Source organism: Onychomys torridus, chromosome 17, assembly GCF_903995425.1.
Source record: "Onychomys torridus chromosome 17, mOncTor1.1, whole genome shotgun sequence".
Classification (NCBI taxonomy): Eukaryota; Metazoa; Chordata; class Mammalia; order Rodentia; family Cricetidae; genus Onychomys; species Onychomys torridus.
The window spans coordinates 1008425-1080513 of record NC_050459.1 but is presented as its reverse complement, the minus strand read 5'-3'; the positions used below and the strand labels follow the sequence as shown (position 1 = coordinate 1080513).

At 42.6% G+C, this 72089-nt stretch overlaps 2 protein-coding genes across 2 annotated transcripts; both read left to right on the top strand.

Annotated features, from left to right (window-relative positions):
• The first annotated feature begins 38052 nt into the window (after window positions 1-38052).
• On the top strand, window positions 38053-43771 carry LOC118569143 (CD209 antigen-like protein C). The gene is made up of 5 exons (XM_036166868.1): window positions 38053-38191; window positions 39652-39741; window positions 41096-41247; window positions 42138-42247; window positions 43630-43771. The coding sequence occupies exons 1-5, from the start codon at window positions 38053-38055 to the stop codon at window positions 43769-43771; spliced, it is 633 nt and encodes a 210-aa protein (XP_036022761.1).
• Window positions 43772-51303: 7532 nt separating this feature from the next.
• LOC118569142 (CD209 antigen-like protein C) lies at window positions 51304-56439 on the top strand. Its single transcript, XM_036166867.1, has 6 exons — window positions 51304-51352; window positions 51739-51828; window positions 52151-52222; window positions 52877-53028; window positions 54278-54387; window positions 56292-56439. Exons 1-6 carry the CDS (start codon window positions 51304-51306, stop codon window positions 56437-56439), a joined length of 621 nt encoding a protein of 206 aa, XP_036022760.1.
• The last annotated feature ends 15650 nt before the right edge of the window (window positions 56440-72089 follow it).

Sequence of the window (72089 nt, the reverse complement as noted above, 5' to 3'; positions counted from 1 at the left end):
AAGCAAGAATTACAATTGCAATGTCTAGTCTATTTATATTTGGCAAATTCAAAGAAAATATTTGATTTATCCTATATTTATTAGCCTAAGATTTCATATCTAATTTATCTTTTATCATAAACAAGGAAAATTATAACTAGTCTGCAACTACATCAAAGACCTCAGAAGGAAATAATATTATCTAATTAAACAGGAAGAGCATTATAAGCAACTTCCAAAGATCTAGAATGACAGAGACAGCTGCCTGCCTGGACAGTCATCCTAAGTTCCTCTGTAGCATTGGAGCATCCATTTTCAGCCCATAGGTCTAGTCTCTCAGTCATCTTTTTCTTTGTGTCCTGTAGAATGTCTGGCAGTTTCTTCTGTGAAGCAGGAACCTGAAGGACCATTTTGTCTTGCAAAGTTCAGTGGTCACCTTCCCATTGGTCCTGCATGTCCAGTCGACACAACATTTTTTCAAGCAGTCCAGGCAAGAATAGTTTCTTGCCCAAATGGTTATTTTTGCCAAGAAGAAGATGAACTCCCTATGAAGTGTCTTTTTTAAAAATAATTTATTTATTTTTATTTTATGTGCATTGGTGTTCTGCATGCCTGCTGGGAATTGAACTCATGACCTGTGGAAGAGCAGTCAGTGCCCTTAACTGCTGAGCCACCTCTCCAGTCCCATGTAGTGTCTTTGAGACCCCTCTTTCTCTTTGAAGTAAATTGGTGTTGCCAGGAACAAATGTGTCTCACTGTTCAGAAAGTCTAAGTTTTTAAAACAATTTGAATGACATATTCTGTAGGTCTTTGAAGTGTTTGAAGATTACCTACCTAACTGAAATATATCTATGTATATCAAGAAAACTTAACATGACTATAAGTTTGACTATCATAGAAGACTAATTATTAATCTGCACTTCTTAATTATCCATTACAATTTAAATGAGCTGCACAAACATAATATCTTAAACAAGAGTAGAAATATGCATACAATATAACAAAATTAACTTTAAATTTGTATCAAACTGAAATCCATAGCAATGTAAAACATTTTTAAACAAGTTGTTACTCTTTAAATGTAGGTTCAATAATCTACCTTTTTATCCTCATATCTATAATATTATATATTTCCATATCATATGCCTCTTTCTTCTTTTAGAAAGATATTGACTATGACCAATAACAATTTGCAACCAACAACCTATACAAAAACAAACATCCATAATCCATTTTTGGGGAATGTGGGCATAGTTTTCTAAGCTACTTCCTGCTGATAAAGGGTACTGTATTCTTATGGGGATCCTGAGAAAACTAAGAATTATGGTCAAGTCTTGACTAGAATAGTCTGTGAGGCTGCATTGTCTGAGACAGCTGCCTTGAAACCATTCTGGATGTTGGATCATGTGGGCCATGGTGTCATCAAAGACCTTTCAAGGGGTCTTGGCTGCTCAAATCTGATCCATCTTAACCTGGAACAAATCCATAGCCTCTTGCTTTCTGTGGAAACAAAAGCAGAGCCTCCTTTCCAAAGCAACATATCCTTAGATCCAAATTTTCAAGTCAACATACCTTTAAAATATACACATTAGTTTAACTGAGCAGTCTCTACAATCAAATATCTTTCTGCAGTTAAAAATTCCAGGACAACATAAACCAGATTCTCTGTGTAATATCCATCTTTATGTGGCTTATTTTTTATACTACCTTTACTGTCTTTTTAAAGACTTTATTTTTTAAAATTATTTCTTTATATAACTGTCTATATTCATTTTTTCTCTCTTCCAAGCCTATGTACATTTTTACCACACTGTAAATCATTTAAAGTCTTGTTCCATCTGAATCTGCCTTATTGTGAATCTATTGCTTTAAACTGTAGTGGCCAGTACTGAAGCCTTGGCTGCTGACTCTACCCATTTCAGCTTCCTAGCATGGTGGAGGTAATTCTTCTCCAGCTTAGGGAGCCATGCTGTCCACTGACTCTGGGAGGCAATGGGTCTATGCCTCTATCAAAGCGTTGTGTAGCCCAGAAACCTTTTTTTTTTTTTTCTGTACTAGCAAAAGCTATATCCACCATGCAACATACTGTACAGCCTGGAGATGCCTCTGTGTACTGCGGTGGCAGGAATAAGCCATGCTGCACTCAAGTCCACATGCCACTCTGAACACAACACAACTCCTGAGAGACACAACTAGGAAGCTGTTTTTGGCTCCATTTTAGTTTATTCTCCTTCTCCTTCTTTTTCTTCTTCTAGTTTTCTCAGGTTTTAGGTCCCACATTTTGGCGCCATTTGTAGCTGAAAGTTTTTCTGTGTCCTGGCCTGGTGGTGGTCGGGACAAATCTCTTCCACTTGCATCCCCCAAGTAAATACACAGAGGCTTATACTAATTAAAACTGCTCAGCCATTAGCTCAGGCCTACCATTGAGTAGCTCTTACACTTAAACTCAGCCCATTTCAGTTAATCTATATGTTGCCATGTGTTCCATGAACTTTACCTGTGTGCTATTACATGCTGTTCCCTGGACGGCAGGCTGGCGTCTCCTGACTCAGCTTTCCTCTTCCCAGAATTCTCCTCTCTGCTTGTCCCACCTATACTTCCTGCCTGGCTACTGGCCAATCAGTGTTTTATTAAACAAGTGTACAAAAGCATTATTCCACAGCATTTAATTAATAAAAAATAGGTGATGTTAAGAAAGGCAGGAGTATTTTTGTTCAGAAGTCTACCCAGTACCACACCATGGCAAAGACAGGCAAGCACAAGACTGGCTTAAATCTCCTTGGTCTGCTTGGGTGGAAGACCTGTCAGGTCACCAGATTCTTTTACACAGATGCCTATAAGAACAAAAGTCTCACCTGTTTGGGTGGGGCACTGAGGAGAATTTGGAGACTCATTTGAAGTGTATCTTTGCAGAAAAAATGATCTACCCTAAAATTAAAAAGAAGGGAAACTCTAAGGCTCAGGGAACATTGCAGACGAGGAGACAAAAAGGATAGGAGCTGGAGAATGGGAGGAGTGCTGTGAAACTGTCTTCTGGACACGACACGGCTGTGGCACCCATGTACCCACAGCTCTGTGGTGACCTGGCAAGAAGGAGTCAGTCAGAATCCCAGCAGAGCTGGGTGGAGCATCTCCAGGCTCACTATCACTGGGGACCTAATGCCAGTGCAGCTGGGTAGAGCATCTCTAGGCTCACTCTTACTGAGGAGCTGTGGCCTTGGGTAGTTGCTGGGGAGGAAGAATCCCTCTTCCTTGAGGATGGGGTCACTGGCATAATTCCCATGATGCAATGGATAACCTCACACCCATGCACATATGGGTAACACTAACTGGACTTAGTGGGTTATCTAACAAAAAATGGCGTTTGGAGAGGGATTTGTTGGAGGAATATGGGAGAGGTTGGAGGGAAAATTGATGTATAAATATGTCATACTTCATTATATGACTGTATGTAATTTTGTAATTTACAATAATAAAGAACTTTTTTAAATAATAAAGGAATAAAGTACAGACTTAATAGCTTTTTTTTTTTTTTTTTTTTTTTTTTTTTTTTTTTAGATAGACTCTCACTTGTAACCTAGACTGGCCTTGAACTCACTGTAGTGACCAGGCTGGCCTGAAATTCACAGAGATCTCCATACCCTTCCATTGGGATCAAAGGTGTGTCCCACTACACCTGCCTCAATAGTTTATCTTAATGATTAATAGCATTCACTTCATTATCTCACAACAGAAAGACCCCACAACTTTTAATGCACACATCAGAACATAGATCATGAATAGTGGCACAGTTAAGGTTTCTATTGTTGTGAAGAGACACCATGACCATGGCAACTCTTGTAATGGAAAACATTTAATTGGGGCTGGCTTAAAGTTTCAGAGATTTAGTCCATTATTATCATAGGCAGCATGCAGGCAGAGATGGTGCTGGAGAAGGAGCTGAGAGTTCTACATCTTGATCTGCAGGCAACAGGAAGTGAACTGTCACACTGAGCGTGGCTTGAGCATATGAGACCTCAAAGCCCACCACCATAGTGACACATTTCCTCCAACAAGGCCACACTTATTCCAACCAGGCCACACTTCATAATAGTTCCACTTGCTATGGGCCAAGTATTCACACACATGAGTCTATGGGGGCCATAACTATTCAAACCACCACAAATATAACAATATTTAAGCACAACTGGTTTAGCAAAGTAGAAATAAATAACCCACCTCTGAATAATTACACAGTAACTATCATCATCCCTCACACAGCAGAGGTTGTATTTGCAGCAAAGCTCTTGGGAGAAGAATGACATAAGCAAATGCAGGACTTGCAAAATTTGTCAACTTTTCCATTCAGCTAAGAGCAAATGAAAACATGTGCTTACTTTTATTTTCTCTCAAGAGCATCCCCTGAAAGGACACATACTCAATAACCTCATTCGTTCAACTTGGCCTCACCTGCTAAAGTGTCCATCACCTCCTGATTGTGCCCTGAGCTGGAGGACATGCCTGCAGCTCTAGCCTAGGGGGCATTAGTACACATATGTAACATCCTGCAAACAGCATGGGCTAGCTTCTATCTGTGTTTAAGCAAATGGTTACTTGGCACTCACTAGTATAGTTTTGAATTCATTATATATCAATATGTAAACATTTTAAATTTTAGGCTCTGATCTTCTAAAAAATTATTTTTGGATATTTTAAATTTCTTCTTTGACAATTTCTTACATTAAACAATGTATTTTGATCATATGCATCTAGCTGCTTTTCTCCTGATGACAAATTTTACATTAAGTCATCATATTAAGTCATCATATTGCTCTTTCAACTCATCATATATGATTAAGAACATCCATGTAGCAGCTTGAATGCTTGATGCTCGGGTATTTGTCTCCTTGACATTTTAAGCTCATTTCTCTTACATCCTGACAACTATAAAGCCCTAGGGCCTGGACACAGTACAGACAATTATTATATATATGCATATAACAAGGCTGAAATTTATTCAGGATTCTAGTAAGATATTCCTCATTTCCATCTGAGACTATGTCTGTATGGTGTTTACTATCCATAATTTACAATTATTTAAAAAAAAATGTGTATATGTGTCTGTGTGTTTGCATGCATACATTTAGTACAGTACCTTTAGAGGTCAGAGAAGGAGTCAGATGTCTTAGAAATGGAGGTAAAGGCTGTCCAGTGTGGGTGCTGGGAATTGAGTTAAGACTGTGGCAAGATCAGCACACAGTCTTAACTGGTAAGCCATCTGTGAGCCCCATAAGTTTGTTTTACTAGCACAATATTTTGGGGAACACAATACCACCATACTTCTCATTTCAATTAACTCAGTCTAGAAACTCTACCAGAGATGTGCCCAGATCTTTGTCTCCTAGGTGATTCTAGGCTGTGAAACTATCAGTATTAACTATCACATTGAGAATCAATGATTCTAACTAAGACTCAACTGAAGACAAAATGACCAAGAAAACCTGGAACAAAGACACATAAGTGGCCATGACCACTGACAGAAACATGAACAGCAGTGTGTGAAAGTGGCTCATGATAGTGGATTCTGTTTTCATCCATGCATTACTTGCTCTTGTCTCCCTCTCACTCCTGTGGATTTCCTTCTTGCCCCCAATCAGCCCACTTTTCACACTCATGTCTTTTTCTGGTGAGGTTGTCTACAGGAGCATGGGTGAGGGGCTATTCACAGGGGCACAGGCACCTTACCAGTGGCCACACCACTGAAGATAATGTCTCTCCCTCCTTCAACAATTGTTAATTGCCTGTCAATTCTCAGGGAGAGGTTGGGCCCTCATGACTCCTTCCTTCTTTCAGAGCAGGGTGTTAATGAGCCTAATCTGTGCAGATCTTATCTACTTATTCATTGGCAATTTCATACTTGCATATAATGTATTTTGGCCATATTGACTCTCCACTCCCCTCCTTTGTCTCCCTCTCATTTCCTCTGAACCTCTTCTTCTTCCCAACAAGTCCTCCTTCTACTTTCATGTCTTTAAAAATAAACAAACTGGTCAGTTAATTAGGGTTGCTTGAACAGACATGAGTGTAGTGTTACTTACGGCACCAGGGTTGCTTACTAATGCCTATGCCACTGGAAGAAAATGCCACCTCCTCCCTAGCAACCACTAACTACCAATGGCTTCATCCATGTTGGCATGTTGATGGCCCCCATCAACTAGGGTAACCACAGCTGCTGTGAGTTCATGAGTGAAATGCATTTTGACCAGGAACGTCCATAATTCTTTCTTTCTGCTTCTCGTTTAGTGGTGCTGAGGGATGCACTCAGGGCTCACACATGCAGCAGCACTCTGCCACTGAGCCACTTCCACACACTGTTGTTCATGTTTCTGTCAGTGGTCATGGCCACTTGTGTATCTTTGTTCCAGGTTTTCTTGGTCATTTTGTCTTCAGTTGAGTCTTAGTTAGAATCATTGATTCTTAATGTGATAGTTAATACTGATAGTCAGTTTCACAGGGCCTAGAATCACCTAGGAGACAAAAATCTAGGCACGTCTGTGGTGGAGTTTCTAGACTGAGTTAATTGAAATGAGAATTGTGGTGGCATTGTATTCCCCAACATATTGTGCACCCTAATAAATTTATCTGGGGTCAGAGAACAGACAGCTACTAGATACAGAGGCTAGAAAATGGTTGCATTCACGCTTTTAATCCTAGCATTCTAGAGACAGAAATCCCTCTGGATCTCTGTGAGTTCAGGACCACACTGGAAACAGCTAGGCATGGTGACACACGCCTTTAATCCCAAGAAGTGAGCCTTTAATCCCAGGGAGTGATGGCAAAAACAGAAAGATACATAAAGCGTGAAGACCAGAAACTAGAAGCATTTGGCTGGTTAAGCTTTTAGGCTTTGAGGAGCAGCACAGTTCAGCTAAGACCCATTCGGATAAGGATACAGAGGCTTCCAATCTAAGGAAACAGGATCAGTTGAGGAACTGTCGAGGTGAGGAAGCTGTGGCTTGTTCTGCTTCTCTGATCTTCCAGCATTCACCCCAATAACTGGCCTCAGGTTTGATTTTATGAATAAGACTCTTTAAGATACCTGCTACAGAGAAGGTCCATTCTAAATGGGGGTGGCAATGTTGTGTGGAGTTGGATCCTTGACTGAATGAAAATGAGAGTTGGTTAAGCCCTAGCATGTGTCTTTCTGCTTCCTGACCAGCTTCCCCAAGCTCTTGCTGCTATGACTTTTCTGCCTGGATGGACTCTACCTTAAAACTGTGAACCCAGCTCCTTGTTCCTTAAATTGACTTCTGTTAATTTTTTTTTTTTTTGAGACAGGGTTTCTCGGTAGCTTTTGAGCCTGTCCTGGACTAGCTCTGTAGACCAGGCTGGCCTTGAACTCACAGAGATACACCTGCCTCTGCCTCCCAAGTGCTGAGATTACAGGTATGTGCCACCACCGCCTGGCGAGTGTCTCAATTTTGGAAAGAATATCTGACTTACATGGCTGTGTTACTATAAACTATTTGTGTGGGAACCGTGTGGATTTGTGTCAAAGAGTTGATTTGATGGTGAAATATATTTATAGAATACATATGACAGAACATGAGTAACTCTACCTTGGTCACATCTCAAGGTTCATATTGCTATGTTTCCTTGAGTCAGAAAATGTGACCAGAATGGCATTTTTTAGGGTTGGGAGATAGCTCACTTGGTAAATGCCTGCTATACAAGCATGAGGAATTGAGTTCAGACTCCTATCACCCATGGGTGTACCTCTGAAACCTTGGTGCCAGAAGTAGGCAGAGAGAGGTGGATTATTGAAGATCATTGACTGTCTGGCCTAGCTGAGTCATGGAGTTCCAGGTTCAATGAGAGAACTTGTTTCAAAACAAACAAAATATGGAGTGATCAAGGAAGTCATCTGACATCAACATCTGACCTCCACACGCACATGTGTGTACACAAACCGACACACAAGCATGCACACACACACACACACACACACACACACACACACACACACACACAAACATACACAGGCACACCCACAGTATTTTGCTTCAGAAGATGTACTGTGTTAGTTAATTTTCCCATTTCTGTGACAAAATGCAACTTAAGAAAGGAAGGATTTATTTTGATTTAAAACTTGAAATGGTAACTGCTGTGGGATGTTCTGTATGTCAAATGTGTTGCTCTGATTGGTTAATAAATAAAATACCAATTGACTAATAGCCAGGCAGGAAGTATAGGTGGGACAAGCAGAGAGGAGAATTCTGGGAAGTGGAAGGCTGAGGCAGAGAGACACTGTCAGCAACCACCATGACAAGCAAGATGTAAGCCTGGAGCCACATGGCAACTTGTAGATTAATAGAAATGGGTTAATTTAAGATAGAAGAACTAGATAGCAAGAAGCCTGCTACGCCATACAGTTTGTAGGTAATATAAGTCTCTGTGTGTTTACTTGGTTGGGTCTGAGCGGCTTTGGGACTGGTGGATGGGAGATCTGTCCTGACCCCAGGCCAGGCAGGACCAGAAAACCTGTAGCTACAGGTAACAGTCCATGATGGTGAGGAAAGCATAGTGGCAGGAGAGGGAGGTAGCTGGTCATGTGGCACCCCTAGTCATGAGCAGAGAGCAGATGGGAAGTAGATCTGTGTTATAAACTTTCAAGGTTGGGCCTCCTAGTGACCCACATCCTCCAGCAAGGCTCCACTTCTTAAAGGTTCAACAACTGGAGACCAAGTGTTTAAATCCATGGGGGATGGGCATGTCACATTCAAACCATAACAGAACTTTTGCACCAAAGTCTAACCATGAGACAAATGCTACTTGTTGCTAAGTTAGGGATATTATGCAAAATATGCACTTCTCGCAGCAGGTCTCTCCTCCTGTTCAATCTTTAGGGTCTGGTTCACTGAGTCTCTCTGACCTCTCCATCTATACCTTCCCTTCAACCCACCAGATCTAGCCCAAGTCCCTATCCAGTGCCTGACATAGTCTGTCCACTCCCTGTGGCACTGTTACTTACTGCTAAGATTCCTGTAGGACCTGTTCTCTCTACCACCACCCACAGGTCCTATCTGTTCTGCATCCAACCTCCCCACCAACCAGATCACCAACATCCCTTGCCAAGGCCAGTCAAGTGAATCTCCCTCACCTCTCCATCCCTGCCTCTCCAAAATCCAGGTCTAACTCTATAATTATTAGAAATAAGAATATCACTGAGAACACAACAGCACAAAAAAAAAACAACAACATGATGACCACAACTAACACACCCATTTCAGTAATTATGTGCATTATTGGCCTCAATTTTCTACTCAAATGATACAGCTAGAATAAACAGATGAGCAAACAGAGCCCAACTATCCACTGTCTAGAGGTAACATGTCTTAGCTTTAAAGATAGGCAGCCTCTGAGAGTAAAAGGATAGGCAAAAGTACTCTAGTCAAATGAAATCAGCAAGATAGCAGGGGTTGCCATCCTAACATCTGAAAAAATAGACTTCAAAATTAAACTAATTAGAACTGATCAGGAGGGGCACTTTAATTGAGTGGACAGTTAAACAAGAAAATGTTACTATTCTAAATATATATGCACCAAACTCTGAGATGGCCAATTTTATTAGAAATGTACTCCTGGACTTAAAAATGTAGACTAACATAAATTCATTAACAATATGTGATTTCAATATTCCACATCCTTCAACAGATAGGTCACCTGGAAAAAAACATTAAGCAGAGAAACATCAAAATTAATATACATCATACATCAAATACATAACAGTTATCTATAGAATATTTCACCTGACTACCAAAGAATACACATTATATGAAGGTCTAAAGTAGAGCACATCCTAGGACATAAAATAAGTTTTTACAAATTAAAAAAGATTGAAATCACTTATTGTGACCACAATGCAATTGATAGCAAACAAATCTCTAGAACTATGCAAACTCATGGGGATTTAACAACTTATTACTGAAAAATTTTATTTAGCAACTTAGTACTGAATGAATTACTAATGAGTCAAAGAAAAAAAAATCAAGAAAGAAACAATTTTCCTGGAGCTAAATGACCTTTCTTCCCACCCACCCCCCACCTCTGGGACACCTTGGAAACAGCCCTAGGAGGGAAATGTATAGCTCTAAGTGCCTACAATAAGTTATCATGAAGCACAAATAAATGGCTTAATGATGCAACTCAAAAAGTTGGAAAAACAAGAACAAACCAAACCCAATGGTAAGAAATAATAAATATCAGGACAGCCATGAGTGAATAAAGAAAACAATGCAAACAAGCAATGACTAAGAACTGGTTCTTTGAGATGATAGACAAGATTGACAGATCATTGGCCAGACTAACTAAAACAAAGAAAGAGATGACCCAAATAAACAAAATCAGAAAGGAATGGGCAGCGGGAGCCATGTGACTTTTTTGGGGGAACAAGGCCTGAGAATATTATGAACAGCTCTCCTTGTGGCAAAGGCCCTAGAGACTAGCCCATTTGGCCAAGCCTGTGGACAGTTTGGTACATAATTCTGGGCATGACCCCTGGGAGTGTGTGTGCTACGTGCTTTTCTTGCTTTTGCTATACAATCCATATTGCTGGCTGCCTTTATTTTCACTCTCTCGGTCACTGATAAAAGCTATGGCAAAAGAAAAACTTCTCCCTGATGATTCTCCTCTGAGTGAGCCAGAGGGAATATCATTAAAAATACACAGAGGACCTGATTCAGCCCCTACAGCCTTTGATGTTTCAAGTGTGACCGTGAATTCAGGCTCTCTAAGAACAGGATGTTGCCTTTCCAGCAGACCCTGTAACTAACCTGAAAGAGTCAAAGTAGCTCATAAAGCTTAATGTTATATATTTACATAACTGTTCTGTAGAGAATGATCTTAACTACAGGAGTCTTAGGGAAATGCTAATAAACAGATGATATCAAGAGTTAACGGGAACAGTCTAGGAACAGGGAATGAAGCAGAATCATAGAAACCCACAGTGCCCTTATTTCTAATAGCTGTGCCAATACCCCAGGAACTTAAAGGAGAAGGACATGAGGACAAGGGATAAACAGTGCCAACTATTAAAAGTTTCCAAGTTATGTTGCCTGTAGGATAAATTGAAAAGCCTGATATATACCCCAGAAGAGATGGAGTAGTACAGAGTGTAGAATGAATTGATTCAGCTTCAGATGGTGAGTTGATTGTGAGAACCCAGATCCTACCAGATGTAGATATTTTTAAATTTTTTTTATTCATTTTACATACCAACTACAGTCTCCCTCCTATCACTCCTCCTCCCTGCCACCCCCCCCGGCCCCCATGATCCACTCCTCCAAAAGGGTAAGTCATCAAAACCTGGTACATTCAGTTGAGGAAGGACCAAGCCCTGCTCCCCTGCATCAAGGCTGAGCAAGGCATCCCACCATAGGTAGTAGACTCTAAAAAGCCAGCCCATGCACTGGGGATAGATCCTGGTCCCTCTGCCAGGGGCCCCTAAAACAGACCAAGCAACACATTGTCTCCCACATGCAGAGAGCCTAATTTGATCTCATGCAGACTCCACAGCTGTCAGTCTGAAGTTAGTCAGTATGGACGAACTTGGTTCAGTTGTCTCTGTAGATTTCTCCATCATGATCTTGACCACCCCCTTGCTCATATACTCCCTTTTCCCTCTCTTCAGCTAGACTCTGAGAGCTCACCTGGGTGCTTAGCTGTGGATCTCTGCATCTGCTTCTATCAGTTACTGGATAAACTTGTAGATTCCGGGGAATTTCCCTAGCACCAGGTTTCTCCCTAACCCCATAATGGCTCATCTATCAAGATATCTCTTTTATTGCTCTCCCATTCCATCTCTCCCCCAGATTGACCATCCCATTCCCTTCTGTTCTCATTACCTGTCCCCTCCCCTCTATGAACCTTCTCCCTCAAGTTTACCCAGGAGACCTCATCTATTTCCCCTTCCCAAGTTGATCCATGCATCCCTCTTAAGGTTCTTCTGGTTTCCTAGATTCTCTGGAGCTGTAGGTTGTAGTCTGGTTATCCTTTGCTTTACATCTAGTGTCCACTTATGAGTGAGTACATAACCATGATTCTCTTTCTGAATCTGAGTCACTAACTCAGGATTATATTTTCTAGTTCCATCCACTTGCCTGCAAATTTCATGATGTCATTGTTTTTTATAGCTGAGTAATACTCCATTGTGTAAATGTAACACATTTTCTTTATTCATTCTTTAGTTGAGGGGCATTTAGGTTGTTTCCAGGTTCTAGCTTTTACAAATAATGTTGCTGTGAACATAGTTGAGCAAGTGTCCTTGTGGTATGACTGAGCATCCCTTGAGTATATGCCTAAGATTGATATAGCTGGGTCTTAAAGTAGATTGATTCCCCATTTTCTAAGAAGTCACCATACTGATTTCCAAAGTGGCTGTACAAGTTTGCACTTCCACCAACAGTGGAGGAGTGTTCCCCTTACTCTACATCCTCTCCAATGTAAACTGTCCTCAGTGTTTTTGATCTTAGCCATTCTGACAGGTGTAAGATGGTATCTCAGAAGTCATTTTGATTTGCATTTTCCTGATGACTAAGGATGTTGAATAATTACTGAAATGTCTTTCGGCTGTTTGAGATTCTTCTGTTGAGATTTTCCTGTTTAGATCTGTAGCCTGTAGAAGAACTGCTAAATAAATAAAAAACATAGAGCCTGATATAGGGGTGAAAAATCTGAGAGATCAGGGAAATAGGAAAATCCATAAGCTAACCACACCTCACTGATACCTCAGTCTCCAAAAAGAGCTACTTCCTATATATCCACACCTATGTGCCTTTCTGTTCTCATCTCTCATTGCCTCTCTCAGCCCAGCTACATCATTTCCTCTTCCAGCTCATCTCTGTCACTTACTGTCTTTCTGTTCAGACCTCCAGACCTCTCCAGTTAGTGCTTGGATTAAAGGCATGTGTCACCATGCTTGGCTCTGTTCCCAGTGTGGCCTTGAACTCACAGAGACCCAGATAGATCCCTGCCTCCCAAGTGATAGGATTAAAGCTGTGTGCTTCCATTGCCTGATTTCTATGTTAAATATAGTGGTGGCTTTTTTTTTCCTGATCCTCAAATAAATTTAATTGGGGTATATATTGTATTGGGGGACACAATACATCTCCACATTTCTCCTTTTTTGTCCAAAATAAAAAATTATAACTAATATAAAAAAACTACATACAATAAGTGAAATAACTATATATAATATATATGAACAATAAATACATCAACAATGTCTAGTCCATTTGCATTTGATACATTTGGAGAAAATACTTCATTATCTACTCTATTTTGGTGAGTCTAAAATGTACCTAATTTACTTCCTATCCTAACTTATTAACAGAAAACTATCTTATGATGTCTTTCAAATTTATATACTTTACACCTCTTAGTGAGTTTCTTTTCTGAAATTGTCAAACAGAAAAACTATAACTACAACTATCTAATCTTCAACTTCTTCAGAGACCCAAGAAGGAAATAATATTACCTAGTAAATCAGAAAGTGCAAACAAGGGACTTCCAAAAAATGTGAGTTATGACAGACACAGGCATTTGCCTGGACAATCACCTGAGGTTTCTTTGCAACCTTGGGGCATCATCTTTGGCCTACAGGCTTAGCATATGTGACAGACTCATTTGTGAATCAGGATGTATGCAAGGCCTACAGCTTGACCACTCATTTGGTGCAAGTATTCCATGTATCAGATAAACTTGAATTTCACCAGTGTCCTGTTAAAATCAGGATTTTAAATTTTAGAAATTGATGGTATTTTTGGAAATTGGTTTCCCATTCTTCTCTGCTTGTGGGTGGCATCATCTCCTTTATTAAATGCCAGTCTACCATTGAGAGGCCAGACTCCATCAACCTAGTTACTCCTCCAAGAATAACTGTTCCAGATACTGTTCCACTGCATACCAGGAGCCATTGGTCCACTGCCTGTTCAGCTGCCTTTGAAGGAAGAGGCACTGTACCTTTTCCCAATTACAAAGCCACTTTAGTGATGGTGCCATATTGCTCTGGCCTCAGAGGATGCTTGTTGCCAAAGCTGCAACCACATTTGTCTTGGCAAGGATTGACAGTCATTTTGTGTGTGTATGTGTGTGTGTGTGTGTGTGTGTGTGTGTGTGTGTGCATGTGTCCTGTTCATTTTAGACAGCATATTGTCAGCAGTTGATGTGAAGGCACTTTCTTGCCCAGTGGCTAGCTTTTGCCACAATGAAAGTAGATTCCACACGGAGGTTCTTCAATGCCCATATCTTCTCTGAAGTAGATTGTGTTGCCAGGAACAGACATGTCTCATAGCCATAAAAAAAAACGCTATGTTATTAAAACATCTTAAATGCCATGTTCTGTAGATCTTTGAGGGGTTTAAAGATGATCTATCTAAAATATATCTCTGCTTGACCTTGAAAACATACCTAATATAACTTCAAATTTGATTGTATTAACTACTAACTTTCATTTCTTTATATCCCAATAGTTGGTAATAATAACTTTCAAGGATTAACAAATTGTGTTATATTGATAAATGAACTATATAGGTAGAATACATTAAATAAGATTAGAAATATACATATAGTATTTTCTAACAAAAATCAATCTCAAATTTGTTTTAATATATATAATTTGTATATAATATAAAAAAATCCAATCCAATGTAAAATACATAAAACTAGTAGTTGCTTTGTAAAAGTAGATTCAATAATCTACCTTTTTATCTTATCATATCTATATAAGTCAATCTCAAATTTTTAGTAATATACATAATTTGTATATAATAAAAATCCAATCCAATATAAAATATTTAAAAATATTAGTTACCTTTTAAAAGTAGATTCAATAATCTACCTTTTCATCTATATCATATCTATATCCTCTCTTTTTTCTTTCCAGAGTAGATTCAATAATCTACCTCTTATCTCAATCCTCTTTTTTCTTTTTCTTTTCTTTTCTTTTCTTTTTTTTTTTTTACAAGAACCTTAAATCTAGTCTCCTTTTTTTAGCCTTTTCCCTGACCATTAACAAAAACAACTTGTAACCAAGCATCCTAAACAATGACAATTATCCAAAACCCATAGAATGACCAAACACCACCTGCCCCATCTCTTGGGAATGTAGGTAATGTGTTTAAAATTATTTCCTGCTGTTTTGGGGGGAAAGCATTGTAGATGAATTTCTAAACAGCCTCGTTAAATAAAAAACACAGATCCAAATACAGGGGTGCAAGCCATAGAGATCAGAGCAATAGTGATAGCCACCAACTAAACTTAGCTCACCACACTGCCATTGCTTTCCAAGAGAGAACCAAACCAGCTTCTTCCTTTCTAACCTGAGCCTTTATTGCCTTGCTGTTCTCCATTGTCATTGGCTCTAAGCCCAGCCACATCACTTCCTCATCACTGCCTGTCTATATAGACCTACAGGTCTCTATGGTTGGTACTGGGATTAAAGGCCTGTGTCATAAAAGTTGGCTGTGTCCTTGAACACACATTGACTCTGCCTGCTATGTGATCAGATTAAGGGCATGTGCTACCACCACCTGACTTCAGTTTATGGCTGGCTATGATCTCTGATCTCCAGGCAAATTTTATTTATTAACATACAAATACAATATCACCACATTTTAGCACAAATAAAATATCACCACAGGCATCTTTAGGGGATCCTGAAAAGAAAATTTTTTAGTTAATTGTCAAGTCCTGGGAGAGGTAGCTGTATCATTTGTTGCCCATTATCTGCATAATGCAAAAGTGCAGGGCTTATCTCAAGTCTAACAAATTACTCAGTTCATCATTTCTTTTCACCCTAACAACAGTTCATACATGTGAAATATCTCTGAATAATCTTTGAAAGCCATTAAGAGTTCTTAATTGATCTCTCTTAATTTGCACATTTTGGGGCCTAATGTTTGTAGACCTAGTTTATATCCTAAATAATTAATAGAATCTCCTCTTTGTATCTTTTTGGAAGCAATTTGTTATCCCCAACAAGGTAAAATTTTCTTTATTTCTGCAAACATTCTTTCTAAGTTATCTGCATTTAAATCATCTAGTAAAATATCATCCATGTAATGATAAATTATAGATTTAGGGAATATTTTATGTATTACATCTAATGGCTGTCATACAAAATATTGGCACAGGGTTGGGCTATTTAACATTCCCTGTGGAAGAACCCTCCATTGATTATCTCTTAACAGGCTGAGAATTATTATAAGTAGGTACTGTGAAGGCAAATCTTTCTCTGTCCTTTTCTTATAAGGGTATGGAGAAGAAACAGTCTTCTAAATAGATAACTGTAAAAGGCCATCCTTTAGGTGACAAAGGAATTCCAGATTGTAGAGAACCCATTGGCTGAATTACCTAGTAAATTGCCCTTAGGCCTGTTACCATTCTCCATTTACCAGGTTTATTTTTAATAACAAATACAGGAGAATTCCAAGGTCTGATTGATTCTTCAATATGCTGAGAATTTAACTGCTCTTATACCAGCTCTTCTAAAGCCTGGAGTTTCTCTGTTGTTAAAGGCCATTGCTGAACCCATACAGGTTATCTGTTAACCATTTTAAAGGTAGAGCTGTTGGTGTCTTTGAAAGATCAGCAGTTGTTGTGCCCTGTTCTTGTACAATCTGGATGACCAGTAACTGCTCTTTATAATATCTCCTAATATTTATCTCAGAAACATGTGTTAGCTTATGGTTTGTCTCTGAGTTTGGAGGAATGCTGATCTGGGTATTCCATGTTGTAATAGATCATGGCCCCATAAATTCATAGCTATATTAGCCACATATGGCTTTAAATTTCCTCTCTGTCCTTCTGGTCCTGTACATTCAGCCCATCTTGCACTCTCTTTCACTTGAGAGAATGTTCCAATCCCTAACAGCTGAACATTTACCTCTTGAAGAGGCCAATTTGGATGCCAAAATTCTGGTGCAATTACTGTGACATCCACACCTGTGTCAACAAGATCTTCCAAGAAAAAGGCATTTATTCATATTTTTAATTTTTGTCTCTGTTCATTTATAGAAGTTTGTCAAAACAATTTGCTTTATGTTTTTTCCTGAATTTCCTGTTCTCTCTGTTATAGCTGTCCTATCACCCCAAGCAATATGTTCTATTCCAGTAGGCATTTGTCTATTTAATTGCTCTGAGAAGGGGTTTCTTCTACAATGGCAAGAAAGGACTGAACTGAATTTGCCATGGGGGTCTGTGTGTGGCCCCTCAGGGAGTTTCCCAATGGCTGTCCCTTGTTGATCTACATTCCTTAGTCCATTGTTTATCTATATCACATATTTGGCATAATCCAGAAGGAAGGGCCATTCTCTTGCCATTGTTCCTTGAAGAAACATTGTTTCTAGGAATGCCCTGTTTGTGGTCCCTTTTTAGGTTACCTTGTTTACCACAGTTAAAGTATCTGACATTATTATTTTTCCTCAAAGCTTTTGAAATCACTTCTCCTATCCACATATCATCATGATCGTGAGACTCAATATTAATTGTGTCCCTGATCCAATCCTCCAAGGGTGCTGATCTGGCCTTTAATGGCCTGATTACCTTCTTGCACGCGGCATTCATGTTCTCAAAAGCCAAAGATTCAATTATTATCTGTGTAGCTTCTGAATTGGGTACCATTCTATTTATTGCTGAAGACAGCCTTTGTAAGAAATCCATGAAGGATTCTTTGGGTCTCTGTATAGCTTTTGTAAATGATTCAACATTCTTCCCTGCATTCTCAATTCTGACTCATACATTCATGGCTGCCATGTGGCATAGAATTAGGGTTTGGTTATCATAGAAACACTGTCTTTGCATGTCAGTGTAATTGCCTTCTCCAAGAAGCTGATCCTGGGAAATTTCCACACTTCCAGTCCTACATTTTTGTTCTATAGTTTTAGCCTCCTTCCCCTCTCCCCATGCTTTCCACTGTAATTGTGGTACATCCTCTAGCACCACTGTAACTAATTCTTTCCAGTCCTGGGAGATAATTCTATTACAAGTTGACCATGAATTTCACATCTGCTTTACAATGGAGAATGCATGCCATATAATACTATAGCTTCTTTAAATCTCCTTAAATCTACCACTTCCACTAGAGTCCACTTAGCTCATACACACCCTTTAGCCTTTCACAGTTCCTGGTAGGTTACTGAGTAGATTAATGTTTGCTGTCTGATAACCTGAGGCTGTTTCTCTGTTACCATATAATTCAATCTGATATGTTCATCTTAAATTCTTTTGTCTGGGTCTGAATTTCTCTTTAACTCATTTAAAAAAGTTTTTCTAAAGTCAATCCTGACATAGGTTCACCTGTAAATTCTTCTGTCTAGGTCTGAATTTCTCCATAACTCATTTTTAACAGGTTTTTGTAAAGCTTTTATCTTGGCACTCAAATTGACCAACCTTTTTAATGATAAAATAAAAATTATCAAACAAATAATATTCATAATTGATGTTACATATATCCCATCAACATTAATTATCCTCTCATTTAATTGTTCCACTTTCAGACTCCCTAATGCATTATCAGAGACCAAATTTCTTCCATTGTGAAAATGTTTCCCATTTTTTAATGTGGGAAAAATTCTCTTTTAACTAATGTCTTCCTTTAAGATACCTTATTTGACTTACCAAGTCTGTTGACTGTGTAGAACAATAGAAGAATTAAAACTTCATTTTGATGGATTTTTCCTGTGATGAATATGAAATGTCTTCTCCATCTCTTTTGATTAATTTTAGTTTGAAGTACTTTGTTAGATATTAGGATAGCTACATCATCTTGCTTAAGTAGTTCATTTGATTTGAAAGTCTTTCTCCAACCTTTTACTCTGAGGTAATGTTCATATTTGAAGTTGAGGTGTGTTTCTTGTATGCAGCAGAAGGATGGATCCTGTTTTTGTATACATTCTGGTAGCCTGTGCCTTTTTGTAGGTGAATTGATCCCATTGATATTCAGGGATATTAATGATCAGTGATTGTTAATTCCTGTTATTTTTTGGTATTGGTGGAGGTGATGGTAGTGTGTGTGTGTTTCCCTTCACTGGTATTTGCTACTGTGGTTTTATCGATTGCCTGTGTTTTCATAGGTGCACCTGACTTCCTTAGGTTGGAGTTTTCCTTCTAGTGCTTTATGTAGGGCTGAATTTGTAGATAAGTATTGTTTCTATCTGGTTTTGTCATGGGATATCTTGTTTACTTCATTTATGGTGATTGAAAGTTTTGCTGGGTATGGTAGTCTGGGCTGGCATCTGTGTTCTCTTAGTGTCTATAGAACACCTGTCCAGGACCGTTTGGCTTTCAGAATCCCATTTGAGAAGTTAGATATAATACTAATAGCTCTACCTTTATATGTTACTTGTCCTTTTTTCTTTGCAGCTCTTAATATCCTTTCTTTATTCTGTATGTTTACTATTTTGATTATTATATGGTGAGGGGACTTTTTTTTCCCCTGGTCCAGTCTATTTGGTGTTCTGTAAGCTTCTTGTATCTTCATAGGCATTTCTTTCTTTAGGTTGGAAAGTTTTCTTCTCTGAGTTTTTAGAATATATTTTCTGTGTCTTTGAGGTGGAATTCTTCAGAATTCAGTAGGTGGCAGTTGTGGTGGTGCAGCATGCCTGCAGGTATCTCCACTGCTGGCTTGTTGCTGGGGACTGTACCAGAGCAGTGGGGTTCCACCAGAATTGGGGGCTGCACTCAGCTGCCTTGCTGGGGTTGAGATGGGAAGGGGAGGGGCACTGGATTTGACCTGGGGTTTAGGACTTTGAGATTGTGGCTTTTGATTGCTGGACTTTGGCAGTCAGCCTCAGGAGGAGGAAGTGACCAAAGAAGGGAACAGACCTTGGTGGCTAGCTTTAGGAATGGGATCTAATGGTTTTTAGCAGAGCAAAGGGAGAAGGGCAAGGCCTGCTGGAACCACATGTTGAAGTGGGCTAGTGCCCTTCAGTTTCCACTGCTGAGATAAACACCATGACTGAAAGCAGGTTGGGAAGGGAAGGGAAGGGCTTGTTTCAGCTGATAGTTGGAGTCCATCATGAAGGGGAACTCGGAAGGAAACTGAGGCAAAGACACAAAAGCCATGGAGGAATACTGCCTGTTGTCTTGCTCCTCCCGGAACATGCAATGAATGCTGTGGGAGGCTCAGTCTCCTCCATCCAACCACTTCTGGTGTTGATACCCACTTCCTGTTTTCCTCTTTAGTGTGAGTATATTCAGCAGATGAAATGTTGGGCCTAGGGCCACACAATAATGGGGGACAGACCACCAAAGTCTATTAAACCAAAAGCAAACTTTATTCCAGAAAAATAAAAATAAAAAAATTAAAATAAGAATAAAACACCACAGGGCACAAAAGTTTATCAGCTAGCTGAGACTACAGCCAATGTTGGAATTCTGGGGCTGTAGCCGTGAATGCAGGTATTGGTTCCTTTTTATAGTGTCAGGCACGGGTTGTGTGCTAGGAGTCACCTAGAAACAACTATTAAAAGTTAACTTTGGTCCAGGCAGTTGTTGGCTATAAGGAGCAAAGAGTTTAAAAGTTAACCCCTGGCTATTGACAGAGGAGCTGCTGCAAAGCTGACAGCCATTGTTAACAATTAGCCTTTAGAGCTGATGATGGTCAGTTTTTACCTCTTAAGCTTACAATTTTATATTTCTATATTTCTGGACCCTTCAAAGAATGGGGTGTAGTGAACAAAAGCTCTGTCCACAGCAGTCCTTAGCAGTGAAGGACAGAGGAGAAATGAAAGACAATAAAACTGAGGGCAGAGTAGTTAGGCTTCCTGGTACCTAGCTGGGCTGGGGTTCTGGGAACTGGGAAGAGGATCTGGGAATGGGAAGCAGGGTTCTGGGAATTGGGGAAGAGGATTGGGGAATGGGAAACAGGGTTCTGGGAACCGGGGAAGAGGTTCTGGGAACTGATGGAGGGGTCATGAGGAAAAGGCTTCCGAGGATAGCTGTGCTTTATTCCTTCCCAGGCCTTGGCTAATCTAACTAATGCTTTGTCCATTCAGAGAAGCAGAAAATGACTAAAGGAACAAAATATTTCAGAATATGAAATAGATGTCAGAGTACATTTCTGGGTTCCATCTTTTTAGAGATAGAACAGGATCAACAGCTGAAAAGGATTGGGGAACTCTTCTCAGATACTTGAGTCCGGGAAGAGGAAGGTTTGGACTCTGGACTCTTGAGTCCAGTGGAAGTCGGAGTTGGGACTCTGGACTCCTGAGTTGTACAAAAGTGGAGATCAGGATTCTGGACCTGTTAGTACTGGGAAAATAGAGGCTGGTTACTGGACCTCTGGGTTCTGAGAAGGTAGAGGCTAGGACTCTTCAGTCTTGAGTCCTGGGGAAGTAAAGTTTGGCATTCTGACTCCTAAGTCCTGTGGAATTGGAGGCTGGAACTCTAGAATCCTGGTTTCTTGGGGAAGTGAAGGTTGGGACTCTGGACCTCTGGGTCCTGGAAAGTTGGAGGGAAGCCCCAGATCTTTGGGTTCTGGGAACTCAGAGTTTGAACCTCTGATCACCTTAGAAGGTGGCAGTTCATACTATGGGCTCCCGGTTCATGTGGACTTGAAAGTTGAATGTAGGTTCTTATATTCTGGTGAGGTGAAGTTAGAATTTTTGAGACTTGTGAGCTACATGGTGAAGGTTTAACCTGGATTTATCATAGGCCTTGTAGGGTAGTTCAGAGGCAGAGTGACTGTTCAGTGTGCCAGAAACTCTGGATTCCATCTCCAACACCATATATACTGGGGTGGTGGCACACAGAACCAGATCCTAAGCGCTCAGTAAGTGAAATCAGAGGAATCAGAAGTATTGGGTTCTACTCAATCTCTGCTACTTCCTGGACAACCAGGGCACCATGAGAACCTGACCAACAACAGGGACAAGTTATTCCCTGTTCACCAAGTTATGGTGGTCCATCTTCCCAAGCCTGGTTGAGGCAGGGATACTAGTACTAAAACACTCATATTCTCTCCTGCAGAGTGTCGGAAACATGGTCGTGTATTCCCATGGTTGCAGCTGATATCAATCATTCTCTCGGCTGTAATCTTGGTGGTTGAACTAGTTCAAGGTCAGACAGGACTGATGGTTGTGTCTTCCTGGCTTGGTCCTTCATATTACACAGCTAGGTCAAGGGAAGGAGCTGAGATATACACTTCCTTTGGCCTCTAAGTGCCTATCCCACCTCTGGGAACATGGGAGGGGAGGCAACAGAAGGAGAAAAGGATACTGACTCTACCTGCATTTTTAGTTTAGCCTTCCCTGGGTGCTGTGTTTCCTATTCTTCCAGTGGAATTAAACATGGTACTGGCTTAGAAACACTGTTCCTGGTGGATCAGTGCAGGCCATTGCACATGGTAGGCATTGGATAATTAGGGTTTTGTTTTTTTGCATGACCCAGGCTTCAAAATACCCAGATATCATCATAAGGAGCTAATCAACCAGGAATTGGTCCAGCCAAAGGCTGGTCTGTGAAAGACTTCTTATGGCATCTCCAGAAATCTTAGAGTATCTCCAATGTGGGATCACTTTACTTGATTCTATGGCTCTTTCTTAGCATCAGTTTCCTATCTATGACATGGGAATATAGGGTAATATCCAAGATAGCACATTTTGGTGTCAAAGTACTCTGTAAACAGAAGGTACTCAATTAAGCCAGTCTCTTGGATTCTGTTCTGAACTCTAACCATCAGCTTCTGTGAAGGCCTACATTTAAGTTTACAGGCTCCATTTTAGGGAAGGGCCACCATCTCAGATCACCTGCTGTGTGTAGTCAGTTCCAGGAAGGACCTCAGCAATGTGCCATGACAACTTGAATGGATATAGAGCAATATCCTCCTGCAGATATCCTGTCTGTGGTTTATGGCCCTTGAAGATATCTAGATAATCCTGCTATGTAACCAGATGATTCTGTTCAGTGGGTTTTGGTTCCCCACCAAAATTCTAGCCCAATGGTTTCAAGTATGGTTTAATGCCCAAAGTCTAGACCAATAGTTTCTAAAAAAAAAAATCACCTTTCCCCATGTGCCTTCTACCCAGTTCCCATTTGCCAATTCCCAGCTTGTGGTTTTTCCCAATAAAAACTCTCTACACCTGTGCTCATGGCCGCTGCCACATTTCCTTCCATCTGCTGTGTGGTGGCCCAGGTTGAACCTGAATAGAAGGACCCTTATGCGCTTGCATTGGAAACCAGCTCCTTGGTGGTCTCCGGGGGTTTTGTGAAATGGGTACAACACTTCTCCCAGACTGGAGCCTGTGTCAGGACTTCTGGGTTCTCTTGTGGGTGGCAAAGGGACTTGTAAAGCAGAGAGTGGGCTGGGTTTCTCAGGGTGCTGTGTTATGGAGTGTCCTGATTCTAGAGTACTTGAAGAGTGGACAAATAGAGGAACATTGGCATTCAAATATGGATACAATCTGACTAGTCTCTCCCAACAGTGACTGTGCCACCCCTGACCCTGGGCTTTCTTCCTAGGAAACTGCCACTTCTCTATGACTCAACAAAACTGGAGCAACCCCATCATTGCCTGTCAGGAAATGGAGGCCCAGCTAGTCATCATCAAGAGTGATGAGGATCAGGTAGGACTCAGGCTTGTCGAAGTGTGTCATGGCATGGGTGTGGTGGTTCATGTGGATCCATGGACAGAAGACTCAGAGGCATCCTAAGAATGAATCAGGGCAGGAGGGTCCAGCCTAGAAGGACTGAAGCACTTTCCCTTTGCCCAGGGCATCTTCCTTTTCTCTCTATTTACAGTTTAGCCAGTTAATTAAGTACCTTCAAAGCAACTTGAAAGGAGCTTCCAAAGATAAAATGCCAAGTGCAAATTCCTTGATTTCTCAGGTACCATGGTTTTCCAGGTTTCCTGAACCAAGTTTTGCATAGGCCATTGATCCTTGGGAGACTCTCATGTAAGATTCATGTAGGGCAATAAGAGAAACAAAAGGTGTCAGTTAAACAAAGGATGGATTAGGGCTAGGTGCTACTCTCTGGAGCCAGGCCAAGAGTAGCTCAGCAGGAATGCAGCCACACAGGCTGGTCTTAGACAGCTAGTCAGAGTTTGCTAGAGGAAGAGATGATTGGTTGGCAGAGTTTATGAATGAGTGAGTACTTTCTCCATTTAGGAAGGAGAAAAGAGCAGTAACAGTGAAAAATTTTAGTCATTTTGCAAGAAGCCATAGAGAAGCTCTGTAGTAGTGACATGTTTTGTGGCTGTGATAAAATACCACAACAAAAGCAGCTTAAAGGAGCGTATTAGGGTTCTTCAGAGTAAGAGAACTTACAGAATGGACCCCCCCTCTATATATAATGTGTGTGTGTGTGTGTGTGTGTGTGTGTGTGTGTGTGTGTGTGTAATTTATTGGAATGACTTAAAGGCCGCAGCCCAGCTAATCCAACAATGACTAGTTGTGTACAGAAAGTCTAGGAATCCATTAGTTGCACAGTCCACAAGGCTGGATGTCTCAGCTGGCCTTCAATAGATACTGGAATTCCAGAGAAGTTGACTTCAATGATAGCAAAGGAATGGATGTGCTAGCAAGGCCAGGGCAAGCAGGCAAAAAGCAAAAGTTTCATTCTTCCATGTTCTGATGTAGGCTTCCAGCAGAAGGTGGGGCCCAAATTCAAGTGTCTTCCCCAGCAAGATCTGGGACAAAGTTGTGTGTCTTCCTACCACAAAGGTCTGGAATAGAAAAGAATTCACCCAAGAAAAAAATAATCTCTTGCAGGTCTGTCCTCCATTTCTGGACTTTAGATCATTTCAGATATAGTCAAGGTGACAACCAAGAAGAGCCATCACAAGTCACAAGTCCACCCCTTGTCAACTTGACACATCATCATACCTCCTTCATCATGATCAGTTTCCAAATGGAAATAATAATCATCTCATAACAATGCCTAAACATAGTACATCTATCCTATGTTGGGAACAGGTAAAAAGCACCTTGTCCTAAGTACAGCCACCTGTACTCAGTCTCTGTTTTACCTGTAGAGTGAAAGAAGTTCAGTTCCCAAGCCCCAGGAGAGCTGGGAACTTTCCATTAATGACCAACCTCCTCCTTAAAAAATAGAAACAGTCTGTCATGCATCTAAAGACATTATGGCTGTTCTTTACAATGGAAAGAACAAGTGAATCTGATTGGTTGGACTGAAAAGCTTACATTCTGTGTCAGTTGACAGTGATGGAACACATAGGGAAAGCTCCTAATCTTTGAATTCTGATGGATAGATGTAACTGTAACTTGTCACAGATGTTTGTTGTTTTGGTGCTTAAATAGTCGCTGAGATGAGAGGACACAGCTCCCAAGTCTGCACTGTTGTCTCTGACTGGTCCCTTTCTGTTATGCTGCCCAGTAATAAACCTTGCTTTGCAGAACCACTTGTGTCTGCTTGGATTGCTTTGGAGTCTTGGAGCCACAACACCCACATACAATCGCAAACACATTACATATTTAACTAGGTCATAATTATGCATAACATGATATTGCTGTCACTTGTACAACTGTAAATGCATTATAAATTTAGAATAGGTAGCAATGTCACTTGGGGACATTCTTTGAGTATTTCAAACTTAAATATGAAGAACATTGATATTCCTAAAGTTGATATTTCAATACATGATAAAGAAATTGGAAGAAAATACAAATATCTGTACAAGACACTATTAACACAATAAAACAGAAATATTCATGTAAACTATAATCCTAGTTTCTGCAAGTGTTCACATGGCCTTTGCTGGTATCTATAACTTCCTTCTTGTACTCATTCTGTGGTTTCCTCCACCCTATGTAAGAACCTCAGCAAACCTCAGCTCTTTTCCTGGAGTGAACCACACTTTCATTCCTGATATGTCTGAGCCCTTTGTCAACCTGTCTGGATTAGGCTGTTGGAGGTCTCATTGACTGTAATCACAGTGCAGGGTAGCACTGAGGGATGCCCTATTATCAGGTTGTGTGATAACTTGGTGGCTCATTCTCAAATGCTCAGTTTCCACTAAGGCCCAATAGCAGGCCAAGAGCTGTCTTTCAAAGGGAGAAGAGTTGTCTGGAGATGATGGTAGAGCCTTGCTCCAAAATCCCAAGGATTTCTTCTGAGATTCACCTATGGGGGCCTGCCAAAGGCTCCAAACAGCACCCCTGTCTGCCATGCTACCTCAAGTACCATCAGGTCAGTTGGGTCACATGGTCCAAGTAGAGCAGCCTCAACAACAGCCTGGAACTATCAAAGAGCCTTCTCCTGTCCCAGGTCCCACCCAAAGCTAGCAGCTTTCTGAGTCACTTGATATCTGGGCTGCCATAACACACCCAAGTGTGAAAGTGCTCTCTCCAGAATCCAAGCATGCCACTAAACATTGTATTTCTTTCTGGGTGGTAGGAGGGCCTAGGTGCAATACCTTATCCTTTACCCTAGAACGAGTGTCTCTGCATTCCCCACTCTACTAGCCTCGTAAGAATTTCACTAAGGTAGAAGGCCCTTGAGATTTGGTTAGATTTATTTCCCACCTTCTGATACGAGTAAGTGTTACTAATGAGTTTAAAAGTGGTTGCTATCTCCTGCTCATTTGGTTCAATAAGCATAATGTAACCAATATCACTATATTGGTGTAATACTTTATGAGACAGATCTTCAAGATCCCTTCTAACTAAATTATGACACAGGGCTGGAGAGTTTATACATTCTTGAGGTAAAACTGTCAAGCTATACTGCTGACCTTGTTAACTGAAAGCAAATTGCTTTTGGTGATCCTTATAGACATGTACCAAGAAAAAGGCATTTGCTAGATCAATAGCTGCATACCATGTACCAGGAGATGTGTTAATTTTCTCAAATAGGGACACCACATCTGGTACAGCAGTTGCAATTGGAGTCACTACCTGATTGAGTTTTCAATAGTCAACTGTCATTCTCCACCATCCCTCTGTCTTCTGCACTGGCCAGATAGGAGAGTTAATGGGAGATGTGGTGGGAACCACCACCTCTGCATCTTTCAAGTCCTTGTTGGTAGCACTAATTTCTGCAGTTCTTTCAGGGATGCAATACTGTTTTGATTCACTTTTTTTTTTTTTTTTTTTTTTGCAGAGGCATCTCTAAAGGCTTCTATTTAACCTTTCTAACCATAAGAGTCCTCACTCCACTAGTCAGGGAACCCATGAGAGAATTCTGCCAATTTCTAACTATATCTATCCCAATTATACACTCTAGAAGTGGGGAAATAACCACAGTGTGATTTTGGGGACCCACTGGACCTACTGTGAGTTGGACTTCAGCTAAAACTCTATTAATCACCTGACCTCCATAAGTCCCTACTTTAACTGGAGGGCCTCAATGTGTCTTGGGATCTTTGGGAATAAGTGTCAATTAAGAACCAGTAGTTAATAAACCCTGGAATTTGTAATTGTTTCCTTTCCTCCATTGTACAATTACCCTCATAAAAGACTATGGTCCCTCTAGGAAGGACTGGAGAAAGGCTAACAGTAAAACTTTCAGGTATTTTATCAAAGGTTCCTCACAGGAACCAGGCTGTCTCTTCATTCAAGGGGTTTTGGGTTTGCAAACTGATTCAAGTCTGGAAATTGATTTACGGGCCAAGATTCCTTTTTGCGGTGATTCATTACAGCTTTTCTTTCATTTCTTTGAGAATTTTTCTGCTTATACACTTCAAACAAAAATTTAATAGGCTTTTTTTTTTTTTTTTTTTTTAATCTATTACATGCCTGGAAACACCATGATTGATTAGCCAGTACCAAAGGTCCCTATGACTATACGATTTACTTTGTCTGGACTTACCATTCCGGGCTAGACCGTTGTGAACATTGTTTTGTCTATGCTGCCCATTACAGTAACTACAATCACCTTGCCTTTGCTGACTCAGTGCTACCACATGCCCCTGATACCTTGGGGTCCAATTAAACCTGTTGTATCTAATTCATCCAATTGAGCAGCAGCATTCCAACCTAAGGTCTGACACAAAGAAAAGAGTGACAATAAAACTCTTCAAATGTGCTGGTCACCCTCTCACCACCTCGTGTCTTAGAGGATTAATGAAGGTAATTTCTTCTGGACCTTTGCATTGTGGAGGATTTGGTTTTATACAGCATACTCACTAACATTGCAATTCCCCCAAGTCTGACTTAAAATCCATTCATCAACACTACACCAAGGGATATTAGGCATCTCCAACTCCTCAGTAGGCCATCTTTTGATAAGGTCTTCAGCCAAACATTCAAACAAACTTTTAACACCCCACCTTTTTTTAAAAACTATGTAAGCCTCCATATTAAATCAAGAATCTCCACTCAGATGGCCCATATCAATAAACTCAGCCTGATCTAGTTTTATGTTCCTTCAACCATATCCCACACCTTTACAACCCATTCCTGCACTTTGCCCAGACTTCTGCTTGAATGAATTAGCAAACTCATTAAGCTCTTTAGCAGTATTGCCCACCTCCTCATGTGTTACACTTTCTACCTCTCCTCCAGGAACCTGCTTTGCCCTTAAGTCTGGTTTTAGGACTAGAGGCAGTTAGGATTAATTTCAATTGTTGGGCCTGAGGGACATTAGTATTGTCTTGCCTGGCATTTCCTTCAGAGAAAGTCACTGCTGGTTTATCAGACAATGAAGGATTAATTTTTTTCAGTCAAAGGTTAAAAAAGCCATATTTCAAAGAGTGGGGCTGAGGTTACTACTTTTGGAGATGAGATAAACCATTGAGAATCTGAGGGTTCAAAGTTCTCGGCTTTAATAGAGGCCTTCCCACAAATCCCCATCCCGAGTTGTACAATCCCATTATGAATTAATGCCCTTACTCCAATTGCTGACACTCTCTGAGGCTAGGTCTTGAGTTTTCATTGTACTTCAGCCAACCTTATTAGGGTTTCAGTTTGATTTTCTACAACCTGAGCTCTATGGCTGCTAGAGAGATGATTCTCTTCCAGGGCACACTAGAAACCTTTAGACTGTTTATACACATCTGGAGTTGGTCAATTTTATCATTAAGTTCTTTGTTGTCCTTTGCAGTATTCTGAGATGGTAGAAGTTGGTTAATTTTATCCCAGAACTCAACCCTATCCTTTTGTAATTTATACAGAATGCTAAGAGCAACCAACCAGTGGCATAATTTTTCTTATTTTCCCCCAGATTGTCCAGAGTTTCATGTACAGAATCACCAAATCCACTGCCACTCACAATTATTGAATATGCACAATCAAATGCATTTATCTTAAGTTTGTGTCTTAGGGATTTATTGCTCTGATGAGACAACATGACTATGGCAACTCTAATAAAGGGATACACTTAACTGGGACTGGCTTACAGTTTCAGAGGTTTAGTCCATTATCATGTAGAAAAAGAAGCATGGCAACATGCAGGTAGACACAGTGCTAGAGAAGGAGCCGAGAGTTCTGCATCTTGATCCACAGGCAGCAGGATTCTGTGTGCCACACTGGGTGCAGCTTGAGCATATGAGACCTCAAAGTCCACCTCCACAGTGACACACTTCCTCCAGCAAGGCCACACCTCCTAATAGTGCCTCTCCTTATAGGCTAAGCATTCAAACACATGAGTCCATAGGGGGCGTTCCCACTCAAACCAACACAGTTTGTAATATAGTTCACACCATAGGCTTTTAGTACTCAGGTGGTGGCCCAGACTCTGGGGAGTCACATGGCCTTCGATGGTAACTGGAGCCATGGACCTCAACTCAGACTATGGCTGTGGTAGGGCTGCAGACCTAGAAATGGCCCCTAGCCACTGTTTGCCTGGATGTCAACATGGCCCCAGGTGGCAGCACAGGCCACATCAATCTGTATGGCCCTGGTGATAGCATGGCCATTGGGTACCAACATTGCCTCAGGTATTGGCTCAAACCCTGGGCATCTGCACTGCCTTAGGTGGTAACCAGGGCCACAGATGTTGACGGAGACACTGGCTGTGGTAGGGCCATGGACACAGACATGGCCTTTGGCAACAGCCCAGGACCAGAGTGGCAAGCAGATCTGCCACACCAGCCCATTCTTCACTGCCTTTGCCTCTCTCTACAGGACATGAGCCATTCTCTCTCTCTCTCTCTCTCTCTCTCTCTCTCTCTCTCTCTCTCTCTCACCCACCCTATCATATATTTGCTTACCATAATGACATTTAACTACCTGGCCCTCAAGGCACCAGGCAGGATCATGGTTTCTTCTCCCAGCCTAGGGCAAATGGCCTTGGGAGGGCTGGTATGTCTCCATTTCTTTCTGCTCAGTCCTCACAACACTGAGGAACTTGTAGATTTTTCTCCCCTCCTAGGGCAAACTTTAATTATTTTATTTTATTCTGGGTTGCAGTTTCTTCCCTGCCTCCCAGATCTACTCCTACTCTGTTTACTTTAAGAAAAGAGCAGACCTCTCAGGTATATCTACCCAATACAAGATACAGTAAGACTTGGTACAAACACTCATATCAAGGCTGGGAGAGGAAAAAGTTCCCAAGAGCAGATGAAAGAGTCAGTAGCATCCCCATTTCCATTGTTGGGAGTCTAACAAAAACACAAAGCCAACAATTATTACATATATGCAGAGGACCTAGCTCAAACCCATATAGGCTCCATGATTGCCACTTCGGTCCCCATGGGCCCTGCTGATTGAATCTGTGGGCCGTGTTTTTCTGGTATTGTTGACTCCTCTGACTTCTACATTCCTTCCTCCCTCTCTTCTTTAGGGTTTTCTGAGCTCCAAGGTGAGGGACCTGATGGAGATCTTCAGTTTGGGCTCTCTCTCTGCCTAATTTTAAGCTGTGGGGCTCTCTATCTGCTCTATCTGCAGATGCCTCTTTGATGAAAATTGGGCTAGGCACCAATCTATTAGTATATAAGGATATCATTAGGAATTGTTTTATTTTTCTATCCTAGTCTCTGCACTGTCTAACTTCCTGTTCCTGGTCATCCATGCAGTGGTGGACATGGGATCCCTCTCATGGCACTGTCCTCTAATTAGACCTGTCATTTTTGGCCACTCAAACAAGTTCTGTGCCTCCATTGCTTGAGCACATTTTGCAGGCAGGACAGATTGTAGGCCAAAGGCTTTGTGGCTGGATTTGTGTCCCAGTCTCATCTCCGGAAGCCTTGTCTAGTTACAGAGGAAGGCCAGTTCAGGCTCTGTATCCTCCATTACTAGGGGGCCTCACTAGGGTCACTCTCATAGAATCATGGACTTTCCTACTTGACTAGGTTTCCACATCACCCTCCCCCACAATGCTCTCCAATTGCTGTCATCTCTCCCAGTTCCCTGTCCCTCCTCCCCCTACCTGATACCTTTTGTCCCCATCCCCACCTGCCTCAGTCAACCCACAAAATCTATTTTATTTCTCATTTGCAGGGAGATCCATGTGCCCCCCTTAGAACCCCACTTGTTACTTACCATATCTGGGTCTGTGGATTGTATTATGCACATCATTGACTTAATAGCTAATATCCACTTAGAAATAGGTACATAGCATGTTTGTTTTTCTGAGTCTAAGTTACCTCACTCAGGGTGACGTTTTTTCTAGTTCAACCTTTTGCCTGAAAATTTCATGATGTCTTATTTTTTTTTTTTAAACAGCTGAGTAATACCCCACTGTGTAAATGTAACAGGTCTTCTTTATGTATTCCTCATTTGAAGGATATCTATGTTGTTTCCAGTTTCTATTAAGAATAAAGCTGCTACAAACATAGTTGAGCATGTGTCTTTGTGGTAGGATGGAGCACCATTTGGGAATATGCCCAAGATTGGTATGGCTGGGTCTTGAGAGAGATTGATTCCAAACTTTCTGAGGAACTGAAAGTTCCTCAGAACTTTCGATTTCCTTAGCAGCTGTACAAGTTTGCACTTCCATCAGCAATGGAGGGGTTTTTCCCTTGCCCCAAATTTTCACCAACATGAACTACTACTTGTGCTGTTGATCTCGGCCGTTCTGACAGGTGTCAGATGGAATCTCAGAGTCATTTTGATTTGTATTTCTCTGATGGCTAAGGATGTTAAACATTTCTTTAAGTATTTCTCAGCCATTTGAGATTGTTCTGTTGAAAATTCTCTGTTTAGATCTGTACCCCATTTTTAATAGGATCTAGTTCCTTTAGTTCTTTGTATGTTTTAGAAATCAGCCTTCGGTTAGGTGTGGGGTTGGTAAAGATCCTTTTCCATTCTTTATGATGCCGTTTTGTCCTATTGATGGTGTCCTTTGTCTTACAGAAGCTTCTCAGTTTCATGAGGTTCTGGTTATTAATTGTCAACGTTAACATCAGTGCTATTGTGTTCTGCTCAGGAAGCAGTCTTCTGTGCCAGAGCATTCAAGGCTATTCCGCACTTTCTCTTCTCTCAGCTTCAGCGTGTCCGGTTTTATGTTGAGGTCTTTGATCCACTTGGACTTGAGTTCTGTGCAGGGTGATCACCATGGAGCTGTTGCATTTTTCTACATGCAGACATCCAGTTCGATCAGCATCATTTCGTGATGCTTTTTTCTTCAGTGTGTAATTCTGGCTTCTTTATCAAAAATCAGGTGTGCATGGCTGTGTGGATTTATGTCTAGGTCTTTGACTCAAATCCGTTGAGTAATGTGTCTGTTTTAAAAACCAGAAGAAAGCACATGAACTTGAGAGGGAAAGTGGTGGAGCGGAAAGAACAGGCAGAGTTGATCAAAAGATAGCGTAGGAATGTGTGAAATCATCAAACAATTAAACATTTAACTAATAGATGAAAAAAGGATGGTAAAGAGTAGGAACAGAGAAGATTAAAAGAAAAAAAGAGGAAGACACAAATTAAGGGGAAAGTGAATGACAAGCTATACCATCCATGCATGTCCCCAGTGACCCACTTCCTCCCACTAGGTCCCATCTCATAACAGCTCATTCAGCAATAAATTAATCAATGCATTGATGTATTTATCAAATTAAGTCCCTATTATTTAATCACCTCTTAAAGAAGCACCTCTGATCACTGCTGCTGCATTGAGTACCAGCCTTCAATATAGGCTTCTCTGAGGGAAATTTTATATCTGAAGAATAAATCTGCAAACAAGGGCTCTCTAAGGGAACTAAGGTGGACACATTAGCCTTAAAGGAAGGAATGGAGCTTCAGGGGACAGAGGGTAGGATGGTCATGTGTTATTCAACATCCTTATCATCATTTTTCTATATAGTTTTCCCTTCTTCTTTAATATTATCAGGACAACCTATGATGGTTTGGCTTCCTGTTGCTTTAAAAAATACCCTCCAAAAGCAACTTCCTAGGAAAGGGGTCTTTTGGATGGCAGTTCCATGTTACAGTCCAACAGATCAGGGAAGTTACAGTGGCATGAGCTTACATTGAGCACATCACATCTGTTTCATAATGAGGAACAGAACAGGGAACACATGGATGGCAGTAGTCAGCTTGTTTTTCTACTCTTTCCCAGTTCAGGATCCTCTGCTTAGGGAATGGTGTCACTCACAGTGGATAGTCCTCTCACATCAATTAAGGCAAATAAGACAATCCCTGACATAGACACAGCCCAACCTAATCTAAACACTCCCTCATTGAGACTATTCCCTGGTGACTCTAGATTGTGTCAAGTTGACAATTTAATCATCACACAATTGAACTTCATCTTCTAGGTTGGTGTCTAAATTCTTCAAACACATTTTTTATTTCTCTGTAAGTTAAACATTATTCTCCTCTCCGTGTGTGCAGTGCAGTGTATGCACACATGCACCAGTGCATGCTCAGGGTGACAAAGGAAGATGTCAGGTATCCCCTAATTCACATTCCACCTCAGTGCCTTGACTGGCTCTCTAACTGAACCTAAAGCTGGACTGAAAGGCAAACAGCCCCAGTCACCGTTCTGTCTCTGCACGCTCGTGTGTGCATGTGAGTATACACAGACACACAGACACACAGACACACAGACACACACACACACACACACACACACACACACACACACTGCGCCTGGATTACAGATGTGGCCCCACCCTTCCTTCTTCATGGAAACTCAGGTCCAATGTTAACCTCCGGATGCAACCCCAACCCCTATTACAGGACTTTAAAAAGATGAAGATTAGTAGGTCCCTGGCCTGTTCTCTGATGTGATCTGAAGATCGTCACAGGTTCTGAGATGTGAAGATCTAGAGAACTGTGACCAACTAAGCAATCTTGTGACCAGGGCTTGTCTATTTCCTTTCATGTAATATTCCACACCAGCAGATAGAATGTCTGTCACTCACAGACAATTTTCTTTAGAATTTATAAACTTGGTGAAAGGGAGAGAAAAGGGACTATTTAAAAATGTCAATTTGCAAAGTAAAAAGGAACTAAAGTAGGGTCATGTATACATGGTTGCATTGCGGTTATCCAAGTTATACAGGTGATAGACACAAGTTAGTTATCCAAATCTGGTGTGTTCATTTTGTTTTTTGTCTTCTTATATTTTATTATTTTCCCTTAGAACTCTGTTTGTTTTCTAAGGAGAAACACATGGGAGAGGATGTGGGGAGGAATGGGGAGTAGTAGAGGGAGCAGAAACTTGTAATCAGGATATATTGTATAAAAATCCATCTTTAATAAAAGAAAAATGGTGAGGTTATGGTGGGATACAACTTTAATCTCAGTTGTTGGGAGGGTGGGCAGGCCAATCTGTCAGTTAGAGGCTAGCCTTGTCTCAAAACAATAAAGAAAAGAGGACAGAGACTTGGAGGACAGTGAGGTGGGAGAGGGAAGTGGGAGGAGTTACGAGAATAGTGGCAGCTGGATAGGATCAAAGCACATTGTCTAAAGTCTCAATAATTCATTCTTTTCATTTGCCTGTGTGGTGCATGCACAGGAGTGTGCAGCTGTGTGCTCTACATGCTCACACAGAGATCAGAAGGAGACCTCATGTCTCCTCTGCTCATTTTCTACCATCTTGCCTTGAGACAGGGTCTCTTGATGAACTGGAAGCTCACCTTTGAGCTAGTCTGACTGGCCTTCAAGCTTTCAGGGTTCTCCTGTCTCTAGCTCACTCTACAGTGTTGTGGTTACAGGCCCATGCAGTCATTCCTGGCTTTGTATGTGGGTGAAGAGTTTAACAATTGGTTTTCCAAGATGAAATTGTCAGCCGTGAACCTCATACAGACTGGGCAGGTTATGTTCATGTATTTAGGTGAATCTGAAATGATCAAGGGGAGTATATGGGAGGGTTTGGAGGAAAACAGGGAAGGGAAAATGATGGAAGTATATTATAATCTCAAATTTTTAAATAACTTTAAAGGTGTGTGTTTGAAGGACAGAGATCTAAGTGAGTCCTTTCCAGCCCCCACTCTGAAGGGGATGCCCGTCCAGGAGGAGCAGAGGCAGAGGAAGCAGCAGCAGGCAGCTCATCCCCAGTGTCTGGTTACCGCCTCTACCTCACTGTCGACCATCTAGGCAGGAGTTAGTTTAAGGTCAACAGAGTTCACTGTCACTAACAGAAAGGAAACAAGAATCAGACAAGGCACACTCACAAGTTAGCAGACAGAAACATTTTGAAAGAAACTCAAGAATCCTGAAAAGGAATGAAATTCACAAGGTTTTCAAAATGCTACAGTCCATATTAAAATATTTATATGAAAATCTTTAAGAAGCTCTGGGGTGTGATTTTCTCTTTCCTCGGGCACATTTCTATTTTCTATCATTGTTACATTCATTCATTCATCACTTATTTCTTGTGTGTACCTGCTCGTGTGTGAATGTGCACAAGCCATGGTAAGAGTGTGAAGGTCAGGAGAGAACTTGTGGGGGAATCCTTCCCTCCTTTCACCAAGTGAGTCCCAGGATCAATCCAAGGTCAAGGTTGACAGCAAGACTATACCCCCTGAACCATCTTGTCCAACCACCATTTATTTTTAAGAAACTCCAACTCAGCTTGATACTGTCTCATTCAGAAGTCTTTTCTGCATCAAAACTATGGTTCTGGTTTCACATTGGTTGAACCCTTAAAAGATGAAGAGAACTCCTCTGCCTGGTGTGGAGGCAACATGGAGCTGTATCAGTTTCTGTATTCTAGGATATTCCCATCACAAAAAATAAACAAATGTAAATGGACATGATTCAGTGCCAAGTGTCAATCACTAGAAACTGCCATGAATGAGGACATTGGCAAAAAAAAAAAGGCAACAAATCCTGGGGACAGTTAAGATTAGGTTTCAGGGAGAGTGCGGAAAGTCCTTCCTGATCTTCACTATAGGTCCAGGAGACATAACAAATCAGGCCTATTTTTTTAAGTTTAATTTATTTTATTTTAATGTGTTGGCAAGGAGGGTGTGCATACATGTATGTGACATCGGCATGTGTCAGGGCAGTGGTATTTGGGGGGACAGGTGCATGTGGAGGCCTGAGGTTGATAATGGAATCATCTTTGACTGCTCTTGTACTTTATTTCCTGAGTCAGGGTCCCTAAATCAGACCCAGAACTCACCCAGATGGCCAGTCTTTCTAGGCAGCCTGCTCTAGGGATCTACTGTTTCTACTTCCCAAGGCTGCATTTATACAGTCATCTGCACTCACACACGAAAGACATTAAAATAAGCATGAAAGTCAATAGGAATAATTACATGTATAGGGATGTGTATAACCATTACCATTACCATTACCCAGTTATTAGTGGATAGGCATCTTAGCTGCTTCCATTTCCTGGCTATTGTGAGTCCAGAAGCAATGAACATGGATGGTTAGATACCTCTGTAGAGGGATATAGAGACCTTTGTGTAGATCCCAGGAGGACTATACCTGGATGGGATATTTTTGTTAAAGGCATCAAGAGATTGGTGCTGCTAAGAATAGACCAATGCTTTTGCCTCTGGGCTTCTAAACGTCCTCATCTCCCTGAAATCCCTGGAGCTTGTCCATTTCATCCCTTGTCTGATCCTCAGCCTCCTTCCTGTAGCTCATCTGGTGTCAGTCACGACTTCTCCTTTTCTCTTCCTGGTTGAGAATAGGTTAGAGGAGTGTGGAAAGGAGGTGGCAAAGACAAACAAGGCTCCAGATTTCTGCACACTGTTGGACGGCAAGGACCATGGGCGACTCCAAGGAAGAGAGGGAGAAACATCTGTACTCACCCGGTGAGGCTGAGCTAGGACACAGGGAGCTCAGGGAAGAGTCAGGAGGGACAGCTCGGGTCTCAGCCTGCCCAGGCTCTGACAGATGATGCAACTGTTCAGTTGTGATCAGGAAAACCAGCCATTTCTAAGAAGCCTAGGACTACAGCCTGTTCATGGCTTCAAGAGTTTCTGAAGCAGACAAAAGTTTGCAAGGTACTGAGGCTAGGACAGAACAAGGAGTCTTCAGTACTGAGGGCAGGGAGACTGGGTTGTAGATCCCTGGGTCCTGGGATGGTTGGGACTGTGGGTCTTTATGCATTTGTCTGGGGAATGGAGGATGTGAAATTGGAAAGCTGAGTCTTGAGGAGATGAACACTAGAGGACTTGACTCCTGGACACTGGAGAAGAAGAGGCTGGGGTCTAGAGTTCTGAATCCTAAGAACGTTGATTCTGAAAACCTGGAATCCTGAGGCCTGTCAAGGCAGAACTGATGGTCCAGACTCTTCTGTCCTGAAGAAGTAAGGGCTGGAGGCTGTATTCCTGGCTCCTACAGAGGAGGCGGTTGAGTATTTCATTCCTGGGTCTTAGAGAGGTGAAGGGTGAGTCTGACCTCCTTTGTCCTCGGGGAGCAGTGTCTAGGAAGAGGAGCCCTGTTTAGGTGAGGTGCATACTGGGAAACAGGATTCCTCAATCCTGTGGGGTAAAGGAGGTGCTGAATGCCCCATCATAAGAAGTAGAGCTGGGGTCTGAAGTCCTGCTTCTGTGAAAGTGGCCTCTGGGAACTGATCTCCTAGTTTATGGAATGGTGGGCCTGAGGATCTTTGTTATTGGTGCCAGAGAGTCTGAAACAGAATGGTTGAAATGCAGGGTCCTGGGATAGCTGAGGCTGGAAACAGACTTCTGATGTTCATGTGGCAGATGATGGCCAGGCAAACCCAGGCAGTGGGAGCATCTGTAATCCTGTGTTCAGGAAGGGCAAGAGGGGCCTAGGCTCTCCCTGGTTCAGGATGTGGCAGGGACAAGGGCCTGCAGGACCACTGGACTTCCTTTCCTCAGGGTGTCAGGACTGCCATCGGTCCATCACGATCCTGCAGCTCATCTCCCTGGTGCTCCTGGCTGCTCTCCTCGTGGCTGTCCTTGTCAAAGGTCAGGAAACTTCCAGGTTGGGGCTCCCTGATCGAACCTTTCAGGGTTGGAGGGGACACAGGAGCTGTGGCTCTGGTCTTACATGCCTGCTAGGAACCAGTCACAGGTCATCTCAAGACTCCTGTGCAGCTGAAGGAGGTTGTCTCAGGGGCGTGGTCTGACTCCATTTGCCCTGTGGTTCATGCTTCCCTAGGCCCCAGGATTCCTCATCTTCAATGAGACAGATTCAAATAAGATGCGGGGACTTGAGCATGATGTTCCTGGGGATCCAATTCTTGTTAGTTAGATCATGATCTAGCTGGCTTTTAAATATTATTATTTTGCAAATTTCATATGTGAATATAATGTTTTGATCAAGTCCACTACTTCCTCCCTACCCTCCAACTCCTCTCCTGTGCCCTACCACATTTTCTTCCCAACTCCATGTGCTCCTTCATTTTTATAATCCTCCAAATCCAGTTACTGCTCTACAGATACATGGGTGTAAGACCATTTTCTGGATTATGGGTAGCCTCTAGGGCAGAAGGTAGGAAACCCTCCCACAGCAGCCATCAATTGCTAACAGTTCCCCACCTAGGGTTGGGGATTCATGAGTCCCTCCTCCATATGTTTTGGACGTTTTCAGGTTTAGCTTGAGCAGGTTTGAACTGCAGTCACAGCACTGTGAGTCCATGTGAGCATCAGGCCTGTGGGGTCCAGGAAACAGTTTTCCAGCAGCCCTCCCCTGCCTCTGGCTTCTACACTCTCTCTGGCCCCTTCGTGATGATCCCTCAGCTCCTGGCGGAGGGTTCATGTTAGAGATATCCCACCTGTGATCACATCTCCTGAGGATCTTATCCTTTGCACGTTGAGACACTGTGAGTCTCTATGTCAATCACAACTTACTGCAAAAAGGAGCTGCCCTGGTTAGTATTGAGAACTTCTGGTCACTTTAAGGTCTGGATCCCACAGCCTGAAGCAATCAGACCTAACTCCTAGCAGCTCTCCTTCTGTGGTCAGAGAGTTCAAAAGCTTCTGTGTGGCTTGAAGCCTCCAGTGCACGTACCCGGTCCCTCTGTGCTCTTTGTCACCTATGCTATGCTGAAGAAATCATGTGTGAAAGTCTGTGACTCCCTGGAAGTGTAAAAGTCAGATCTTTCCTTTGTTTGGGGAATTTCTCTGAAGGCTGCTGTGGTCTTGTCCCATCATCTCTCATCCTGTGGTGAAAGCTATTCTCTTACTCTTACTAGAAACTCTTCCAGGTGTTAAAGGGAAGCCTCTCTCTTGTTTTAGGGGCATGTTACATTGTTTCATATAGTAATGTTTTCTTTCCAAACCTGGAGGCTTGGGCATGGTCTTGAAGCCCTTCTAATAAAGCTAATCCTGAAGGGTGAGCTGGTGTCAGCTCCTTTCATTAACCAGCGACTCCCTCTCTTACATCTATCAGCATTAATGTCTTCATCTTCACTCTCTTGGCATAGGCTCTGACGTTCCTACCTCCCAGGAGCAGCAGCAGGAGCAGGTAAAGCAACGCATCCACCAGGAACTGGACCACCTGAAGGATGGACTAGGTGTGTGACCAGAAAATGGATTTCCAAGAGTATGAAAAGGTTTCCATGTGGTATGAGGTGACTTCAGAGATTGAGCCTCCAGTCCCTCAGTTTCTTTGTCTGTTGAGTGGGAACACAGAGTAACATTAAAGATGGCAGTCACTAGACACAAGGGTCATGCACACAGAACAGTTCTATTAAACAAGACTACTGAATGTTCTGATATGTAAAGACCCTGCTGTTCTCTGTACTTATGTGAGGTTGCCATGGCCTCCTTGATTATCCTGGAGGCAACAGACTCAGGAAGTTAAGATTGTGCCTGCAGGTATAGCTCAGCAAATAAAGTGGTTTATTGACAATCATGAGGACCTGGGTTTGGATTGCTCACACCCATACAGAAGCTGAGCATAGTCACACAAAGCTGCTACTTGAGGGTGTTGGGGAGACAGGCAGATTCCAGGGCTCACTTGATAGTCTGGCCAAAACAGGGAGCTCTAGGTTCAGTGGGAGAACCAGTCTTAGAAGTAAGACAGGAAGGAAAGAGAGAGATAGACAGGCACACAGAGATGCAGAAAAAAATAAACAAATAAATGGAAGGGAGGGAGGAGGGAAGGGAGGAAGGAAGGAAGGGAGGGAGGGAGGAAAGAAGGAAGGACACACTGGCTGGAAGTACTAGCTTGACTCAGGCTAAAGCAACAGTGCATGAAGTTGGCAAGGTCATATGGTTGGGTGCTTCTGAAGGGAGGGCATGGGGGGGCGTTCATCAAAAGATATTGACTGCATACAGATGTGCATGGCTGCATGCAGATGTGCGTGCAATAACAGTCAGTTTACAAAGGTCATGAACTCCAAGAAGAGTGGAGAAGGATACATTGGAGTGTTTGGAAGGATGAAAAGAAGGGCAAAATGTTCTAATTAAATTATAATCTAAAAAGCAAGGCAAAACAGTTATTGTCTATGTGTATCAAATGTTCAAAAATAAATTAATAATATATATTTTAATTTAAATTTTTTGCTAAGTGAAAATTATGTAATTTCTTTTCCTTGTTTTTAAGCTCTTCCATGCTTTTCTCTGAAGTTGATGGTCTTTTTCTTTCATTTTTATTGTTTCATATATATAAGAAGTTTAAAAAAATAGGGCAATGAAGGAAGACTTCCAACATTCAATCTGGCCTCCACTAGCACACACACAGAACAGAGCACATACACACACATTCGAACACACAAGAATACAACACACACTACAAATGACAGAGGAACATGGTTTACCATGTACAGTTTCAAGAGGGCGACAACTCTTGAAGACCTAAAGGCTGGACTGATCCACGTACATGGATACCACTGTGTGTTTAACCTGACTCACCTTCCCCAACAGATCGCCTGTGTCGCCCCTGTGCCTGGGACTGGACTCTCTTCCAAGGAAACTGTTACTTCTTCTCCACGTTCCAACAGAACTGGAAGGAATCTGTCACCGCCTGCAGAGAAGTGGGGGCCCAACTTGTTGTCATCAAGAGTCATGAGGAGCAGGTGTGTTGATCTGGGGCTTTGGCATGGCTCTAGCTAGATAGAATTTTTTAGATAAGTATTCATCACTACACATGAAAAGGGAGATAACACGCCTGTGGACTGGGAAAGGCTGGTCCAAGACTGTGCACGTGTGTAAACACAAGTGGTAACATGGATGCTTGCTCTAGGGAACACTTAATATGAAGGGGACACTTCTGGAGTGCTGGCCAGTTTAACAAGTACTCTGGTGTTCAAAGTCTTGACCTGGCGCCTGGAAGGTGGATCAGTGGATGACAGTGCTTGTTACTGCAGGGTAGAAAGAGAACCAATGCCTACCAATTGTCCTCTGACTACCCCCACACACACACCTTCATATGCACACAGATGCACACACACACATGCGCACACACACACACACATGCACGTGCGCGCGCACACACACACACACACACACACACACACACACACACTCGCACACGCACACGCACACGCACACACACACATATACACACTGTTTATTATTCTGAAGAGGTAATCCCTAGAGATGTCCAGAACCCAGGAAACACCAGACTTCTCTAAGTTTGGGAAGCTGAGAGCAAGTTTCATGTCACATTATTTTAGTTCAACAAAGCATATGAGACAAAGGGGAACCAGATGCCAAACATTAGGATCTGTCATGTCATAGCACACACTGCTTCTTAATTCTCTGTCCCAGAGAGCTTGTGTGAGGTCTGGCCTGATCGTCCTATCTGTGCCTGTGCATGTGTGCATGTAAAGCATGTGTGGGATTTCTAAGCACATGTGTGGGTTTGTTGTTGCACTAGAAAGCTGAGGGTCAGACTGCAAGCAGAACTATGGACCATGGTAGAAAATGACGGTAGAGCCGTTCATGGCTTCCCCTTCCTCTCCAGAGCTTCCTGCAGCAGACCTCTCAGAGGACAGGCAATGCCTGGATGGGGCTGTCGGACATAAAACAGGAAGGCAAATGGATGTGGTTGGACGATACACCACTGAAATGGAGGTAATACATGGTGTTGGGGGTGAAACTATGCCCCCCAAAATAGTTATGGTTTCTACCTGCTCCTTGGATTCCTAGACATGATAGTTGTTTTTTGGGATGTATAAAGAGATGAGTTCAGATATGATTTTTCAGTTCCACCACCTGTTCTCTGATAGATATTCTTCCCTAGGGATATGTGAATAGTTCTTACTCACTGGGGCGTGGAAACTCAGGGGAGGATCTGATGACACTCCCCAAGTTCTCCTAATAAGAAATGTGAACTGTTCACCAAGAATAATTGAGATGGATTTTGCAAGCAGACACACCTGAAACAATAAAAATGGAGATTGTTGTGCTCAAAAGGTTTAGTTCTGAGGCAACGAATGATCCAGTTCAGGGTACTAAGAGAATCAAAATACAGGAGTGTGGTTGCCTGAAAAATACAGCTTGTCACCATGTAGTGGTGGCACATGTCTTTAGTCCCAGCGCTCAGGAGGCAGAGGCAGGCAGATCTCTGTGAGTTTGAGGTGAGTCTGGTCTACAGAGCAAGTTCCAAGACAGGCTACAAAGTCACACAGAGAAGCCCTGTCTCAAAACAAACAAACAAACAAACAAACAAACAAACAAACAGTTTGTCATACTTAAAAATCCATGATGTCATGTGAGCTACAAAGGAACTGCCCCACACAATGAAGAACATGAAAAGAAACAGGTGGAAGGAGGGAGGCCAAGGCCGTTCTCTTGATGTCCATGGAAAGAAACATGGGAGATTATAAACCAGAATGTCAGTGGACTCTGAGATGTCATAATGTTCCATTTTCAGGATAAGGCATGATAGAGATCATCAAAGAATCACAGATAAGCAGGAAACACTGGGCCCCAGATTTTCCCAGCTGGCACTTGCTAGTCAGGAGATCTCAGTTTAGATTAGGGTTAGAGAGTGACAGGAAGCTGCTATGTGTGACTGAGTCCATGTAATGGGGATGGCGGGGAGGGAATCCCCAGTCCCAGGGTATTGGTTAGACAAGGTTTTGTGTCCTGACTCAATAGAATGGGGAATTTGAGGAGGAGTCTGTACTAGATGCTGGAAAGATTGGTCCTTGCTGGAGAACTTAGCCATTGAGGAATAAAGGGGGACAGAAAATGCAGTAAGGAATATAAAAACCACTGCTTGGCGTCAAGTCTGCATGGGAGCCATTTTTTGCCTTTGGTCCAGAGACACCAAATTCTGCCAAACCAAAGCTAAAAATTCATCAGTTTCACAATTTGAAGTCTCTTGATTCTGTATTGTAGAATAAGGGTTTCTTACATAAATGCTTTAAGCACTTCAGTGTGAGAAGTTAGATTAGTGACAGTATAGGCTGGGACAGAGGCTCATATTGTTTGGGTATTTTCAATTTCAGCCAATATTGGTTAAAAGGGGAGCCCAACAACATGCTCAATGAAGACTGTGCAGAAATTTCAAGTACTGGATGGAATGATAATACATGTTCCTTAGAGAAATTCTGGATCTGCAAGAAGGCTGCATCTCCCTGCTCTAGGTGAAAACTGCCCATCTCCAAGGCCATTGTTTGTCCAACCTATTTATCACTTAGTCAAACTTGAAGAACATTCTTTTCAGTTCCTTCTGCCTTTCTGTGTATACTGGACTCCCAACAATAGATCTGGACTCTACTTTTCCACATACCTTGTTCCCAAGGACTTGGGCCACTGCTCTGCCTTCTCCTGTGCCTACGGTTTCTTTGGTTGAGACTATGTTTCTGACCCATATTTTCAGCTTTCTTCCTGGATAACATTCTGGATTGATCACCATTGTGTTGGTCTGACTGAGATTGTCCCCCAGAGGCTTGCATGTTGGAACACTTGGTCTCCAGTAGGTGGTGCTGTTTGAGGAGTTGATGGAACTTTAGCAACTGGACCCTTGCTTGAGCAAGCACATCATTAGGGGTGGGTTTTGGAGTTTATATTCTCACCTCACCTGCTGTTCTCACTCTGTGTCTTGTGTGTGGATGAAGTTATGATCAGCCAGCTTCCTGTTCCCAATGCCATGCTTTACCTTTTCCTGCCTGTTGCTATGTCTCCACGGCCATGATGAACTCTATCTCTTTGGAACAATAAGCCAAAATAAACCCTTCCATCACTATATTGCTTTCTGTCTGGGTATTTTTATCATGGCAACAGGAAAGTATGTCAGTCAGATCCAACATTTAAGAGATGAGAATCAGCACAAAGGAATCAGGTGTATTGAGCATCTGGTTTGGAACAGGTAGGACTATCACCATCTAAGGTTCATCTTGGGAAACCCAAGTGTGCTAATGTCTTTATTAGGAGAGGAAGGAGGTACAGGGAGAGCATAAGCAGTAAGGCTATCTCCTGAGTGAACCATTCTTATCTATAGCATATGTCTCCTTTATCCTCCTACCTGCAGTGTTGACATTTATCCTGACCTATGACCCAGTTTAGTTTTGTTCAAACAGACATGTTACTTTTCAGAAGTTAAACCTGGCAGCCACTTACCAGCTTCTCATAAGGGATGTCTAGGAAGAGACTGGGTGTGTGTGTGAGGGGCACTAAGAAAGCATTCTTAGAACAGCAGTGAATTCAGAGGCTGGTGGCTGTCCAAGATGCTGAGAATGAGTGAAGGTTGTGGGCTCAGCACTAAACAAGACATATAGACATCTCCCTCAAAGTCTCAGGCAACATTCTGGAAGAGGGTACAGAGAGCATGTAAGAGACAGAAGGTGGGGTCTTGGGCTGCCAAATGCCACTCTCTAGAATCCACACAACTATTGCAATCACTAACTCACAACAGCAGTTGCCTGCACTGGACCCATGCAAGACCTGCCCTGTCAGTTGAGTAATGGGCAGTTGCTAACAGGGTCCAATCCATGACCTTGGAACAGCTGTTCAGAGATTCTGAGAGAGGAAAATCATTGTCCCTGGTTGTGTACTCACTGCTGAACCCACCAGTTTCCCGTGAAGAACACCAGCTTCAGGTCACACACATGTCCCTGGATAAATTCAGTAGGTCACAAAATAAACAGTTGTGGGCATGGGTGAGATTTGTTGGAGGGTCAGGAGTAGACAGAGATGGTAGGGAGATGGAAGAGGCTAAGGATCAGAGTGTGGTCAGTATACACTTTATACATGTGGGGAATTGTTTAAGAACAAATTTAATTAATAAAAAGTTAGAAGCCACTAGGGACTGGAGAGATGACTCAGTGGCTAAGAGCTCTTATTCCTCTTGAAGAGGGCCTAGCTTCAGTTTCAACCACCCACATTAGGTGGCCCCAAGTGACCTGTAACTCCAGTTCTGGGAGGTGTGACACTCTTTTCTGATGGTGGCAGATGTGCATGTCATGTGGTGCTCATAAACTCATGCAGGCACACATGTTTACACATGGGTGGGAAGGGAAGGAGAGATGGAGGAAGGGAGGGAGGGAGGAAAGGAGGGAAGGAGGGAGTAAAGAAGGGAGGGAAGGAGGGAAGAAAGGAGAGAGAAAGTCACCAGATGTTTTAGACTCTGAAGCTTTTATAATAGCCAAAAATAATATAAAATACCTTGGGGTAATTCTAACCAAACAAATGAAAGACCTTTAAGACCTTAAAACAAGAAATTGAAGAAGATATCAGAAAATGGACAGATCTCCCATGCTCATAGATAGGTAGGATCAATATAATAAAAATGGCAATCTTACCAAAAGCAATCTACATATTCAATGCAATCCCCATCAAAATGTCAACACAACTCTTCATAGACCTCAAAAGAATAATACTCAACTTCATACGGAAAAACTGAAAACCTAGGATATCTAAAACAATCCCTTACAATAAAGCAAGGGCATTCTGGAGGTATCACCATCCCTGACTTCATGCCCTGACTATAGAGCTCTAGTAATAAAACTGCTTGGTACTGGCATGTGAACCAATGGAATGAAACTGAAGATCCTGACATTAATCCACACACCTATGAACACCTGATTTTTGACAAGCAAGCCAAATTGAAAAAAGAAAGTACAATTGAAAACAGAAAGCATCTTCAATAAATAGTGCTGGCATAACTGGATGTCAACATGTAAAAGATTGCAAATAAATCCATATCTATCACCATGCACAAAACTCAAATCTTAGTGGATAAAAGACCTAAACAGGGAATTAGCATAGGGAGGATATCAAGGTCAAAGTCAGCAAGCAAGGCAACAATTACCCAAAATGGGGGCCAGGACCCTACAGGTCCTTCCCTTTTATTAAAAATGACTTAGGTTGCATGGGATGTCAGCAGGTCACCTTACTCATCATGGAGTCACCTGTCCAGTCCACACAGCTGCTCTCTGTCTTAGGTTGGTGAGCGCTGCCCAGGCATTACCCATCTCTGAATACTCATTATCATACAGGTTCAATCATGTGAGAGCTGCAGAGTTAACTGTTTCCAAAGATCTCTAAGTGGCACTGGGCTTGCAATCTGTGTGTTCAACACAGAAAAGACCAAGAGAATCTTAACCCACCCATAGGCAGTAGGCTAAAGGCATCTGAGCCATTCCCTTCCTTAACGAGCCTTACTGCAAATTGGAGTCCTTGTAAGATGGTATCCCAAAAGCAAATGGAACTTGAGTTTGTAAATTTATAACTTGCAAAGCCAATCGAAATGTATATAACTATTGATTTAAATTTGTCATGCCCAATAGAATGAAAGATTAATTAACTGTGGTAGCTACTTTTCCTGCCAGGGTCTCCACTGTGCGAGCTGTAGTAACCAATTATGAAATGGCAAACCAAGAAACAGTAGTAGCAGTGGTTCATCACTGTTATAACAGAAATAATGTCAGCAGCAATGTCAAATTCTCTTCTGGAGCATGGGGGCACCCATTGGCATGGACACAACTCCAGGAACACAAACTGCTGAGGCCCATTTTTCTTGATCCCAGCATGACTTAAGCTGGCAGCTCTGCAAAAGAATAACTAAGAACCATAAAGAAAAAACAGGCAGCTCACAAGGAGCAGAACTAATGGTCTCATAATGGCTATATTCAGGCTCACAAGTTTTAAGGTATCTTCAAAGGGGGCTAAATGAATTTCAGAAGGCCAAAAACTGTTGCACAGAGCCACTCCTGAGAAATAGGTACTGCCCCAGCTTGAATAGGATTGTGAAAATGAAAATGCTTAGCTGGCATGCTACCGTTAATAAATGGAGGTCAGTGACCTTCAGTGTTATTCTTAATCTCCTAGGTATCTGGGTGACACGTTCTCAAACATACTTGAAAAAGCAGTTACCATACATTACCTTCTGGATTCTTGATACCCTCCCTATACTAATTCCCTGTGAGATTCCACCCTCCTGAATGCTTAAGGTAAGTTCCTTGTCTGTGTATCCTGCATATTGGGTGTTAACAGCCTAGATGCAAGATTGTAAAACATTGGAAGTGAACTTCTGCCCTCCAGGGTCCTCCTATTGTGCTGTAATCTTGTATTTAAGACCTCCTCCCTCCTTCAATAAATGGCATTCAACATTCAGGAAAAAAAAGGAAAGAAAGAAACTGAAGACAGTAATGTTCTAAAACAGGAAGTGGTGATGGTGTCATGGGCCTATGAGGATGCTGGACTAAAGTCTATCAAATTGTGCAAACAGGAAAATTGTACACTATGTGAATTATCCATCAATAAAGATTTTATAAAAAAAAAAAGACCTAAATAAAAATTCAACTTACACTGAACCTGATAGAGGAGAAAGTAGGAAGAAGCCTAGAAAGCATTGGCACAGGAGACCACTTCCTAAATATAACACTAGTAGCACAAACACTGAGAGCATCATTAATGAATGGGACCTCTTGAAACTAAAAAGCTTCTGTAAGGCAAAGGACATGGTCAATGAAACAAAATTACAGCCTACAGAATGGGAAAAGATCTTCACCTATCCTACTTCTGACAGAAGGCTGATCTCCAAAATATGTAAAGAACTCAAGAAATTAGACATCAAAATACCAAACAATCCAATTTTAAAAAATGGGCTACAGAACTAAACAGAGAATTCTCAAAAGAATCCCAAACGGCTTAAAGACATTTAAGGAATTGCTGAATTAGTCATCAGAGAAATGCAAATCAAGATGACTCTGAGATACCATCTTACACCTGTCAGAATGGCTAAGTTCAAAAACACAGAAGACAGCTTATGCTGGAGAGGATGTAGAGCAAGGGGAACACTCCTACACTGTTGGTGGGAATACAAACTTGTACAGCCACTTTGGAAATCAGTATGGCAGTTTCTCAGAAAATTGGGAATCAATCTTCAAGATGCAGCTATAGCACTCTTGGGCATATACTCAAGGGATACTCAATCATACAACAAGGACACTTGTTCAACTATGTTCATAGCAGCATTATTTGTTTGCCAGAACCTGGAAGTAACCTAGATGTCCTTCAATCAATGAATGGATTTAAAAAAAATGTGGTACATGTACACAATGGAGTATTACTGAGTTGTAAAAAACAATGACATCATGAAATTGACAGGCAAATGGATGGAACTAGAAAATATCATCCTGAGTGAGATAACCCAGACTCAGAAAGACAAACATGGTATGTACTCAATTATAAGTGGACACTAGATGTAAAGTAAAGGATAACCAGACTACAACCTACAGCTCCAGAGAAGATAGGAAACAAGGACAACCCTAAGAGGGATGCATGAATCACCTTGGGATGGTGAAACAGAGGAGATCCTGATGAGTAAACTGGGGATAGAGGATAGGAGATAGGGATGAGACCATGAGGGACCAGGATGGTCTAGCTGGGGTAGGGATGGAGTGGGAGAGCAATGAAAGAGATATTTGATAAAGGGAGACATTATGGGGACTGTGAAGGTTAGTTTTAATGGTGCACTTGACCTAGCCTAGAATTACACAGGAAGAGAGTCTTAATGAAGGACTGTGGAGATCAGATTAATCTGTATGTAAGTCTGTGTGGAGTTCTCTTAATTACCTCTATTGAGGTGGGTAGACCCAGCCCACAGTGGGAGACACCACTCTCTAGGTAGGGGGTCCTGGAGTGCATAAGAGTGGAGGAGGGCAGCTGAATCCAGATGTGCATGCAGGAATCCATTCCTCTCTGCTTCTGAACTTTGGATTTGAGCTGGCCAGTTGTCTGCTTCTGTCAGTATATTTACAGTAGCAACAGGAAAAGAAACTAAACAAACACCAAGCTTTCCATGAATGACAGACACCTAGGCGAACCTGATCCCCTCTCCTCTGCCAAGATTCTTAAAACACTCCGAAGAGGGGAGGGAAGACTGTTAAAATGGAGGGCAAGAGCAGACAGACACACCATGTGACAGGGCTCACATGGAGGGCTTATTAAGGAGGAGAGAAGAGTTGAGAGAAGAACAGAGAAGGGAGAGGGAGGGAATAATTGAGAGAGGTATGAGGGGAGGGGAATGGAAGGGAAGGGAGAGAGAGATGGGTAGGGAGGAAAAGAAAAGGCCCTTGCCTGCCTGACTCTCCCTGGAGCAGTGGGAAAGAGATCAAGGAATGGGTGGAGCTTGCCTTTAAAGTGCATGTGTACAGGCTTATGCAGTCACGCAGTGCATGTGCATAGGTTATGTTATTTACAGCCCTAAGACCCTGGGAGCTGCCTAGGTATTTGCCTGAACTGCTAAAAAGGGTGTAAAAGCCTAGGCATGGGGAGGAAGGCTGTGAAATATCCTCTGGACACCACATGGCAGCCGCACTCCTGAGGTCCCAGTAACTGTGCTCACCTGCCTGAAGTATGCACAAGATCAAACCAGTTAAAAACTCTACCAAGGAGAGCAAAGGCTCTCCCTAGGCCCTACCACTAGCTGAAGAGCTGTTGGCAGCTGAAGGCCACTGATGAAGGGAGAGTCACTTTTGTTTGGGTGAGGCCCCCTGTAGGTTGCCCATGCCCACGTGGATGACCACACACTCATGTGCATATAGGATGCACTAATTGGGTTAGTGCATTAAGAATAAGTAAGTAAATGAATAAGAGTCACAGAGTGTTTGTAAAAGAAGGAACAGAAGGACAGGGTGCATCAGTCAGGGAGGTGAATGGCAAAAGAACTGTTCGTCATTAAGACTCTGCGTTTATCCTGTCTTCTGCTGGAACAGCCTTGAAGAAACAGCCACCTTCGTCTAGTAGGTCAGGCCCTGCAGCTTCTCAGACAAACTCACTTTTTCCCTCAGTCAAATCCTAGTCCACATGCTGGTTAGTTGTGTCAAGCTGCCACAAACTAGAATCACCTAATGTCTCCTCTGGGGTCTCTGCTGCTGCTGAAACACAGTGCCTGAAAGCATCTCGGGGAGGAAGTGGCTTATTTAATCTTAAACCTTGTAATCTGTCATCCAGAGAAGTCAGGACAAGAATTCAGGGCAGGAGCTGATACTCAGTCCTTGAGTTGTCTCAGCACTGGGCCCACAGAACCCGGTGAGGTTTCCCTTACAGCTCTGGGGGTTACAAGTTCATACATGGCAGCAGCACTCATGTGCAAACGGTTGTGCTGGTGCACAGGATTCCAGAGCTGTGTAGACACCACCCTCCTCTGCAGCTTCAGCTGACATTGCAGACAGCACAGGAGCCCAGAGAGAAACTTCTCCCTGAGAAAAGCTGCTGCCGAGTCACCACCTGTGCTCCTGGATCTGGGGTCAGAGGATGGCAGGAAGAGGAGGAAGTGAGCTGCACAGGGCTTCCTTCTCCCTCTCTGCTCTCTATGGTGGCAACATGAGCAGTTTCCTTAGGTTGTGGTCACTCTCGCTTCCCACTGGGTGAACTGCACCCTCACACTGCTAGCCAGTTCCCAAATGAACCCGTGTTTCTTTGAGTTATCCTCACCAAGCATTTGGTAGCAGCAATGGCGGAAGTGTACCCAACACACCTCCACAGCCCTCCTCAAAGTCATGCCAGGTCCTGCTGTGTCAGATGCTCAGCACCTCCCTCTGGCCTCTTCTGGTGCTGGTCCCCACTTCCTCTTTTCTCTTTCTGAGTTCAGATTCAGAGAGTGAGGAGCAGATGTGTGGAAAATAAAAGCTGATGTTGCCGGCAGTCAAGGGCACTGAAGGACAGCAGCAATGATGAGTGATTCCATGGAAGCAAGCAAGAAGCAGCAGCCGGGCCTCCTAGGTGACACAGGGATGGGGCTTGGGAGTTTGGTGGGTGGCAGCTTGGGTCTCAGAGTGGTCACCTCTGGCCTCCGCACACAGTCACACAAGTGTGCACACATATATACACACTGTGTGTGTGTGTGTGTGTGTGTGTGTGTGTGTGTGTGTGTGTGTGTGTGTTCATTAGCTATGGAGTTGTGGAGGCAAGAAGCCAAGAAGATGCAGGAGTCTTGGATCCTGGAAAATTAGACATTTCTCTGGGTTCCTGGAATCTAAAGGCTCAGGCCTAGAGACTAGACCCTGATCTCCAGAGCACCAGAAAGGTGAAGGCTGGAACCTGAATTGCTGTTTTCTGGGGCAGAGGTGATTGGCAGCCTTTTTTTGAAACACTTGCCTCTCCCACAGAGTGGCTGAGCCACAGCCAAGGCCACCTGGTGCTGCATCTCCTCTCTGTCCTGCTCCTGGCTGGCCTGTTGGTTGCTGTTCTTGTTCAAGGTCAGATGGGAACAGGCATTTCCAGCTCTGTGGTATGGCTCACTGGCGGTGACAGTGGATCTGGGAGTGAAGGGAGGGAAATGTTCAGAGTGGGCCACACTGTGGCCTTCTGGGGCTTCCCACACTGGAGCAGAAGTGTGTTGGGAGGTGGGGGGTATGGATAGGGGAATGACCCTGGTCCATTTCTTGTGGTTCAGTTATCTATGTATCATTTTCTTCTTTTTAAATGTGATAAAAGATGTTCTGCTGCAGCAATCCAGTGCAGGTCATAACACATAATAAGTATTTGTACAATTGTAGTTTCTGGATTCTTTTGGTGCAGGTTTCAAGGGCCCCAGCTCCTCAGGATATGAGACAATCCATAAGCAGTTGCTGCAACTGAAGGGTGAAATGGGTAAGTGACCAGAAATCAGGCCTCCAAGGACCTAAGAAGGTCTCCTTGTGAACACACTGTTTGAGGCATCGACCCTCTCCAGGCCTCAGTTTCCACTTCTGTGGGGACTTGATGTCTTAGTGGGCAAAGTGCTTGCTATACAGAATCTGAGTTTGAGCCACAGAAGCTATGTTTTTAAATAAAAAGGCATGGGGGTGCATGTTTCTACCTCCAGCACTGGGGAAATGGAGATGGATTCCCTCAGACTCACTGGCCAGCCAGCTTAGTGCACTTATACACCTTTACACACACAAATGCATGTACACACAATAGGTAAACAAATTAATTAACAGGAACACAGGGCAACAGCCAGGGAATGGTTCTGTGGTCGCAGGGGTGGCACACATAGTAGGCCCTCAGTACTCACAGAGGTCATACACATCTGTAGCACTCAATGTTTCCGGCACTGTGTATGCAGTAGGTTCTCAGTGTTCATGTTGGTCATGGGCACAGTAGTTAAGATAGTCTCCTGGGCTCTGTTTCGATCTCTTAAATTCCTACTTCCCCCAGGATGCAGTATCAAGTGAGGGAGGGCCCTGACTCTGGAAGGCTGGAGCCAGTGCAGGATCATGGGCATCCAAGTGTGGGTCCCCCCGATCTACCCTCCCCCAATAGAGAGCATTTGCCGCCCTTGTCCCTGGGAGTGGACATTCTTCCGTGGAAAGTGTTACTTCTTCTCCAAGTCCCAGCGTAACTGGAACGATTCCATCACTGCCTGCCAAGAAGTGGAGGCCCAACTAGTCATCATTGAGAGTGATGAAGAACAGGTATGCCTGATGGGCTTCCTCACCCTGGGACAGGGCGTTGACTGAGTGTGGAAGCCATGGTTGGCCAGAGAGTGCTTCTGGTTAGGGTCTGCTTACTGCACTTGGAAAGGGAGAGAAGAAGTGGGACTGAGGGTCCCTGGCACCCTCTGAGTGGACACACCAAGACTGAACACACTTGAATGTATCAGAAAACCTGAAGTATAAGCCATTAGTCATGGCTTCTTACTACTGCTGTGCTCATACCCTGAAAAAAGCAATTTAACGGGGCTGGAGGGATTGCCCAGTGCTTAAGAGTACTTGTTGCTCCTATGAGGACCTTAGTTCAGTTTCCAGGACCATAGTTGAGTTTCTAGCACCCATGTGGGCCATCCATGACCACCTGTAACTCCAGCTACAGGGACCCAATGCCTGGTTCTGGCCTCTGTGGGTACCTGCACTCACATGTGCACCTACCCACACATGGACACATACACATAATACGAAAAATAAAAGAAAACTTTTTAAAAGCAACTTAAGGAAAGGTGGATTTCTTGGCCCACAGTTTTGTGTTACAGTCTGTCATGGATGGGGAGTCACATCCACAGGAGCTTGAGGGTCACAAGCCACATAGTAGCCACAAGTCAAGACGCAGAGTGATGGATGACCACTGGTGCTCAGCTCACTTTCCCTACTGCCGAAGCCCAGGACCCTCAATCAGGGAATGGTTCTGCAAACAGTTAAAATGAGCCTTCCCACTTCAGTTTACCTACATAATACCTGACAGGTGTGTCGGGAGCCTATCTCCTACAGGGATTGCTGTTCTGTCAGTTAAAGCTATCACATTGTCCCATCTGGCATGCTAGCCAAGAGACAGCAAATTGTTCCCTTGGTGGGAAAATATTCAAGTGTATACGTTTTGTCAGTGTAAATTATGCAATTGTGTACACATGGGGCATCACTCAACACAGAGCTAAAAGTTGCTGCACATTGCCAGCCATCCCTGAACACATTAAACCTCATGGGTGAGTTTGTGTGGGTGTGCTCATCACAGATGCTGGCAATGCTTTCAGGAACATGTGTGCAGACTCCTGCTGGGGAAAAACAGTAAAGTCAGACTTCATTAGGCCGTAAGATACAGGTGCGGGAGGGACTCGGGCTCCAGAGCGCATGTCAGGGGCTTCTCTCAGGTGTGAGTCAATGCCCCTGGGAAGCCACAGGTGGAACACGGGAATGAAGTAGAAACCTCCTGACTTCTCCCCTTTCCTTACAGACATTCCTGAGTGTGATTTCTAAGGAGAAAGGACCTGCCTGGCTGGGTCTCTCTGACCTGAGAGAGGAAGGCTCATGGCAGTGGGTGGATGACTCGCTTTTGGCAGACAGGTAGCCATGGGTGCATGGAGCCTCACAGAGAGTGGGGTGGGGCTGTGAAACTGACCTCAGCTGTCCTCCAAGTCCTTGCCTCTCCCTTCCTCCCCCCATCCCTCCCTTAGGCTTAAGTGTCCACAATATCCATGGAGTAGATGGGGGAGGGTCTTCATACCCATGTTGGTGGGTCCTTTACATTCCACAGTCATAGTGGGCAGGAGCAGTTTGCAACTTGTTTGGATTGGTTAGGTACAGTGTGTTAAACAATTGGGGAGGGACAAACCTCAGCCAATAAAGTGTCGGCTTTGCAAGAATGAGAATCTGAGTTTCCTCCCCAGAACCTTCTACACCAGCAGGGTTACTTGAGAATGATGAGGGCTGGTCATGAGGCAGGAAGTGAAGGAGATTCTATCAAGAGACTCTGGGAAAAGTGTTCACCACACAATTATGAAGATCTGAGTTCAGATCTCCAACATCCACATTTTAAAAAAATGGTGTGGTGACATGTACATGTAGTACTAGTTCTGGGGGTGGGGCAAAGACAAGGCAGTTCCTGGAGCCTATGGGGCAGTGAGTTCAGTTTCATTGGGAACTTCAGGTTCAGTTAGAGACCCTTTCTTTAGTAATATGAGGTGGAGGCTGGTGAGCTGGCTCATTCAGTAAAGTGCCTGACATGTAAGCATGAGGGCCTGGGTGTAGATTCCCAGGACCCACAAAAACCAAGGTGATAGCAAGCATCTGTCATCCTAGCACTGAGAACAGAGACAGACAGAAACCAGGAGTCACTGACTAACTCACCAGAACTGGCAATCAGTGACCTCAGGCTCAGCAAGGAACCCTGTTTCAAAATACAAAGTGCATCCTGATGTGGTGGCTCACACCTTTAATTCCTGCACTCAGGAGGCAGAGGCAGGCAGATCTGTGAGATCAAGGCCAGCCTGGTCTACAGAGTGAGACCCAGGACAGGCTAAAAAGCTACACAGAGAAATCCGCCTCAAAACAAACAAACAAACAAACAAACAAACAAACAAAGATACAGCTTGTCATACTTAAAGATCCATGATGTTATGTGAGGTAACAAAGGAACTACCATGAAAAAATGAAAAAAACAAAAACAAACAAACAGACAAACAACAACAACAACAACAAAACAAACAGGTGGAAGGAAGGAGCCAAGGCCGGTCTCTTGAAGTCCATGGAAAGAAACATGGAAGATTATAAAACCAGGCTAGTGTGCAATGTCAGTGGGTTCTGAGATGTCATAATGTTCCATTTTCAGGATAAGGCATGATAGACATCATCAAAGAATCACAGATAAGCAGGAAACACTGGGCCCCAGATTTCCACAGCTGGCACTTGCTAGTCAGGAGATCTCAGTTTAGATTAGGGTTAGAGAGTGACAGGAAGCTGCTATGTGACTGAGTCCATGTAAAAGGGACGGTGGGGAGGGAATCCCCAGTCCCAGGGTGTTGGTTAGACAAGGTTTTGTGTCCTGACTCAATAGAATGGGGAATTTGAGAAGGAGGCTGTACAAGATGCTGGGAAGATTGGTCCTTGCTGGAGAACATAGCCATTGAGGGATAAACAGGGAGAAAAATGCAGTAAGGAATATAAAAAACCCACTGCTTTGCGTCAAGTCTGCATGGGAGATTTTTTGCCCTTTGTCCAGCTGACACATGATTCTGTAACACCTAAGATAAAATGGCATCAGTTTCACAATTCAAAGTCTCTTGATTCTGTATTGTAAAATAAGGGTTTTTTTTTTTCACACAAATACTTTAAGCATGTCATCAGGGTCTAGGTGAGGTATAGCTGCAATATGCACATGGGATGGATGTGAGTGCATCCTTAGTGTGAGAAGTTAGATATAGTGACAGTATAGGCTGGGACAGAGGCTCATGCTGTTTGGGAATTTTCAGTTTCAGCAAATATTGGTATCAAGGGGAGCCCAACAACATGGGCAATGAAGACTGTGCAGAAATTTCAAGTACTGGATGGAATGATAATACATGTTCCTTAGAGAAATTCTGGATCTGCAAGAAGGCTGCATCTCCCTGCTCTAGGTGAAAACTGCCCATCTCCAAGGCCATTCTTTGTCCAACCTATTCATCACTTATTCAAACTTGAAGAACATTTTTTTTTTCAGTTCCTTCTGCCTTTCTGTGTATACTGGGCTTCTAAAAATAGATCTGGACTCTACTTTTCCACATACCTTGTTCCCAAGGACTTGAGCCATTGCTCTGCCTTCTCCTGTTCCTACAGTTCCTTTGGTTGAGACTATGTTTCTGACCCATATTTTCAGCTTTCTTCCTGGATAACATTCTGGATTGATCACCATTGTGTTGGTCTGACTGAGATTGTCCCCCAGAGGCTTGCATGTTTGAACACTTGGTCTCCAGTAGGTGGTGCTGTTTGAGGAGTTGATGGACCCTTTAGTAACTGGACCCTTGCTTGAGAAAGCACACCATTAGGGGTGGGTTTTGGAGTTTATATTCTCACCTCACCTGCTGTTCTCACTTTGTGTCTTGTGTGTGGATGAACTTATGATCAGCCAGCTTCCTGTTCCCAATGCCATGCTTTACCTTTCCCTGCCTGTTGCTATGTCTCCACGGCCATGATGAACTCTATCTCTTTGGAACAATAAGCCAAAATAAACCCTTCCATCACTATATTGCTTTCTGTCTGGGTATTTTTATCATGGCAACAGAAAAGTATGTTAGTCAAATCCAACACTTAAGAGATGAGAGTCAGCACAAGGGAATCAAGTGTAATGAGCATCTGGCTTCCTGGAATAATCAAGGCTATCACCATCTAAGGTTCATCTTGGGAAACCCAAGTGTGCTAATGTCTTTATTAGGAGAGGAAGGAGGTACAGGGAGAGCATAAGCAGTAAGGCTATCTCCTGAGTGAACCATTCTTATCTATAGCATATGTCTCCTTTATCCTCCTACCTGCAGTGTTGAAGTTTATCCTGACCTATGACCCAGTTTAGTTTTGTTCAAACAGACATGTTGCTTTTCAGAAGTTAAACCTGGCAGCCACTTACCAGCTTCTCATAGGCGATGTCTAGCAAGAGACTGGGTGTGTGTGTGAGGGGCACTAAGAAAGCATTCTTAGAACAGCTGTGAATTCAGAGGCTGGTGGCTGTCCAAGATGCTGAGAATGAGTGAAGGTTGTGGGCTCAGCACTAAACAAGACATATAGACATCCCCCTCTAAGGCTCAAGCAACATTCTGGAAGAGGGTACAGAGAGCATGTAAGAGACAGAAGGTGGGGTCAAGGGCTGCCAAAAGCCATTCTCTAGAATCCACACAACTATTGCAATCACTAACTCACAACAGTAGTTGCCTGCACTGGACCCATGCAAGACCTGCCCTGTCAGTCAAGTGATGGGCAGGTAATATCAGGGTCCAATCCATGACCTTGGAACAGCTGTTAAGAGATTCTGAGAGAGGAAAATCATTGTCCCTGGTTGTGTACTCACTGCTGAACCCACCAGTTTCCAGTGAAGAGCACCAGCTTCAGGTCACACACATGACCCAGATAAATTCAGTAGGTCACAACACAAATATACAGATGTGGTCTTGGGTGAGATTTGTTGGAGGGTCAGGAGTGGACAGAGGTGTCAGGGAGATGAAAGAGGCTAGGATCAGAGTGTGGTCAGTATGCACTTTATACATGTGGGGAATTGTTTAAGAACAAATTTAATTAATAAAAAGTTAGAAGCCACTAGGGACTAGAGAGATGACTCAGTGGCTAAGAGCTCTTATTCCTCTTGAAGAGGGCCTAGCTTCAGTTTCAACCACCCACATTGGGTGGCCCCAAGTGACCTGTAACTCCAGTTCTGGGAGGTGTAACACCCTCTTCTGATGGTGGCAGGTGTGCATGTCATGTGGTGCTCATAAACTCATGCAGGCACACATGTTTACACATGGATGAGGAGGGAGGGAGGGAGAAAGGGAGGAAGTCACCAGATGTTTTAGCCTCTGAAGGTCTATAGAGAAATGTTTTAGTAGTGAGAATTTTAACGATTTAGGCCTTGATTTATTTCAATTTGTCTCCTTAGGAATGAAATTCCTGGGAGCCTTTTGTTTCCTTTTCAGATTACTTGACTCTCCTTGGTCCACAGTATCAACTGTTGAGGCTGGTTCTCATAGTTCAGAAATCCCACTACCACTGTTACAATGCTCTAACTGGGGGCCAGTGTTCCCAGAATTCCCTCAATACAGTATGAATAAAATGTCCACTGCTCCTCATGGGACACCAATGACAAACTAAAGTACAGCTCCACAAAAGTGTAACTTTGGGGTCAGTGAGTTTATTGGGCTCACTCACATAGCATGGGTGAAGGGTTATCCACTGCAGTGTGGGTGACCTTATTGTGGGAACCTGTTTTCAGGTTCCTTGTGGCTTTATCCAGCAGGTCTGCATAGAGAGGATGATTAGGACCACAGGCCTGGATGCAGGAGTCTGAGATGGTCTGCACTTGGCTGGACTGGGGGGAGGTCTTTTGCTCCAGCCCTTGGCGTCTCTATAAATACCCTTGGGTAGAGACAGTCAGGGCTCCTTGGAATAGGTTTCAGGCTCTCTCAAGGCTAGCCTTTATTTTATATCTGTTTATCTCCACAATATGAATCCTTCTATCTAATATTTCTTGCTGCTCACACTCAAGAAAACTGGGGAGCTGTGGAGTTTGTGGGTAAATGCCCCACACCTTATGGCACCTGCAACACTGGAAAGTCTCACCCCATCATGGCTATGGGCTTCCTCACAACTGCATAGACAGACTTCTCTCTTCAGTTAACCTCCCACTGTCTAGAATCTACTGAGACTTTTAGTCCGCCTGCAGTTAGGGCAGCAATACTTGCAATGGACTGGGAGGTATGTTTAGAAGCTCCTGAATACCAGGCTTAGCCCATTGACTTCTCCAGCCCTTCCATCTAGGAGAAAATGTCAACAGTCAACAGACTTGAACTTGAGGGTCTCCTTCAAGTAGTCATATCTGTTCTGATGAAGATAGCAACTGTTACTCTCTGAGGATGGTGTTACAGAATATCCAGGAGCCAATTCGTGTACTGGCATAGGTCTTCTCCATGGCATGTGGAGTTTAAATAGACAAGAGCATTTATAGCATAAAATCCTGTGTCTGACAATAGCAGTGATTCCTTAGTTTATTTCTACTGATGTGAAAAACACACCCTGGCAAAGGCAATGTACTAGAGGATGAATTCACTTTACCTACAACTCTAGGTTTTAGTCTATCACTTCACACAAGTCACAGCAGCTTGAAGCAGTTAGTCTCATCCACAGTCAAGAGCTAAGAGAAGGAACGCTCACTTGCTAATGATTTGGATCACTTATTTCTCCATTCTTACAGTTCAGGACAAATCAGGGAATGATGCTACCCACAGTGGGCAGGCCTAACCACTCAATTCACACAATCAAGAATGTCTCCCACATACATCTCTTACAGGCTAACCATAGTTAACAGTCTCTCACAAGGCATTTTCTCCAAATGATATTAGAGGCTCCGACCAGACAATTAAAACCACCACTGCATATTAACTATTTAAACCAGGAATTATTTTGGCCAAACACAATAGTGACTATAAATCATCATGCCTGAGAGCAATATTAAACCAAGGCAGTAGGCTTAAATCAGAGAAGGTGCCATTTCTGCAAAGACTGGGGCTGTTTCTGGCCCATCCCTATTTCAGTGGAGGAGACAGAGCAAGGAAGCTACACGTTTTTTGCTTCATTAAAGACTTCTAGAGGGTGGAAAACCAGCATGAGCAAGAGCACTTGCTGCCAAGCATGGGGACTTGAGTTCAAATCTCCAGAACCATGAAAAAACCCAACATCAACAGATATATGGCTGCAGGCCTGTAGGAGTGGGGATAGGAGGATCACTGGGGCTTGCTGACTGACACTCTAGCTCCAGATTCAGAAAAAGACTTTGTATCAGGGAATAAGGTTGAGAATGATAGAGGAGGAGACCTGAAGTCCTCTGGCCTCTGTTCATGCACACACATGCAGATGTACCCTCACACACATAGATGTACAGTACAAATGCATATATCCATGTGAGCGTGTGTACACACATTCACACACACACACTTCTAACAGTCTACCACCAGTGTACTGTATCTTCATGTTGCCAACATCAAACCTTCCTGAAATTCATGCATGGTCTGATGTGCGCCGCGATGTCGCAGATGCCCAGAATCTTCCTCTAATTCTTCCAGTGCTGCTATCCAGGTCCCCCCACTTCTCTTCCTGTGGGAGAAGTATACTCAGGAAGTGAGGAACACGTGACAGATAGAATCTATTATCTTCAGCAGTTCTGGGCACTGAGAACCGTAGCAAATGTGAGCAGCTCCAAGGAAGCAATTGTGCATCAGCTGTCCAACCAGAGGGAGGCTCAGCTGAGCCTCTGAGCATCTTGTGGGGGGATAGCATCTCAGGTTTCAGTATGCTGAGGCTGCCATTTGTACTCTTTCCATTCAGAGGAAAAGCTGATGACCAAAGACACTAGATAATTCATCAAAGAAAAATATTATTCAAGCAGTGTCTGTGTTCAATAGCTTTGCAAAGAGAGCAGTATCTGGGTCTGAGGAGATGGGGGCACCTCCTCTCAGACCCTGTTACTGGCAATGTAAATTAGTGAAGCCACAGAGGAAATCAGTGTGGAGATGGTTCAAAATACCTGAAGTAGAAGCACCATATGACTTAGTGGTGAGTGAAGGTATGTACCTGAAGGGATGGAATAGGGTGTAGAAGAGACCTATGAATGCATACCTAATGAGGCACTCATAACAAGAGCATGAGTACTTCCATGAAGAGATTAAGGACTTAGAAAATAGGTGTGTGTGTGTGTGTGTGTGTGTGTGTGTGTGTGTGTGTGTGTGTTGTGTATCACTCGATCATCAAGAAGCATTAAATTATATCCTTTTCAGAAAAATGAGTTGTGTCTTGGAATCATCATATAAAGAGAAGAAATCATTAAATACTAATGGAGAAATAGAAAAGGTAGAAAAGACATGTTTTGATGTAAAGACACACACACATCAGGCTCTTCTACACATACACTCAGAGAGAAACACAAAATCATCTTTACTATAGAACACACAAAATACAGTTTTCTCAAGAACATGAGCATCATCCAGCAAGGCTGACATATTAAATGGCACAAAAAATGTCAATACATTTAAGGCTATAAAATGTGTTCATCTACTGAAATAGACCAACTAGAAATGAATTATGGAGGTGATTCCCTAGCACTTGCAAATTAAACAATTTCCTTTCTTTAAATTTCTTATTACTTTTTTTAGTATGTGTGTGTGTGTGTGTGTGTGTGTGTGTGTGTGTGTGTGTATGCATGATGGTGTGCAGGTATGATGGTGTGCATGAAGAGCCCAAAGGACAACTTGTAGGAGTCGATAATGTCCTTCCACCATGTAGATTCTGGAGTGGAAATCAGATTATCAGATAGGAGGGCAGGCATCTTTATCTATAATGTTTTTTTATTATATTTGTATTTTAATTTTACATATCAGCCATGGGTTCCTTGTCCTCCCCACTTCCTTCCATTCCCACCTCCTCCAGGGCAAAGAATCCCCTAAGGATTCAGCTCAACCTGGTAGATTCAGTCCAGGCAGGTCCAGTCCCCTCCTTCCAGGCTGAGCATGTGTCTCTGTGTAAGCCCCAGGTTCCAAACAGCCAGCTCATGCACTAAGGACAGGCCCAGGTCCCACTGCCTGGGTGCCTCCCAAACAGTTCAAGCTATTCAATTGTCTCACTTATCCAGAGTGGGGGCTCCACAGCTTTTGGTTCATAATTCATGTGTTTCCATTAGTTTGGGTATTTGTCCCTGTGCTTTTTCCAATCTTGGTCTCAACAATTCACACTCTTACAATCCCTCCTCTTTCTCGACAATTGGACTCCTGGAGCTCCACCTGGGGCCTGGCCAAGGATCTCTGCATCCACTTCCATCAGTTATTGGTTGAGAATTCCAAGACGACTGTTAGGGTGTTTGGCCATCTGATCACGAGACTAGGTCAGATCAGGCTTTCTCTCAACCATTGCCAGCAATGGATATAGAGGATATATCATTGTGGATTTCTGGGGACCTCTCCAGCACACTGCCTATTCCTGTTCTCATGTGGTCTTCATTTATCATGATCTGTTATTCCTCATTCTCCCTTTCTGTTCTTGATCCAGCTGGGATCTCCTGCTCCCATAAGCTCTCTTTCCCTCGAACCTTGCCCTTCATTACTCCCACACTTGTCCAGGTTGTTCATGTAGATCTCATCCATTTCTCTGTTATTGGGTGATCCCTGGGTCTTTCCTAGGGTCCTGTTTTCTAGGTAGCCTCCCTGGAGTTGTGAGTAGCAGTCTAATCATCTTTGTTTTACATCTAGTATCCTCCTATGAGTGAGTACATATCAAGTTTGCCTTTCTGAGTCTGGGTTACCTCACTCAGGATGATATTTTCTAGTTCCATCCATTTGCCTGCAAACCTCATGATGTCATTGTTTTTCTCTGCTGAGTAGTACTCCATTGTGTATATGTACTATATTTTCTTTATCCAGTCTTCAGTTGAAGGGCATGTAGGTTGTTTCCAGGTTCTGGCTATTACAAACAATGCTGATATGAACATAGCTGAGCAAATGCCCTTGTGGTATGATTGAGCATTCCTTGGGTATATGCCCAAGAGTGGTATAGCTGGGTCTTGGGGGAGATGGGTTCCCATTTTTCTAAGGTAGCGCCATATTGATTTCCAAAGTGGCTGTACAAGTTTGCATTCCCACCAGCAGTAGAGGATTGTTCCCCTTGCTCCACATCCTCTCCAGCATAAGCTGTCTTCAGTGTTTTTGATCTTAGCCATTCTGACAGGTGTAAGGTGGTATCTCAGAGTAATTTTGATTTGCATTTTTCAGGTAATTAGGGATGTTGAGCAATTCCTTAAATGTCTTTCAGCCATTTGAGCTTCCTCTGTTGAGAATTCTCTGTTTAGTCCTATAGCCCATTTCTTAATTGGACTGTTGGGCATTTTAATGTCTAATTTCTTTACGTCTTTATATATTCTGGATATCAGCCCTCTGTCAGATGTGGGGTTGGTGAAGACCTTTTCCTATTCTGTAGGCTGTTGGTTTGTCTTGTTGACTGTGTCCTTTGCTCTACAAAAGCTTCTCAGTTTCAACAGGTCCCATTGATTGATTGTTTCTCTCAGTGTCTGTGCTACTGGTGTTATATTTAAAAAGTGATCTCTGGTGCCAACACGTTCAAGACTACTTCCTACTTTCTCTTCTGTCAGGTTCAGAGTAACTGGATTTATGTTGAGGTCTTTGATCCACTTGGACTTAAAAGTTTTGTGCATGGTGACAGATATGGATCTATTTGCAGCCTTCTACACATTGACATCCAGTTATGCTAGCACCATTTGTTGAGGATGCTTTCATTTTTCCATTGTACAGTTTTGGCTTCTTTGTCAAAAATTATATGTTTATAGGTGTGTGGATTAATGTCAGGGTCTTCAATTTGACTCCATTGGTCCACATGTCAGTTTTTATGCCAGTACCAAGCTGTTTTTATTATGGTAGCTCTATAGTAGAGCTTGAGGTCGGGGATTGTGATGCCTCCAGAGGTTGTTTTATTGTACAGGATTCTTTTGGCTATCCTGGGATTTTTGTTTTTCTATATGAAGTTGAGTATTATTCTTTCCAAGTATGTGAATAATTGTGTTGGTATTTTGATGGGGATTGTATTGAATCTGTAGATTGCTTTAGGTAAGATCGCCATTTTTACTATGTTAATCCTGCCTATCCATGAGCATGGGAGATCTTTCCATTTTCTGACATCTTTTTCAGTTTCTTTTTTAGGGACTTAAAGTTCTTGTTGTATAGGTCCTTCACTTGCTTAGTTAGAGTAACCCCAAGGTATTTTATATCATTTGTAGCTATTGCAAAGGGTGATGTATCTCTGATTTCCTTCTTAGCCTGTTTGTCTATTGTATATAGGAGGGCTACTGATTTTTTGAGTTGATCTTGTATCCTGCTATATTGCTGAAGGTGTTTATAAGCTGTATCAGTTCCTTGGTTGAATTTTTGGGGTCACTCATGTATACTATCATGTCATCTGCAAATAGGGAGAGCTTGACTTCTTCCTTTCCAATTTGTATCCCCTTAATCTCCTTATGTTGTCTTATAGCTCTGGCTAGAACTTCAAGTACTATATTGAATAAGTATGGGGGGAGAGGACAGCCTTGCCTTGTTCCTTATTTTAGTGGTATTGCTTTGAGTTTCTCTCCATTTAATTTGATGTTGGCTGTTGGCTTGTTGTAAATGCCTTTATTATGTTTAAGTATGTTCCCTGTATTCCTGATTGCTCCAAGACCTTTATCATGAAGGGGTGTTGGATTTTGTCAAATGCCTTTTCTGCATCTAGTGAGATGATCATGTGGTTTTTTTTTTTTTTTTCTTTGAGTTTGTTTATATGGTGTATTACATTGAGGAACTTTCATATGTTGAACCACCCTTGCACCCCTGGGATGAAGCCTACTTGATCATGGTGGATAATTGTTTTGATGTGTTCTTGGAGTCTGTTTGCCAGTATTTTATTGAGTATTTTTTGCATCAATGTTCATGAGGGAGATCGGTCTGTAGTTCTATTTCTTTGTTGTATCTTTGTTTGGTTTAGGAATCGGGGTAATTGTAGCTTCATAGAAGGAGTTTGGTAATATTCCTTCTGTTTCTATTGTGTGGAACAATTTAAAGAGTATTGGTATTAAGTCTTCTTAGAAGATCTGGTAGAATTCTGCACTGAAACCATCTGGTCTTGGGCTTTTTTTGGTTGGGAGACTTTTAATGACTGATTTTATTTCCTTAGGGGTTATTGGACTATTTAAATTGTTTATCTGGTCTTTATTTAACTTAGGTATATGGTACCTATCCAGAAAATTATCCATTTCTTTTAGATTTTCCAGTTTTGTGGAGTAGAGGTTTTTGAAGTATGACCTGATGATTCTCTGGATTTCCTCATTGTCTGTTGTTATGTCCCCGTTTTCATTTCTGATTTTGTTAATTTGGATGCTCTCTCTCTGTCTTTTGGTTAGTTTGGATAAGGGCTTATCTATCTTGTTGATTTTCTCAAAGAACCAACTGTTTGTTTCATTAATTTTTTGTTTTGTTCTCTTTGTTTCTAATTTATTGATTTCAGCTCTCAATTTGATAATTTCCTTGTAGATGTAACCATCTTGTTAAATAAGAAACACAGAGCCAATCACAGAGTTAAAAGCCAAGAGATCAGAGCAATAGCTGAGAGCTGAAAACCTTACCCTTCACTGCTGCTCTGTCTTTCCTCTCTGCAAGAGATCTACTTCCTTTGTCCTGTCTTTTATATAGACTTTCTGTTCTGCCTTGTCATTGGTTGTAAACCCAGCCACATGACCTCCTCGTCACTGCCTATTGTACAGACCTCCAGGTCTTCCATGGTTGGTATTGAGATTAATGGCATGTGTTGCCATGCTGGCTGTATCCTTGAACACACAGAGATCCTGCCTAGCTCTGCCTCCCAAGTGCTGGGATTAAAGGCATGCACCACCACTGCCCAGCTTCTGCTCTGGCTTGCTCTGACCCCAAGGCAACTTTATTAATGTACAAATAAAACCACATTTCAGTACAAATAAAATATCACTATATTTCCTGGCATCTATTCTTCCTGGAAGACTTTGCTTCTTCTTGTTCTAGAGCTTTCAGGTGCGCTGTTAAGTCACTAGTGTGAGATTTCTCCAACTTCTTTATGTGGGCATTTAGTGCTATGAATTTCCCTCTTAGCACTGCTTTCATAGTGTCCCATAAGTTTGGGTATGTGGTGTATTCATTTTCATTGATCTCTAGGAAGTTTTAATTTTTTTCTTTATTTCTTCCTTAACCCATTGGTGATTCAGTTGAGCATTATTCAGTTTCCATGAGACTGTAGGTTTTCTGTAGTTTTTGTTGTTGTTGAAATCTAACTTTAAACCATGGTGGTCTGATAGAAAGCAGGAGGTTATTCCAATTGTTTTGTATCTGTGGAGGTTTGCTTTGTGGCCAAGTATGTGGTCGATTTTAAAGAAGGTTCCATGGGGTGCTGAGAAGAAGGTATATTCTTTTTTGTTAGGATGGAATGTTCTGTAGATATCGATTAAGTCTATTGGAGTCATAACATCAGTTAAGTCCTTTATTTCTCTGTGAAGTTTCAATTTGGCAGATCTGTCCAGAGATGAAAGTGGGGTGTTGAAGTCTCCCACTATTAATGTGTGTGGTTTTATATGTGATTTAAGCTTTAGTAATGTTTCTTTTACCTATGTGGGTGTCCTTGTGTTTGGGGCATAACTGTTCAGAATTGAAACTTCATCTTGGTGGATCTTTCCTGCGATGAGTATGTAATGTCCTTCATGATCTCTTTTGATTGATTTTAGTTTGAAATCTATTTTGCTGGACATTAGGATGGCTATACCAGCTTGCTTCTTGTTTTGTTTTGTTTGTTTTGTTTTTCGAGACAGGGTTTCTCTGTGTAGCTTTGCGCCTTTCCTGGATCTCACTCTGTAGACCAGGCTGGCCTTGAACTCACAGAGATCTGCGTGGCTCTGCCTCCTGAGTGCTGGGATTAAAGGCGTGCAACACCACCACCTGGCTGAGATTTATTTATTTATTTATTATGTATACAGTGTTCTGCTTGATCTCATTATAGATGGTTGTGAGCCACCATGTGGTTGCTGGGAATTGAACTCAGGACCTTTGGAAGACCAGTCAGTACTCTTAACCTCTGAGCCATCTCTCCAGCCCCCAGCTTCTTTTTAAGACCATTTGATTGGAAAGTCTTTTCCCAGCCTTTTATCCTTAGGTAGTGTCTATCTTTGAATTTGAGGTGTGTTTCTTATATGCAGCAGAAAGATGGGTCCTCTTTTCATATCCATTTTGTTAGTCTCTGTCTTTTTATAGGTGAATTAAGTCCATTGATATTAAGGGATATTAATGACCAGTGATTGTTCATTCCTGTTGTTGTTGTTGTTATTATTATTATTATTATTATTATTATTATTATTATTATTTTGGTGGTTGTGTGTTTGTACTTCTCTTCTTTGGGGTTTACTGCTGTGATGTTATCTATTGCCTGTGTTTTCAAGGGTGTATCTGAGTTCCATAAGTTGGAATTTTCCTTCTAGTGCTTCCTGTAGGGCTGGGTTTGTGGTTAAGTATTGTTTAAATCTGGCTTTGTCTTGGAATGTCTTGTTCACTCCATCTATGATGATTGAATGTTTTGCTGGGTATATTAGTCTAGGCTGGCATCCATGATCTCTTAGTGTCTGCATTATATCTGTCCAGGTCCTTCTGGCTTTCATAGTCTCCATTGAGAAATCAGGTGTTATTCTTATGGATTTGCCTTTATAAGTCACTTGGCCTTTTTCCTTTGCTGCTCTTAATATTCTTTCTTTATTCTGTACGTTTAGTTGTTTAATTATTATGTGGTGAGGGGACTTTTTTGGGGGGTCTAGTCTGTTTGGTGTTCTATAGGCTTCTTGTATCTTCATAGGCATTTCCTTCTTTAAGTTGAGAAAGTTTTCTTTTATGATCTTGTAAAATATATTTTCTGTGCCTTTGAGTTGGTATTCTTCTCCTTCTTCTATCCCTATTATTTGTAGGTTAGGTCTTTTCATGGTGCCCCAAATTTCTTGGACATTTTGGGTCATAACTTTGTTGGTTTTAGTGTTTTCTTTGACTGATGAATCTATTTCTTCTACCGTATCTTCAACACCAGAGATCCTCTCTTCCATCTCTTGCATTCTGTTGGTTATACTTGCATCTGAAAGTTCCTGTTCATTTGTTCAGATTTTCTATTTCCAGCATTCCTTCTGCTTGTGTCTTCTTCATTTTTTCTATTTCCCTCTTCAGGTCTTGGACTGTTTCATTGCTTTTTCATGACTTTCTTTCAGGGAGTTATTGTTTTCTTCTGCTTTATTTGTCCTTTCCTCTAGTTTTTTATAACGTTCTTCCCATTTTTTGTTTGTCTGTTCATCCACTTCATTTTTTATTTCTTCTATATAAGGTTCTAGCCTCTTCATGATGTTATCTATAAGGTTGTTTTCTTCTGCTTCTTCCATTCTGTGATGTTCAGGTCTAGCTATTGGAGGAGGACTAGATTCTGGTGATGCAGTATTGCTCTTTATTTTGCTGTATGTACTTCTGCCTTGATGTCTGCCCGTCTCCTCGTGGATTCATTCTTGGTCTTATCAGTGTACTTGGTCCAGACAGAGCTGACAAATTTAGGGAGCCTCTCTCTGGTCCAGATGGAAGCTCTGGGCTGGATGGGAGCTCTGGTCCCGATGGGAGTGCTGGCTGGGGGAGCTGGGGGCTGGTCTCTGAGTCTCAGGAAGTCACTGGGGTCTCCATATCTTGTCCAGATGGGATCTCCGGGGCAGGGTGGAAGTTGGGGGCTGGTTTCTAAGTCTCAGGAAGTGGCTGGGATCTCTAGCAGATGGGTGTGGGGGCAGGGCATGGAGATTGTAGGGTCCACCGGGGGGTCTTGGAGAAGGGGAACCTTCCGGGTGGGTTGAGGGGGGGTCCTGCCCTATGGCCAGAACCTGGGACCAAGTTGGGCAGGTCTTCCCTGGAATGGCTGGTGCCCAGGGCTGGGACCTAGGTGTGGGCCTCTCTAGGTGTGACCCCAGGCACTCACCTCTGGTCCAGATGGGAGTTCCGGGGCAGATCTATAATGTTTTTTATTATCAACTTAACACAAACTAGAATCACCTGGGAAAAAGAAGTCTCAGTTAAAGAATTGTGTCATTAGATAGGCCTGTGAGGAACTGTCTTGACTGGTGATGGATGTGGGAGAGGTCAATCCATTGTGAATGGTACCATCCTAGGCATGTGGGCCTGGGATGTTAATAAAGCTGGCTGAGCTTATTAACAAAGCCAGCCAATAGCAGTGTTCTTCAATGCTTCAAGCTCCTGCCTTGAGTTCCTGCCTTGGCTTCCCTTGATGATAGACCAACCAGAAAGAGGAAATAAACCTCCCTTCCCAAGCAGCTTTGGTCATTGTCTATCTCATCAACATGAAAGCTAACTAGAACATTTGCTGAGCCATCCTACCAACCCCTAAACAACATACTTCTAAATGATCAAAAGTAAGCCTTGAGAAAATACTTGTAAGTAGAATGTCATAGACAAGGCTTGCCATCCAGTATTGCTAGAACTCCGCAAGAAGAAAATGAGAATTCTAACCTTAAGAGTTCTCAGGGTCTCAAGTTTTTCCAACCCCAACTCAAAAACACAAAGAGAAGAGGTCATTGTGTGGAAGGAAACCAGATTATGTACTTCTACATAACAAGGGAGGTGTTTTCAGACTCAAATCCACAGGCCAGCTGCTCAAACACTAAACCTCAAGAGATCAAGAGTTGGAAGGAGGGACATGTTTACCCAAGAAGATATCATTCTGAAGAGATGGGAAGGAATTACTGTCCTGGGTGTCACCCAGCCTTCTGTTGCTGTGACAGAACACCTTCAAAACTCAACTTAAAGAAGATAAGTACATTTGCTTTCCAGATGTTCAGTCCCTGATGACTCAGGCCTGCTGCTTCTGTGCTCTGGTGAAGCAGAGCATCATGGCAGAGAGCAAGCTGATGCCCTCACAGAGCCAGAGTGGAGAATGTGTAGTCAGTTGTCTCTAGAGGATCAGAAGCAACAGAATGATTTCTTAGATTGACTTACATGGTAGGGTGTGGGTAGTGTTTTGAATCTGCCACTCCAGCTATATGACTACACATGGGCACTTCAGTAGCTAAGTAAGAGGTCTTCCGTCTTGCTTCATTCATGTCCTGTGTGAATATATAATAGCCTTGGCATGATCATGCAATCTACGAATGCATGGCATAGCTCCATAAGCCCACCTGTGCATGTGCAGCAGAATCCTTAAAAGCTGGATGCAGACTCCTCCCCTCTCTTCTGCTCTGTGCCCCCGCTTACTCTGTCCCTCTCTGCATGAGTCTCTTCCCAGGCCTGGTCACTGCCTTCTCTCCCCCCCACCCCCAATAAAGCTCTGATACTGGGCTTTGTCATGTTTCATGACCGTTTCACAGTGTAAAAGCGCAGCATTTAAAACCAACATCAGTGCTCGGACTAAACAGGCTCCCCAAGCGCTCTGCATCTGGGACCCTGTACCAAGGTTTCTCGGATGGACTATTGCCTGTTTTTTTTCATTTGCCCGGCCGGCGGGACTGTTCCGCACAACACACAGGCTAACCAGATTGGCTAGTTTTCCCTTTCTGATCCCTCTCCATTTCCCATAACGGTAGCCTAAGATATATTTCTCATGTCCGGCCCCTGGGGGTGGTCCTCAGGCTGCATACCATGACACATTTTTCTCTTGAAGTATTGAATGCTGTCTGGACTCCTGGGGGGTCCTCCGGTCCATATGTCACCCAGCCCTTGCCTCTTCCATGATGACAAGTGGGGTAATTTGTGCTGGTCCGCAGATTACCTATCCTCAGGGACCCCTGGGATGGGAGTCTTGGATCCCGTCTGTTATTTTATTTTATTTCTCTCAGCTGCAGTTATGGAACATAGAGACTTCCTCATCTTGGTCCCACTCCTCCTCTGAGAAATACCTTAAATATCCCCAGATACGAGTACACTTGGCCATGTATTGGCTGCTTGAACCCCAATATTTCACAGAAATTATCTAACTTCTGCCAATGAACAGGCAAATGAAGAGCGTTATCCCCACGCTTTTACCTAAGCTCTGAACCCTCCCTTTCTGAGTCTTTCTCTCCTGCCCACTTGCCTTCCTGAACATAGCATTGATCTCTATAGCCTGCAAATGCACACAACACATGGATTCAGATACACACATACCACACACACGCAAAAATAGTCAAATTTGCTGGTCTATTATGGAAGATTCACCTTAGAAACAGCCAAATGGGGAAAATGTGTAGAGGGAAGAGTGAGAGACTTTCACACCCTCTCCATGTGTGGAATCATTCACCACCTCCATGTGTTCATCAGCCTGGGAACTCAACTGATCTGTTTTGTTCAAAGTTTTGTATGGTTCAGTCTACCAAACCCCTCCTGGAGATTGGTGGATTTAGATTGGATATTCTAGTCTTATAGAGACCATTCAGAGACCTCTATTGTGTTACCTCTAGCATAAATCCTACTGGGACTAATGCCGCCAATTGTAAATAGCTGCAGATTCCTCTACCCCTCAGGAATACAGACATATACCAGATAGATGATAGATAGATAGATACTAGTGTTATGTCCATATCATGAGTTCCCCAACAAGACTACCAAGGAGCCGACCTTCTGATCTAAGAACAAAAGGTTTCTTTATTCAAGCCCAGGTAAGGACCTCTCCCAACACTCCCATACAGTGAGTGAGGGAAGAAGGCCCTGAGCACCTATTAAAAGGGGTTTATATAGGAAAAAGCATACAAGCAATGGGTTACATGTCTTGGTGTCCCAGGATTGGACAGGGGAGCTAGGGGTGAGGTAATCCTTTGAAATTATTGGTTGGACTATAAGCATGAAATTGTTAAGGACTGACAGGATGTCTTCAGGAAGCCTCAAGATGAGGACAGGATACAGGGCATCTGGAGAGATATCTAGTCTTTGTTAAATTTTTACTGCCTGTATCCTGTTTTGCTGGGTCCAGGATATATACATTTTAAGCTA

Coding starts and splice junctions, on each gene's coding strand:
- LOC118569143 (XM_036166868.1), top strand. CDS start 38,053: ATGTGGCAGGGACAAGGGCCTGCAGGACCACTGGACTTCCTTTCCTCA. Junction 41,248..42,137: donor TCAAGAGTCATGAGGAGCAG/GTGTGTTGATCT, acceptor CTTCCTCTCCAG/AGCTTCCTGCAGCAGACCTC. Junction 42,248..43,629: donor GATACACCACTGAAATGGAG/GTAATACATGGT, acceptor TTTCAATTTCAG/CCAATATTGGTTAAAAGGGG.
- LOC118569142 (XM_036166867.1), top strand. CDS start 51,304: ATGAGTGATTCCATGGAAGCAAGCAAGAAGCAGCAGCCGGGCCTCCTA. Junction 52,223..52,876: donor GCAACTGAAGGGTGAAATGG/GTAAGTGACCAG, acceptor CTCCCCCAATAG/AGAGCATTTGCCGCCCTTGT. Junction 53,029..54,277: donor TTGAGAGTGATGAAGAACAG/GTATGCCTGATG, acceptor CTTTCCTTACAG/ACATTCCTGAGTGTGATTTC.